Source organism: Sminthopsis crassicaudata, chromosome 4 (assembly GCF_048593235.1).
Source record: "Sminthopsis crassicaudata isolate SCR6 chromosome 4, ASM4859323v1, whole genome shotgun sequence".
In the NCBI taxonomy this organism is placed as follows: Eukaryota; Metazoa; Chordata; class Mammalia; order Dasyuromorphia; family Dasyuridae; genus Sminthopsis; species Sminthopsis crassicaudata.
This window is the reverse complement of record NC_133620.1, coordinates 78,307,868-78,379,956: the sequence shown is the minus strand read 5'-3', so window position 1 is coordinate 78,379,956 and position 72,089 is coordinate 78,307,868. Positions and strand designations below refer to the sequence as shown.

At 32.7% G+C, this 72,089-nt stretch overlaps 1 long non-coding RNA gene across 1 annotated transcript; it reads right to left on the bottom strand.

Annotated features, from left to right (window-relative positions):
• Nucleotides 1-17,278: 17,278 nt before the first annotated feature.
• On the bottom strand, nt 17,279-48,431 carry LOC141540554 (uncharacterized). Its single transcript, XR_012481584.1, has 4 exons — nt 48,309-48,431; nt 32,899-33,092; nt 19,406-19,525; nt 17,279-17,332 (listed from the first exon to the last, which is right to left on the bottom strand). It is a non-coding gene; the product is annotated as an uncharacterized LOC141540554 (long non-coding RNA).
• Nucleotides 48,432-72,089: the final 23,658 nt, after the last annotated feature.

The following is a 72,089-nucleotide window of genomic DNA, read 5'->3' as shown; positions in this document are numbered from 1 at the left end:
CCTAGATTAACAGAGGAGGAGATAAATTGCTTAAATAGTCCCATTTCAGAAAAAGAAATAGAACAAGCTATTAATCAACTCCCCAGGAAAAAATCCCCAGGGCCAGATGGATTCACATGTGAATTCTACCAAACATTTAAAGAACAATTAGCCCCAATGTTATATAAATTATTTGAAAAAATAGGGGATGAAGGAGTCCTACCAAACTCCTTTTATGACACAGACATGGTACTGATACCTAAACCTGGTAGATCAAAAACTAAGAAAGAAAATTATAGACCAATCTCCTTAATGAATATTGATGCTAAAATCTTAAATAAGATATTAGCAAAAAGACTTCAGAAAATCATCTCCAAGATAATACACTATGATCAAGTAGGATTTATTCCAGGAATGCAGGGCTGGTTTAATATTAGGAAAACTATTAATATAATTGACCATATTAATAATCAAATTAATAAGAACCATATGATCATCTCAATAGATGCAGAAAAAGCATTTGACAAAATCCAACATCCATTCCTACTAAAAACTCTTGAGAGTATAGGAATAAATGGATTATTCCTTAGAATAATCAGGAGTATATATTTAAGACCCTCAGTAAGCATAATATGCAATAGAAATAAACTGCAACCTTTCCCAGTAAGATCAGGAGTGAAACAAGGTTGCCCACTATCACCATTACTATTCAATATAGTACTAGAAACGCTAGCCTCGGCAATAAGAGCCGAGAAAGAGATTCAAGGAATTAGAGTAGGAAATGAGGAAATCAAACTATCACTTTTTGCAGATGACATGATGGTATACTTAGAGAACCCCAAAGACTCTGCTAAAAAGCTACTAGAAATAATTCAAAATTTCAGCAAAGTGGCAGGATACAAAATAAATCCACATAAATCCTCGGCATTTTTATATATCACTAACAAAATGCAACAGCAAGAGATACAAAGAGAAATTCCATTCCAAACAAATGTTGAGAGTATAAAATATTTGGGAATCCATCTACCAAAGAAAAGTCAGGAATTATATGAGAAAAATTACAAAACACTTGCCACAAAAATAAAATCAGATTTAAATAATTGGAAAGACATTCAGTGCTCTTGGATAGGCCGAGCGAATATAATAAAGATGACAATACTCCCCAAACTAATCTATTTATTTAGTGCTATACCAATCAGACTCCCAAGAAACTATTTTAATGACCTAGAAAAAATAACAACAAAATTCATATGGAAGAATAAAAGGTCAAGAATTGCAAGGGAACTAATGAAAAAAAACTCAGAGGAAGGTGGTCTAAGTGTACCTGATCTAAAGCTATATTATATAGCAGCAGTCACCAAAACCATTTGGTATTGGCTACGAAATAGACCGGTAGATCAGTGGAACAGATTAGATACAAAGGACAAAAAAGGGTACATCTATAGCAATCTAATCTTTGACAAACCCAAAGATTCCAACATTAGGGATAAAAATTCATTATTCGGAAAAAACTGTTGGGAAAACTGGAAATTAGTATGGCAGAAATTAGATATGGATCCACACTTAACACCATATACCAAGATAAGATCAAAATGGGTCCATGATTTAGGCATAAAGAGGGAGATAATAAATAGATTAGAGGAACAGAGGATAATCTACCTCTCAGACTTGTGGAGGAGGAAGGAATTTATGACCAGAGGAGAACTAGAGATCATTATTGATCACAAAATAGAAGATTTTGATTACATCAAACTAAAAAGTTTCTGTACAAATAATACTAATGCAAACAAGATTAGAAGGGAAGTAACAAATTGGGAAAATATTTTTAAAAACAAAGGTTCTGACAAAGGTCTCATTTCCAAAATATATAGAGAACTGACCCTAATTTATAAGAAACCGAACCATTCTCCAATTGATAAATGGTCAAAGGATATGAACAGACAATTCTCAGAGGAAGAAATTGAAACTATATCCACTCACATGAAAGAGTGTTCCAAATCACTACTGATCAGAGAAATGCAAATTAAGACCACTCTGAGATACCACTACACACCTGTCAGATTGGCTAAGATGACAGGAACAAATAATGACAAATGTTGGAGGGGATGTGGGGAAACTGGGACACTAATACATTGCTGGTGGAGTTGTGAAAGAATCCAGCCATTCTGGAGAGCAATCTGGAATTATGCCCAAAAAGTTATCAAACTGTGCATACCCTTTGACCCAGCAGCGCTACTACTGGGATTATATCCCAAAGAAATACTAAAGAGCAGAAAGAGACATATATGTGCCAAAATGTTTGTGGCAGCTCTTTTTGTTGTAGCTAGAAACTGGAGGATGAATGGATGTCCATCAGTTGGAGAATGGTTGGGTAAATTGTGGTATATGAAGGTTATGGAATATTATTGCTCGGTAAGAAATGACCAGCAGGAGGAATACAGAGAGGCCTGGAGAGACTTAAATCAACTGATGCTGAGTGAAATGAGCAGAACCAGAAGATCACTGTACACTTCAACAACAATACTGTATGAGGATGTATTCTGATGGAAGTGGAAATCTTCAACATAAAGAAGATCCAACTCACTTCCAGTTGATCAATGATGGACAGAGGTAGCTGCACCCAGAGAAGAAACACTGGGAGGGGAATGAAAATTGTTAGCACTAATATCTGACTGCCCAGGTTGCATGTACCTTCGGATTCTAATGTTTATTGTGCAACAAGAAAATGATATTCGCACACATGTATTGTACCTAGACTATATTGTAACACATGTAAAATGTATGGTATTGCCTGTCGTCGGGGGGAGGGAATAGAGGGAGGGGGGGTAAATTGGAAAAATGAATACAAGGGATAATATTATAAAATATATATATATATATATATAATAAAAAAAAAATAAAATTAAAAAAAAAAAAAAAAAAAAAAAAAGGAATATATGGTTCAGGATGTTCCCATCAATAGTTTGTGATTGTGCAGGATGTCAACCTAATAAACCTGGTAAAAGAAAGTATTTTGTATGAAATAAAAGATGATGGGGAAATCACAAGAAGAATAGATTGATAATGTCAGAAATAAGGTTTTTGCATTATTTGGAGCTGAAATTCTGGATCAGTTTCCTGGATAAATTTCCACAAAAGTTGATCCAATGCAATTTTGACAAGAAAGAAATGGTTAATCATAAGGCACCTAAGTATTCTGCACTTTTTGGCTTCTTTTTACTTCATCCTAACTCATTTTTAGCATTACCTTTCTCAATAATCTCACCTATTTCTATCTTTGTCCTAAGGTTACTAGATATAAAAGTCACTGTGTATTCATATAGGTTTATGGGAGGAATTTGTGAAGGAGGTTCTCTTTGGAATGGAAAATGAAGCAGTTTAATTGTGCATTCAAAAGCAACAAGCAACATAATTTCAAGGAATAGTTCGTCATCTCATACTTCATGAATATAAAGAAAATTATTACCATGAATATAATTGCAACATATATATCACCAACATCTGTTGCAAGTTTAAAGTAGATAACAATTCTATGAAAAAATCAACAACATTCCCAAGAGTAAATAAAAAAAAATCTAGTATAACATTTTGTGAATTCAATAAAAAATAGTCATGTGGAGGACAAGAGAAAAATATTTTTATTAATTTAACTTAAATCCATAGTACAAGAAAACAGAAATACAGAGCTAAGTAAAAAAGAAAATCTTAAGAAATCATATCAGAGAAAAATATTTAAATTTCAGTCATTTCATTAATTCTCAACACTTTTATATTTAAGGGCATAGCAGAAAAAAAAAATAGGTTTCCAGTCAGTAGACTAGATTCAGATTCTTTCTCTGCCATTTATTTAATTGTATGATCTCAGGCAAGTAACAATTTCTATGGATTGCAGTTTCCTCAACTCCCAAATGAAGGATTTGGACTATATATCTTCTAAAGTTCCTTCCAGGTCTCTAAATCTACATCCTTTTGAATTTCCTTTTTTTTTTTTTTTTTTTTTTTTTTTTTTTTTGTGGGATACCTGCTCAGCTTTCTAATGGCAATGAGTGTATCTGAAATCTCCAAGCTTACCCTAAAACTCAGAGGAGTAGAAGACATTAATTCTCCCTAGTAACTTGAAATAAAGAGCAAATTTATGAAGAACTTGTGTTCTGGTTTCCACTCAGCAATATATTTGCTGCTATTATAGTCCCTACCTATGCTGCCTGCCCCTACCCTCAATCAACCATCCTATGTTATAAGAAACAGGTGTCAATTCTAACCTAGCTCATTCAGAAAATATCTGTCTAGGGTCCATGAAGGAAAAGGTACTGGCATCTAACCGTGGTCACTTCTGTCCCCCATCCTTAACTCAAAACTGAAAGAAAATGAGACAATTTTGAGATTTGACAATTGGGGAAAATGCTGTCAGTTTTAAGAGTCAAAAAATTAAATGATAGGTAATAAAAAAGGCAGGTATGGATAAAATTACCAAAAATCTAATAAGAAAGAAATTTCAGTGGAAAATTTTGAGTATAAGAAGATAAACAGAAATGATGTTAATAACTAAAGGAAAGATAACCTATAAAAATTTAAATGAGCCCAAATATTTATAAATAAATAATACATGATAAACAAAATAGAATGAAAATTTTATGAAGCAGAGAACCTTCAAGAAGTTTAAAAGTATAAAACTCTTAAATTTGTTCCTGAATGATTCAAGGTAGAACTAACAATCAATAAAAGCAGAATTTACATCAACATAGAAATAGTTAGCAGAACAGATGAATTTGGATCCACAGTAATAAGTGTCCCCAAGTAAGTGAGAGTGCACAAATAAACAGAAGTGAAGGATAACACAGAAAAAGAGAAGCAAAAATGAGCATGTTAAAAATGACTTTTATAAAAAAAAAAAAACAAAAAAACCTTAAAACATTAAAAAAATAGCCTAGTTTGATTAAAAAACATGACTTTTATACAAACAAAACTAGTATGTAGAGGCAGGATAAGAATTTTGAGTCTCTCAGAAGAACATGATAAGTCAAAAAACCTGAGCACCATAATTCAAAAGGGAAATAACCAAATGAAAAACTGTACAGTATTAATAACCATATAAAAGTGCTTAAAATGACCAATATTAAGAGAATAATAAACCAATTTTGAAAATTAAAGTCACACTGATCAAATTAGTTAATTTAAGTTAAATTAGATCAAATTGTTAAAATTATAAAAGATTCCCATAACAATGCTGGAGGTGTGATGGAAATTTAGAGACATTAAAATACAGTTAATGATATATTAGTTGGTCTAACTATTTTTCAAAATTAATTTTATAATTATAACTTTTTTTTGACAGTACATATGCATAGGTCATTTTTTTTTTTTGCAACATTGTCCCTTGTACTCCCTTCTGTTCTGAATTTTTCTTCTCCTTCCCTTCACTCCCTCCCCTAGATGGCAGGCACTCCCATACATATTAAATATCTTATAGTATATCCTAGGTACAATATATATGTGCAGAACCGAATTTTGTTGTTGTTGTTGTTGCAAAGGAGGAATTGTATTCGCAAGGTAAAAATAATCTGAGAAGAAAAACAAAACAAAACAAAACAAAACAAAAACAATGCTCACAGTTTACACTCATTTCCCAGTGTTCTTTTTCTGGGTGTAGCTGATTCTGTCCATCATTGATCAATTGGAATTGGATTAGCTCTTCTCTATGTTGAAGATATCCACTTCCATCAGAATACATCCTTATACAGTATCATTGTTGAAGTGTATAATGATCTCCTAGTTCTGCTCCTTTCACTCAGCATCAGTTCATGTAAGTCTCTCCAAGCCTCTCTGTATTCCTCCTCTTGGTCATTTCTTACAGAACAATAATATTCCATAGCATTCATATACCATAGTTTACCCAACCATTCTCCAATTGATGGACATCCATTCATTTTCCAGTTTCTAGCCACTATGAAAAGGGCTGCCACAAACATTTTGGCACATACAGGTCCCTTTTCCTTCTTTAGTATTTCCTTGGGATATAAGCCCAGTAGTTACACTGCTGGATTAAAGGGTATGCAAAGTTTGATAACTTTTTGACATAATTCCAGATTGCTCTCCAGAATGGTTGGATTCTTTTACAACTCCACCAACAATGCATCAGTGTCCCAATTTTTCCACATCCCTTCCAACATTCATCATTATTTGTTCCTGTCATCTTAGCCAATCTGACAGGTGTGTAGTGATATCTCAGAGTTGTCTTAATTTGCATTTCTCTGATCAATAGTGATTTGGAACACTCTTTCATATGAGTGAAAATAATTTTAATTTCATCATCTGAAAATTGTCTGTTCATATCCTTTGACCATTTATCAATTGGAGAATGGCTTGATTTCTTATAAATTAAAGTCAATTCTCTGTATATTTTGGAGATGAGGCCTTTATCAGAACTGTTCACAGTAAAAATGTTTTCCCAATTTGTTACTTCCCTTCTAATCTTGTTTGCATTAGTTTTGTTTGTAAAAAAAGCTTTTTAATTTGATGTAATCAAAATTTTCTATTTTATGATCAATAATGATCTCTAGTTTTCCTTATTACTCAAATTCCTTCCTCCTCCACAAGTCTGAGAGGTAAGCTATCCTATTTAGGTTCCTCTAATTTATTTATGATTTCGTTCTTTATGCCTAAATCTTGGACCCATTTTGATCTTATCTTAGTATGTGGTGTTAAATGTGGGTCCATGCGTAGTTTCTGCAATACTAATTTCCAGTTTTCCCAGCGGTTTTTGTCAAATAATGAATTTTTATCCCAAAAGTTGGGATCTTTGGGTTTGTCAAACACTAGATTGCTATTTTTATTCACGATCTTGCCCTGTGAACCTAACCTATTCCACTGATAAACTAGTCTATTTCTTAGCCAATACCAAATGGTTTTGGTGACTTTTGTTTTATAATATAGTTATAGATCAGGTACAGCTAGACCACCTTCATTTGATTTTTTTTTTCATTACTTCCCTTGAAATTCTCAACCTTTTGTTCTTCCATATGAATTTTTTTTTAGGTCATTAAAATAGTTTCTTAGGAGTCGGTCTAACTATTCTTAAAACAATTTGATCATGCTCTTAACACTCAGAAATTCCACTCATAGGCATATACCAAGAAAGTACAGAGTAAAGAATCTCAGTCAACAGACATTTATTAATCATTTACTATATGTCAGACATTAGAAAAATATTTGAGTTTTCTTACAAAAAGACAAAAGAAGTAATTCTCACACACATATATGTATATATATACATTTTATTTCTATTTTTTATCTTATTCAAAAATTTTGTTTTTCCTTTACATAGAAAAACAGTTAACAGGGTTTTTTTTTTCAAATTTTAAGCTCCAAATTTTTCTCCTTCCCTCCATCCCCCACTACACAATCCATCCATTGAGAAGGCAAGCAACCTTATACAGGCTACTTATGTACAATTCTGAAAAACAGAAAAAAAAAGAAAGTAAAGAAAAAATTGTCTTTTCGGCATTAAGGCTCTATCAGGTCTTTCTTTGGAGGATAGAATCTTTCTTTGTTAAATCTTAAAGAATAGTCTTGGATTATTGCATTGCTGAGAATAACCAAGTAATTTACAGGAGATCATCATACATTATGAATCTTGTTATGTATACTGCACACCTGTCTCTCATTTGCATTGGTTCATGCAAGTCTTTCCATGTTTCCTCCCCCCCCCCAGGATATCCTTTTCTTTTTCTATTTTTAAATAATTCATTTCTTTTAAAGCTTCAGGATATAAAATAAATCCACATAGATCACTGGCATTTTGATATGTCACAACAAAGTCCAACAGCAATAAATAGGAAGAAAACTTCCATTAAAAATAACTATACAACATAAAATATTTGGGATTCTACCTGCCAAGGCAAAGCCAGGAACAATATGAACACAATTCCAAAACACTTTCCATAAAAATAAAGTTAGATCTAAACAATTAGGAGAATATCAAGTGCTCATAGTTAGGCCAAACACATAAAATAAAAATGACAATTCTATCTAAGTTGATATTCTTATTCAATGCCATAGTAATCAAGTTGCCAAGAAATTACTTCACAGAGCTAGAAAAAATAATAAAAAAAATTATGTGGAAGAAGGGTCAAAAATTCCAATGGAATTAATGAAAATAAATTGCAAATGAAGGTAGCTTAGCTGTACTAGATCTAAAACTATATTACAAAGAAGCAGTCATCAAAACCATTTGGTACTGACTAAGAAACAGAGATGTTTAACAGTGGAACAGATTAGATTTACAGGACAAAAAGTCAATGACTATAGTAATCTAGGGTTTGATAAACTCAAAGACTTGTGCCTCTGCTTTAATAATATGCTATTTGAAAATATTGCTGGGGAAATTGGAAAATAGTATGGAGAATGTAGGCATTGGCCAACATTTAACACCCTATAACAAGATAAAGTTCAAATGGATTCATGATTTAGACATAAAGGATGATACTATAAGCAAATTAGGAGAACATAGGATAATTTACCTCTCAAATCTGTGAAGGAAGGAATTTATAGCCAAAGAAAAATTAAAGAACATTATTCAATGCAAAATGGATAATTTTGATTATATTAAATTAAAAATCTTTTGTACAAATAAAAAAACAATATAACCAAGATTAGAAGGGAAAAAAAAAACTAAAGAATAAATTTTATATCCAAGGACTCTTATAAAAGCTTCATTTCTTTTGACATTTTGAAAAACTTTATTTTTTTTCCTTTCATCCCTACACCTATCCCCAAGAAGGCTATAGTTAAGAAAGTTCATTTTTATGTAAACAGATGTAGATATACACAATCATACACATACACACACACACACATATACACTCACACACACATGCTACATACACACACAGGCACACACATCTTACCTATCCCTGCTGACTCTTTAATTAATTTCTTCTCCACAAGTTGCCCTGCTATTAATTAACCTTCCCTTTCTCAAGGATCCCTCCCTTGTCTTTTTCCCTCACCCTTTTCTTTCCCATCTGCCCATCCCTTTGCCTTATTTCTTTATAAATTTTGGAGGATGTTATACCCTTTTTGGTATTATATGCAGTGTTGTCTATTGAACCCATTACCAATGTGAGTAGGTGTCCACAATTATGACCTTGCCCTCCCCCTGTAATACTTCTGTCTATTCTTTCTCTGTGCCTCATTTGTATAACATGATTACTGTGCATTAACTCTGCCCCAATTTTTCTTTTGAGCCACCCTATTGTTAATGTAAATCTTGAATGTGTTTATGATGCACGTTTCCCATGTTAAAAAAAAAAAAAAAAAAAAAAAAAAAAAAAAAACATAAACAATTTGTGCATGTTGAGTTCCTTGAAACTGATCTTTGATATTGGCTCTCAAATGTTAAATTTATTAAGTCTGGATTTGGTCGATAAAAAGTCCTAAATCTACAATTTACAGAATGTTCATGTTTTTTCTCATATAATATAATAGATAATTTTGCTGGATATGATATTTTATGGCTATAGACCTAGTTGGTTGATATAATTCCAAGACCTGTGTTCTTTTATTGTGGCTGCTGCTAAATCCTTTGCAATTCCAATTGTAGCTTTAGCTTATTTGAATTGTGTTTGTTCTGTTTCTTGCAAAATTTTATCTTTGACCAGGGGGTCAATTTGGCAATAATATTGTGTTTTCCACAAACAATCTTGTTGAGGTGGTGATTGGTGAATTTTTTTCTATTCCTACTATTTCCTCATGTTTTGTCACTGGGGGAAATTTTTCTTGGATTAGTTCTTGTATTATTGTCTCAACTTTTTTATGTTGTTGTTCACAACTTTCAAGCAGTTCAATTATTCTTATATTTTCACTTCTTAATCTGTTCTTTAGATCTGCTCTTTTTCTTAGGTTTTATATTCTCTTCTATTTTTTTCTTTATTCTTAAGAACTGTTTTTGTTCACTGACTTCCCTTGCCCAATTCTAATATAAAGCAGATGGATAAAAGCACAGTCCTTGACTATGTAGCTTTTAAGTCCTAAGAAGGAGATAAACCAACACATATAGTTGTAATAAGTAATTTTAGTTGATATGTACAAAAGACATGTACCATGCTATCAGATATCAACTTGTAAAAGCTATTGCTAATGTAGGTGGTAAGGATGATGAAGCATTAAAGAAAGCTCCTTGGACATGAGAGACAACAAGAAAATATGGGGAAAGACAATACTCCTATGATCTGGAACAGTTTCAAGCTTTCTTTGAAGAAATATTAGGGAATACATTTGGAACTATTGTGTGGAACCTCAACTCCATTATTTGAAAAATGAAGGAGTAAGATTAGATGACTTTTTAGATAGCTTCTGAGTCTGGATATATGATCTTTGTAATTTCAGAAGTAACTTGAATGCCAGATATTCAGTCCTCAGGAGATTCTTATTATGTCGGTATATTCCTGTAGGGTAGAGAGCTCTTTCTGCTTAATCTTGTCTGGTAGTAGCAAGACTGAGCCATATTAATGGTCACTTCATGCTGTATTTTGTCCAAGGTCATGTGACTAAGAATTATCAATTGGAAATTTTCCTTTTCAATAAAAACAATGGGAACAGTAAGGAATGGAGACAATTTGTCATATCCATAGAATTATATAATTGCTCCTACAACTTTCTTTGAAACTAAAAGAGGCATAATATAATGTTTACATTTGGTTCACTGATTGAATATTTTGAAATATAAATAGCTTAGTGGGATAACCAATTTAATATACACAAAAAGAAGACAGAATTTTCTGGAAACTATAAATGTAAATATAGATTTTCCTCCCTATGGAATATTGTTCAGTACATTGCTTTCACCACATGTCATTCTTAAGAGTCACACAGAGCAGCACTTATTCCCTAAGAGCAATGATAAAGGAGAATTATAATAGTTATTTAAACTGAATGAAACTGTGCTTTATAAAGAAAAATAAAAAATAAGAACATAGTCCTGCCTTAAAAATTCTAAGATGTTTAAATTTAATCAGGTTAAATTTTCTCTAAAATGATCTCTCTAATACAAAATGTAAATCATAAATATATTTTTATTCATTTACTCAGTATGCATTCATTTAGTGCCTCTTAGGTCTCAGGCAAATGTGTTAAGTGCTGAGGATGCCAAGAAAGGCAAAAGGTAGTCTTTGTTTTCAAGGAGGTAACATGTAATGAGAGAGATAACATATAAAAAATTATGTGCAAACAAGCTAGAGACAGAATAAACTGAAGATAATAAACAGAAAGAAGCCACAAACATTAAGAAGAACAGAAAAGGTGTTTTGTAAAAGGTGAGATTGAATCTTGGATTTGAAGTGTGCCAGAGAAGCTAGGAAGTAGTGATGAGGACAGAGAGAATTATAGATATTGGGGACAGCCAGTGACTATAGCCTGATACCTATCCACTGAAGAGTTGATGAATTAGTTTGTTTAATGGATGATCTTGCCACAGTAAGGGCAGATAACCTAAGTTATATAATATATATATATATATATATATATATATATATATATATATATATATATATTTGTGGTAGATCGAGTCAGTTTGGTTTCATAATTTTCTACAGCTTCTTCCAGCAGCACATGAACAGTAGTGACAGCAGTAGATTGTGGAAGAGATCTAAGACTGACATTTGGCTAGGGAAGAATCCTACAATGGGATAAGGTACAAGGAACCAGAGAGAACATGACATAAAATTAAACTGACTTTTTAAGGAATCAATATGCAGAAGAGATGAGAGTATAGTTCAAAAGGAATTAGCTCTGAACCAATTGAATATAGACATTTTAAGTCATTTTAACAATGAAGAACATGTTTTGGGGTAGCACATAAAGAGTAGAATGGAAAGATAATAAATTGTGATCAGGTAAGAGAATCATGAAAATGGATATGGTGTATTTTTAAATGATGGCAAGATCAAAGATGTAAACATATCTTGTAAATTCAAACTATTTTATGCTACTGACAGTTATTTTGAATAGGATTTCTGTTTGTATCTCTTGCTGTTGGATTTTGTTGGTAATGTATAAAAATCCTGAGGATTTGTGTGGATTTATTTTGTATTCTGCAAATTTGCTAAAGTTGTGAATTATTTCTAATAGCTTTTTAGTAGATTTTGTGGGGTTCTCTAAGTATACCATCATATTATCTGCAAAGAGTGATAATTTTAGAAGGTATTCTTCCATTTCATTCTTCCATTTCATTTAAGTTATATAATTTATTGGCAAAAGTTGGCCAAAGTAACTCCTAATTATTGCTCTAATTTCCTCTTCATTAATGGTGAGTTCTTCCTTTTCATTTTTAAGAATAACAATTTGATTTTCTGCTTTCCTTTTTTAAAATCAGATTTACTAAGGGTTTATCTAGTTTATTGTCTTTTTCATACAACCAACTCGTAGTTTTATTAATTAATTTGTTTTTTTTTGTTTGTTTTTGTTTTTTAGTTTCAATTTTATTATTCTCTCCTATTATTTTTAGAATTTAAAATTTAGGGTTTGACTGGGGGTTTTTAATTTGTTCCTTTTCTAGTATTTTAAGTTGCAGGCTCACTTCATTGACCTTCTCTTTTTCTATTTTATGCAAGTAGGCTTCTAGAGATAGAAAATTTCCCCTTATTACCACTTTGGCTGCATCCCACGCATTTTGGTATGATGCCTCATTATTGCCATTTTCTTGGGTGAAGTTATTAATTATGTCTATGATTTGCTGTTTCATCCAATCATTCTTTAGTATGAGGTCATTTAGTTTCCAATTATTCTTTTGGTCTATTTTCCCCTGGGTTTTTATGGAATGTAATTTTCATTGCATCATGATTTGAAAAGGATATATTTACTATTTCTGTCTTTCTGCATTTGAATTTGAGGTTTTTATGTCCTAATATATGGTCAATTTTTGTATAGGCCCCATGAATTGCTGAAAAGAAAGTCTTCATTTAGTTTTCTCCAAAGATCTATCATACTGAACTTTTCAAGTATTCTATTTACCTCTTTGACTTCTTTCTTATTTATTTTGTTGTTCAATTATCTAATTCTGAGAGTGCAAGGTTGAAATCTCCCACTATTACAGTTTTGCTGTCTATTTCTTCTTACAGCTCTCTTAATTTCACTTTTAAGAATTTAGATGATACACTTGATGCATATATGTTTAATATTTATATTGCTTCATTATCTATGTTATCTGTTAGCAAGATATAGTGCTCTTCCTATCTCTTTTAATTAGATCAATTTTTGCTTTTGCTTGGCCTGAGATCAGGATGGCTATCCCTACTTTATTTTTTTTTAATTCACCTGAATCATAATAGATTCTGCTCCAGCCTTTTACCTTTACTCTGTATGCATTTCCCTGCTTCAAGTGTGTTTCCTGTAAACAACATATTGTAAGATTATGGCTTTTAATCCATTCCACTAACCACTTTCTGTTAGGTTCTTACTAGGTGCTAATGAGATAATGAGATATTAGGTTCTTACTAAGTGCTAAGTCGGTACTTAACAATTCTCTAGTTCCAGCCTTTAAAGGGAGTTTTACCCCTTTGAACTTCTGGGGAGGAGCTTAATGTTTAAGAGGAGCAAGTTCATTGGTTGATGTATTTTTTCCCAGAAGCCCCTGAGTTATTCCACACCCATTCTCTGGGAGGATAAAAGAGGGCAGCAATCTGGAGGAAGAGAACTCTCTGCTCTAGGTCAGAGTTGTTGGCCAAGAGATTGAGTTGAAACAACAGATCTCCTCCCAGAGAGCGATCAGCAGTCTCTGGAGACAATAGGACTTTACAACTTTCTCTTTATGAAGGAATTTACCCCATTCACATTTATGGTTAAAATTACTAATTCTGCATTACTTGCCATCTTGTTAATCCCTGCTTATGTTTTTCTTCTTTCCTTGCCCATTACCCTAACCCTTCCCAGTATTAAACTTGTGAGCACCATTTGCTTCTAACAGCCCTCCCTTTTCAGGATTCCTCCTCCCACCTTAGAGTTCCTCCCCCTTTCTTACCCCTTTTCCTCACAATTTCTGTATTTCCTTCTGCTTAGCTTACTCCTTCTCTTTTCAATTTTCCCCTCCCACTTTTCAATGAGGTGGGAGAAGTTTCACCATTAATCTAATATGTCTAATATTTTTCTCTTTAAGCCAATTCTGATGAGAGAAAGATACACACTATGTTCATCCCCCTCTCTTCTTTCTTTCAGATATAATAGGTTTCCTTTGCATCTGAGATGTAGTACCTCCACTTTACCCTTTTCCTGGTCCAATTTCCTTTCCACCTCTAGTTTCTAGAACAAATTATACATGTGTTCTTTATGTATCTTTATAACAGAAATATAGTTCCCAAGATTTCTTTTTTATCTTTTTAGGTTTCTCTTGAGTCCTATATTTGGAGATCAAACTTTTTGTTTAGTTCCAGTTTTTTCATCAGAAATAGATGAAATTCACCTATTTCATTGAATGTCCATCTTCTTCCCTGGGGGAAAAAATAAAGTTGCTCATTCTGGCTGTATAAGTTATTCTTGGCTGCATAACAAATGCTTTAGCCTTTTGGAATATCATATTCTAGGCCCTTCAATTTTTTTTTAATATGGACACTGGTAGATCCTGAGTAATACTTATTGTGGCTCCTCTATATTTGAATTTTTTTTTCCTAGCAGTTTGTAGTATTTCCTAGGTCTGATAGTTCTGGAATTTAGCTACAATATTTCTTGGAGTTTTGATTTTAGGGTCCCTTCCAGTATATGATCAGTGAACTCTTTCAATGTCTATTTTACCCTTTGTTTCTATAACATCTGGGCAGTTCTCTTTGATAATTTCCTGGAAAATAGTGTCCAGGCTCTTTTTTCATCGTATTTTTCAGAAAGTCCAATCAGATTGTCTCTCCTGGATTTATTTTGCAGGTCTGTTGTTTTCCTAAGAAGGTATTTGACATTTTTTTTACATTGTTTCATTTTTTTGGTTTTGCTTGATTGATTCTTGGTGTCTTCTTGAGTCCTTCAATTCCATTTGTTCAATTCTGAGTTTTAATGAATTTTTTTCACTCACTTTTTAATTTCTTTTTCTAGTTGTCAATTGAATTTTTAAGTGAGTTGGTTTGTTCTATGGACTTTTTTTTATTTTTTTATTTTGTCAATTTTGTTTTTAGAGAGCTATTTTCTTTTTCAAATTCACTAATTTTGTTTTCCTTGGAGTTGTTTACCTTTTCTAATTCACTAATTCTGTTTTTCAAGGATTTGATTCTTTATCCACTCTATCTTTAAATGAGTGGAACAACTTATCCAAACTCTCTTGCCAAGCTTCCCCTTCCTTTTACCATTTTTCTTCTAGCTCTCTTGTGAGAGACTTTTTAATTTCCTCTATGAGAGTCTTGTGTGTTGAAGATCAGATCATATCCCCTTTGGGGATTTATCTGGAGATAGTCTGTTTTTAGTCTCCTATCCATATAGAAGCTCTCAATTGTTAGAGCGTGCTTTAATTTTTTGCTCATTTTGTCAAAGAAGAATCAAAGAAACCAAACTGACAAAAAAAGCAAATGCTGTCTGCTGATTTTTTGGGTGGCTGTATGGTAGTACCAAGCTTTCTCTATAAACTGCAGAGGACAGCAGCAAGATACTAGCAGGACAGCAATGTCTGTGCTGTATCTGTGCCCTGAGACTCTGAGAGAGTGCTGAGACACTCCATGTGGGTGTGACCAGGTTCTGAGAGACTCAAGAGTTTTGGGGTTATAGTCTTTACCCCTGTGTTTATAGCTTTTCTGATGATATAATGGCTTGCTGCCAGAGCATAGTAGCCACACTGTGGTAAAGTTCTCCCTGCAGAAATGGCTAAGATCACACCCCACACCCCATTTGTCTGCTCAGTGTAAGCTGCCAGCCATGTTCTCACTGCCTGACTTCAGTCTGCGCCCAATCTAATCTTCCCCACTTGTGAGCAAAAACAGATCTTTTCTGGGGAATTTCGAGGATATCTTCTGCTGGTAATGTATATGTGTTTTTTGTTTTGTTTTGTTTTGTTTTGTTTTCAGTCAATCCCTAATTCCAACGCCTTGTCATGAAAAAAAAAAAAAAAGTATTCTGAGAGCAAGAAGGAGCTTAGATAGGTGTGTGTGTCCTCTCCACCATCTTGGCCAGGATTCCTATAATCATATCTTGTAATGTCCAGGCTAGCTCTCTGGAGGACCTCAGGATCAGTCAGAATCCTTGGTCTTGAGGAGCGGCATCACATCATCTAAGTATATGTTTATAGAGCCATTATATCACATTGAGTAGGTATTTAGCCTTAAATACTCTGCTGTCTTAGATTCAAGTACACTTTTTCAGTGTTCCAGCCCTCTACAATATCTGTATGCAGCTAAAGGTGGGGGGAAAGAATAAATTATGGAAAATAAGTAAATTGAGAAACTATGGAATTATATTATGTTAGGGAATGTCAACATATATGCTGTTAGGTAGGAGTTGGAGAGAGAATTCCAGTTTTCAGTACCAGAAGATAAGAGAAGTATAGAAGGGAATCATTTAATACAAACACAAGATTACCAATGGTTCAAGTTTTTCAGAGGACCTCTGCTCAATTATTTTTTATTCAACAGCAAACATCTGTCTGTGCTATCTGCCTTTCTTGATATGAACAATTTTCTGATGATAAAATTGTGACCCTTAATAAGTTATATGAAAAAAAATTACATCATTTTTGATTACAAAAATGCACATAAAACAACTCTGAACTACCTTCTCACTTCTCTCAAATTGGCTAAAATGATAAGAAAACATAATGATAAATATTGTAGAAGATGTGTGAAAACTGGGACACTAATACATTTATGGTTGTGCTGTGAAATGATCCATCCAGTCTGGAGAGCAATCTGGAATCATGCCCAAAGGGCTTTCAAACTATGCATTTCCTTTAACCCAGCAGTGCCATTACTGGGTCTGTATCCCAAGGAAATCATAAAAAAGGGGAAATGGACCCACATTTGCAAAAATGTTTACAGCAGCTCTTTTTGTGATAACAAAGAATTGGAAAAAGAGTAGATGCTCACCAATTGGGGAATGACTTAATAAGTTGTAGTACATGAAGATAATAGAATATTGCACTGTACACAATAACAGCAAGAATGTGTGATAATCAGCTATGAAAGACTTGGTTCATCTCAGTGATTCAGTGATCCAAAGCAATTCCAATAGACTTTGGAAAGAAAATCCTAGCTGAATCAAAAAAAAAGGACTAAGGAAACTGAATGTAAATCAACACATACTCTGTTCATTTCTTCTTCTTCTTCTTTTTTTTTTTTTTGTTGTCTTTTTTATTTCTCCCATGGTTTTTCATTTTTGCTCTGATTTTTCTCTCCTATCGTAAATAATAAAAGAATGTGCATTAAAAATAAAATAAATGTTCTAATCATAAAAAGAAGATTCATAACTATCTGCCTTTCTCATAGATAATACAGGAAAATTGTAAGGGGAGCTGGAACAATAAAATTTATATTTTCCTTCAACTCTGTTACTAGAGAATAAATATCTTTTACCCCCTGGGGATTTAATACATTTTGGAGTTAACTACATGACACAGTATGGGCAACTTTCAGGCTTTTTATTCCTTCCCCAAAATAATTTCTATGGATCTTGCCAAAAGACTTCCCAAGAGCTCATGATATGCACCATTTGCATGGTCTGCTCTCTGTTAGCTTTCCTGAATTATCCATATAAGATAAAGACTTTAGAATTGGGCTTTTATGCTGTCATAAAAAGCCTGAAACCATTCCTATCAATTTTTTTTTTTTTTTATGGCAAGTGAGTTAATATTTATATCTATATCTATATATCTACATCTATAGATATAGATATAAATATGTATATCTATATATGTATATATTTACATTATTAAACAAAAAATAAAATAAAATGTAGAATACAGAAAAGCACTAGTATGAGTAACTCCTCAGTAACCTAAATAAAAGGGGGAACAGGGGATAAGGTGGTAAGAGAAAAGGGTGATCCTGATTGGATGCTTTAACTGATTTAACTGCCTCTATAAAAGTAAATGCTCAGAGTTCCCAAGGCTACAGAATTCTGCTCAGGAGAGTGTTTCAGCATTGCTTCTCTTAGACAATGCCCTTAGGAACTATTGCTCTAGTAACTCATCAGATTGCTATTTGAACTTCTCTAGCAACCTCCTCAATACTTAGTAGTCAAAGTCATCTATTCACTTCCTTGTTCCCTTAGTGGAGGAAAATACCCTCCCTGCTCTGGAAAAGCAAATAACATAAGCCTTTTTTTTTTTTTTTTTTTTTAACCACCATTGCAAATTCTTTCCTCTCTCTTCCTCATGTCTGCTTTCATTTTCTTTTCCTATTGCTCTGGAGTTTGTGTTTCCATGATAGGGCTTATCAGAACCCATCTCTATCTGGAGAGTTTCATTCATTTCAGCTGTCATCAATTCCATGAATTACAAATTTAGCTGAGCTTTGTCCCTAATGACTTAATGTGTCAGCCTTGTTTACTTGTGGTACCTTATACTAGTAGTCCAGTTTCTACAGTGTGGTCAAAAACAACCAGGAAATGAATTTTTGAAAAAAAAATTGCTAGCTTCATCTAGTAAGCACAGATGATAATTCCTCTTAGTGATCAAGTGATTCATGTTCTGTTATTTTGAGAGAATTCCTCATAGCCTTCTAGAAGGGCCTTTGACATAGGGTATCAGCTATTTCTGGCCATCCAGTGACTTTGTCCTCCTTATCTGCAGCCATTTCATCAATTCCACCCCAATGTGAGTCATGAAATCATTGTGTTCCAAATATCTATACTGGCAAATATTAGCTACATGTCTAACTCTGATGAGCACCCTATTAGTTCAGGTTCAACATTGGAACAAAATAAGAAGTGCATAGGTAAATAAATAATTAGTAAAAAGAGGTTTATTTAATCCTAACATAAAGGATAGAATAGCCTTTATTTTGGATGTCTACATAATTTCATTCTATTTTTATTTTCTTAACACTTTATTTTCAAAACACATGGACAAATAATTTTCAAAATTCACCTTTGCAAAACCTTGTATTCCAAATTTGCCCCCCCTATCTCTCACCCCCCTCCCCTATAAGGCAAGTAATCCAATTTATTTTAAATATGTACAGATCTTCTAGATATAGTTCCACAATTATCATGCTACACAAGAAAAATCAGATCAAAAATAGGGAAAAAATGAGAAAGGAAACAAAAAGCAAGCAAATAACAACAACAAAAAAGATGAAAATACTATGTTGTGATCCACATTCATTACTAATATCTCTTTTTCCTGGATGTATTTGTCTCTCTTCATGACAAGACCATTGGAACTGGCCTGAATCCCCTTACTGTACAACTTTATTATTCATATGGAAAGTTTTAAATACAGTCCAGGGGACTGGATATGATTACTTGCCTGGTCTTCTGTCATCCTTCAAGTCTTGCCAGGCTTGATCCAATGTGGGTAGACCTTTTTATTTTCTAGATGACCAGAAAACTACATAAATATGGTCAGAAGCTACCATAGATGCTGAGCCTAAGATTAAAAAAAGAAAAAAAAAGATAACAGAAAAAAAAATTAAACTAAAAAAAATGCAACTACCACTCTTTCCAATATTGAAATTTTATTTTAAGACACTAAGAATGTCCTCAAACATTTCTAATTGTTGAAACCTTTCTCTTCCTTCAGATGAAGCTCAGAAGTTATATCCTCCATGAAAATCTTCCAAGTATTCAAGTTCCCAGGCTTGTTTGGCTCTTTCATCAACATTTGTTTTGCTACCATGCTCTGATTTCGTATTAATATTTGTTAATTTCTTTAATCTCTCTAATTTGGTTATAAATACTTTTAAAATATATATTTTATTTCATTTATTAAATATTTCCCAATTAAATGTAAAAATTAACCATCATTTTTCATAATTTTTAATTTAAAATTCTCTCTCTTGACCCTCTTCTTTAAGAAGACAAAGAATTTATATTAATTATACATGTGAAATCATACAAAACATTTCCATATCATCTCTGTTGCAACAGAAAACACAGTCAAAAAATAAAACCACAATAAACACATAATACATATAATAAACCACAATAAACAGAAGAACAAGAACAACTTTGCACCTTGGAAAGGAAAGACCAGTGCATTGATGACAATACTGGGTTGCTGTTTTTTGTTTGTTTGTTTGTTTGTTTGTTTTTTTGTTTGTTTTTTTTTTTTGTTTTTGTTTTTGTTTTTTGAGAAAGGCTGAGGTGGACTAGATGAGGTTAAATTTTTGTTCATCCAAGGCATTTTAGTAAAAAAGTAATTTGGCACTAAAGTAATATATTAGGCAAATTTTTTTAGGGCTACCTCATTGTAGTATATCTTTCACTTCACCAATGCTTTGATGATGTGTTCTGAAAAGAACTAATTTTTTTTTTTTTTTTTTTTTTAGTATTTCTTTCTTTCTTTTTTTTTTTTTAATTTATTTATTTATTTATTCATTCATTCATTCATTCATTTATTTATTTATTTATTTTTAAAATTTTTTTTATTTTATATATATATATATATATATATATATATATATATATATATATATATTATAATATTATCCCTTGTATTCATTTTTCCAAATTACCCCCCCTCCCTCTATTCCCTCCCCCCGACGACAGGCAATACCATACATTTTACATGTGTTACAATATAGTCTAGGTACAATACATGTGTGCGAATATCATTTTCTTGTTGCACAATAAACATTAGAATCCGAAGGTACATGAACCTGGGCAGACAGATATTAGTGCTAACAATATTTATTCCCCTCCCAGTGTTTCTTCTCTGGGTGTAGCTACCTCTGTCCATCATTGATCAACTGGAAGTGAGTTGGATCTTCTTTATGTTGAAGATTTCCACTTCCATCAGAAAGAACTAATTTTTAAAATATGATATTATTATGTAGTTCAAAATATTAATAAATGACCTACCACAGATGCAAAAATTCTTTATAAGCATCAGAACTACAATTAAAAAAATTGTTTCTTCAATCAAATGAATACGCAAGACATATCCAGTATCCATAATCCTCCACATGATTGAAACAGTGTAGCCACTTTTGTTCAATTTGCATTTAATCTATGGAGAGTTTATGTCATGGAGAGTATTGTTAAATGTTTTAGAGGTGTGTTTGTGTGTGTGTGTGTGTGTGTGTGTGTGTGTGTGTGTGTGTGTGTGTGTGTATCTGGATTCAAGTCCTTTTTCTGAGGGATTGTATTCTTTCTAAATTTAAGCAACTCATTTGGACTTCCAGTTTCCCAAGCAAGTTTCTTCTTTTCTTCATCCAAAGCTTTGGATAGGTAGACAGATGGATAAAGAGATATTACATATATGCTACATATGAATACATTATCTTTGTCTAGGTACTTACATTGAAACTGTACCTTTGATTTTATTAGTATCCCTCTACTGAAGAAGTTCAGTACCCTATGTGCAACTTAAAGGTATGGGAGAATACCCAGACTATGGAAAGGTTTAGTGATTTTTTTTTCCCCCCTAGGCCCCGTACTCAGTATATCAGAGTGAAGTTTCGATTACAAGCCTCAGTAAATTTTGAGATCAGCTATTTTTTCACTATACTGTGCTGCTTGTATGTGTTCATATAATGTGTATATATACATATCTATATCTATCACAACATACAAATATACATACACAGGTATCATTCCAATTAAAAACTGTAATATTCCTTAGAAGGGATATTATCAAATTAAGGATAAATAATCTCTTAACAGCAATAATGAAGGTCAAAAAAATGATGTGTAGTAAGTGGGTAGCCTTAGCAGAATAGAGTATATATTGAAAATACTACTTCTTTTTCTAATGTATCTCCTCATAATGTCCTTGTTGAATATTTAAAAAAAATAATAATTTAACATAACATTAGGTTTTATAGGATTATAAAATTATATGAGATCACTTGTTCCAGTTTTATAAAAATGAGCCCACATTGTGCATTTTCTGCAAGGGACATTGATTATGCACACCTTAGATTTGAGAAAAGGAAATGTGGGTCCTTTGTAGTCTACCTGCTGCTTTCAGCATTTGTACCTGGCTGGGTTTCTAATTAGAAAAATAAATAAAACATGAAGCATAAATAATGAGGTCTAATGAAAGCTACATCCTGAGAATAATCTAAAAGGATAGTGGAATAAGTGGAATCACTCTTCTGCAAAAGGGATGGCATACTTTGTGATTAGGCAAATAATTCCTTTCTTAAATTAAATTTTAAAACACTGTTTGTTTTAAAACTCATGTAATCATTTCTCAGCAACAAACAGGAGATAAATTGGATAAGGTGTGCTTGCCTTGAAATATAATTAAAAATGAAAATTGTATGATAGAAAATGGATCTCAAAGCAAAATTTTAAAAAGTACCTCTAGAGAACCAGGAGATTCTCTAAGATCTAGAATGAGATGAACAAGAAAGGCAATGCTGAAGAAATATAGGTATTCTGATTAAATTTGCAATAAACAGAGAAGATAAACTATAGATTTGAAGGCAATAAACACAGAGTATCAAGAAAGACTTTGATCCTTGGAAATAAAAGCTCAGTCTATTGATGACAAAACTGTTTTGTTTTTTGTTTTGTTTTGTTTTGAGGAGGTCTGGGATGGACTGAATTAAGTCAAATCCTTGTACACTCAAAGACTTCTGGTTAAAAAAAATAAAAATGGCAATAAAATAATATATTAGATGATTTTTAGAGCTGCTTTATTGTAATATATCTTCCATTTCACTTCTTGATGTGTTCTGAACAGAATTAGTTCACAGAATTAATAAATGACATACCACAGATGCAAAAATTTCACATCAATATCAAAAGTTCATCTATCAAATTATTTTACCCAAAGGAATACATAAAACAAATCCGGTGTCTATTACTTCCTCCATATGTTCACATACAATAAAAATAAATACACCTAACAAAATTGCCATTATATTCTAAAAAATTTAATTGTCACAAGAAGACAAATTCTGCTGAATTCTTGTATACATTAATGCTTTGGAATAAAAAAGAAAAACAAAACAAGCTTTATATAAATTTCGATTATAGATGGTGCTAATAATCTGTGTAGCTAATTTTTAACAAAAATTAAGATACATTACTTAAGTTCACTGGAAATTATTTGTCATTTAAGAAATATCATACAAAATAGTCAGCTATTCATTATCTACATATTATACTTTGTCTTTAGCAAATGCATTTAAATATATATGTGTATATAAAACACACATATGAGTACACACACCCAAAACCACACACACACACACACACACACACACACACATATATAATCTGCATGAGTTCAGATGCAGACTCAGATACTTAGTATCTGTGTGAGCCTGGGTTAGTCATTTAACCCAAATATCTGGCTCAATTCTTCATTTTTAAAATGATCTGGAAAAAAAAAAAAAAAAAAAAAAAAAAAAAAAAGCTATTCACTCCTTGTGTCTTTAACAAGAAAAGCTCAAAATGGAGTCATGAAGAGTCAAACAATTAAAAACAACTCAACAACAGTATTATCTATTTGTATTAACAGATAAGAATTAGATAACCAAATTATGATTGTCTTTCAAGTCTGCACTAAGAGCAAGTCTTACACTCACATTTAGTACTTTGAGTAGACTGTTATGTAATTAGAAACTTACATTACTGTCTACCATCAGTAACTTTTTCTTTGGACTAAAAAAACAAAACAAACAAAAAACAAAAAACAAGTTCCTCACTGCATAATTCTCTTTTAAAATGACATATTACAAAGCCTGGCATATAGTAAGCCTGACACTACATAAATGTTAGTTTTTTTTTGTTGTTAATGTGTCTGCAGTAATACTGTGAAGTCCAGGTTAGCTCCCTTCCTTGGTCTAGATTAGCTCCCTGGAAGCCTCAAAATCACCTGGAGTTAGGATAAGCAAAAGTCTTTGGTCTTTAGGGGGAGAAGTGAAGGGGATGTACAAAACTGCCACAAACTCTCTACCAACCTCCTTTCTCATGCTCCTCCTCCAAAGTGACTCTGCCTAGTCTTACTCCAACCCAATCCCTCCTAAAATTATCTGTATATACCAAAAGATCAAGCCAGCACAGAATAGTGGGAAGGGCCATTTTCCAAGCATATGTTAATAGAATATTGTCCAATTGGTAATTAGCCTTAAGTGTTAGGTTTCTGATTCCATTGCATCTATTCAGAGTTTCAGCCCTTTACATAATACAAAGAATATTAATTTAAAGAATAATAGCTAATTATGTAGCATTATCATTCCATATTGCTTAAAAGGACTAACTCTCTATTTTGTGGTGAATTGTGAGATCTTTATGTGTCAAGATTTACAGTAATAATGAGAAGAAAAAAAAAGGCATAAGGAAGTATGAAGAATTATAATTTTATTTTTGTTTCTCCATTTTGCTCTCTTCACAGCTTCTTTAGATGAAAATAGTTTATCAACAGGTAAATTAATAGTAGATTTCAGTCTTCTAATTGAAAGAATCTACTTCCATCACATATAGTTTCATGTACTGATATGCTTGCTAAAACTTATGTTTGAATCATTTCATAAACATTAACATGACCATATTGCAGGACATTAACTTTCTGAGCTTGCTAAACATGCAGTAATCTAATGAATTAAGTGTTGTTTAAGATCTCTAATTTATAATAGCCTTTGGGGAAGAAGTCTTTTTTTCCTGGTATAATTTGTGCTTCATTTGTAGTACTCTGTTCTAGAATACTTTTAATACTTGACTCATTACTACACAGTTAACCCATGATAATTGTTGTTTTTATAAACCGTACCCATCCCAGGATATATCTTTAATGATAATTCATTTTTCTATTAATATTGTTTTCTTTCCATCAAATACTGATTTCTAGATCTGAATATCTCATAAGAAATATATCATTTTGATAGTAAAGCATAAAGAAAAATAAGACTGAAAGCAGTTATCCTCTATATACATAATAGTGTGATTATCACCTAAGAAGCTATTTACTTAGAACTAAAACGAATTAAAAACAGTATTGTTCAAAGTACTTGTTTACTTTAATTGCTTGAAGTAACATATATTAGTCCACTTTATTCCTTGCCATCTTGTATAATTCTCTATAGGCAACTAAGTGGCACAATAGATAGAGCTTCAGGTCTGGAATCAAGAGGACTCATTATCCTGACTTCAAATGTGGCCCCAGGCATTTATTAGCTGTATAACCCTGAGCAAGCTATATAATCCTGTTTTATCTTAATTTTTTCATCTATAAAATGAGCTGGAGAAGAACATGATAAACCACTTCAATCTCTTTATCAAGAAAAATAATAGAGATCACTGAGATTCAGACACTATTAGAATGACTATTAACAACACAATTCTCTATCAAATGAATAACTTATATTATAATCTTTTCCACAAGTGCTATGGTAAAAAAAAGCTTCAGACTGCCAAAATTTTGGATATTATATTTACTAAACATTTATAGGGCAAATATTTATCAAAAAAGAGTGTATTTTATAGATGAAATGACAAATTGACAAATTCATCTAAAAAGCATGAAATGCCAGGCATAGTGGTACACACATATAGTATCTGCCTCTGCCTCTGATCAGGATATAGTGGTATATTGGACTAAATCAAATACATAAACACACTAATTCTGGAATTAATAAGGTGGTCCTTCAGGATGCCAACAGATTGCCTAAGTTAAATAGAAGCAAACTATTGCATTGAGGAAATAGATCAGGTGAAAAGTACTAAACCTAAAAGTAATAGGTCTGAACATGTGATTCAGCTAGAATAAGATGAGTAACTCAAATCAAAAATAACAGAATAAATAACTGAAGAAATGAATAAGCAATTAATTAAATAAATAAGTAGAAAGGAACATGTGCATTTGTAGATGAAGTAGAGCAGGGCCTGAGATTCATTTCCAGGGCCATAAAAATGAAAGCCCTTAGCTGCAGGAAAGTAGTGATCTGCTCCCCTGATCACAGTTCTCGGGTAGAAAAGAATATTTGTGATTGCTCAGACTAGGAATCACCATTTTTAGATCATACCACTTTGGAATAATTGAAAATTTATAGACCCCAAAAGTGAGCTCTGAAAACTGTTGACAAAAAGACTTGAAGCTTGGGACAATGTGCAATCAACACACCAGAAGAGTCCAATTTTAGCATCAATTTACAAGTCAAAAAACAGACTAGAAAAATGAAGAAACAATAACAACAAAAATGAACCTGATGAGAAAAAGTCAATATGAATATAGGGACACATATTCAGAAAACAATAAAGTAAAAACAGTTATATGAAAATGCCAAAAAACAAAAAGGATATTGGTCACAATCCAAAATGAATTCCTAGAAGAAGCCAAAAAGAATTTTAAATAAAATAAGAAAGGTAGAGGAAAAAATTGGGAAAAGAAATAAAAGAAATAATAGTAATACAATAATATCATAAAAAAAAGTCAACAGCAGTGTAAGAAAGGCACAAAAATTGAAGAAAAATAACACCTTAAACAGAGTTGGATAAATAGTAAAAGAGATACAAAAATATGGAGAATACAAAGTCCTTAAAAAGAAGAATGGGGGGGGGGCGGAGACAAGATGACAGAGAAGCTAGATGGAACTTTCTAAGCACTCTAATTCCCTTTCTACCAAGTATCTAATTCAGCCTCAAAAACAAAGCTTGACTTGTAAAAGCCACAAAGATTGGAAATACAAGTGTAAGAGAATCTGGAATATCACCAGAAAAGGTTTGACCTGAGGTGGTAGGAGCAGACCAGAGCAGAGCAGGGAGAGAAACTGGAGCAGGGCGGCATCTGCAGTTGGAAGGTTTATACAGAACTCTCTGCTGTAGCCTAACTGCTTTGCTTTGGTGGCTGAGTAGGGGACCAGCAGAGAAGTTGGAGCCTGGGGTAGTGGGTACACTGAGGGATGCCAAAGCCTGAGAGGGTCTGGCTGCACCCACCCAGGACCAGAAATGACATAGTGAAGACCATAACAAAACACTTCTCAGCATTCAGCAGCAAAGGGCTCATGGGGGGCAGTCACACACAGCAGGGGGATGACCCAGGGCAGCCTCTCATCTGTATAGTGAGTGGCTCAGCTGGGGGTAGTGGAATTTCCCCAGCCTGACTGCTGTCCCCCAGGCAGGGACACTTCCGATATGGTGAGGAACAGGAGGATTGCAAAACTCAAAGTGAGCATTTGTGGGGGGGCAGTTATACCTCTGCTCCTTGACCATTAGCCTCAAGGTGGTCACTAATCCTCACAGCAGGGCTCCTAGCAGGGCACTTACACAGCCCGGCCCCAAGATACCCAGGCACAATCACTTCCCCATGGAACTCTCAAAGCTTAGCAGTTCCTTTCAGCCCTTTGAGAGGGCAAATACTGCCCATGAACCCATCCTCACTGTGAAGAGGAAGCTGGTAATCTCCTTGCCTGAGGGCAGACCTTGAAGGGTTTAAAAAAAAATGAGCAAAAAAATGAAGAAAACTATTGAAAGCTTCTATGCAGAAAAAAAGCTGGTTTCCAAACCTGAGGAGGCTAATAGCAGTCAGCCTCCAGACAATTCCCAAAATAATGCTCTCCTAGAAGAAACTATTAAAAATATGAAGAAAGAATTAGAAGAAAAATTGGGAAAGGAAAGAGAAGCTATGCTAGAGAATGCCCATGTTCTGAAATGTGAACTAGAAAAGGTAAACAACTTCCTGAATTGTGAATTGGAAAAGGTAAAGAATTCACAGGAAGTACAGGAAAACAGAATTAAGGAGTTGGAAAAGATAAAGAAATCACAGGAAAGTAGTATCTGTGAATTAGAAAAGATAATAAAGTATTCCCAATAAAGTAGGATTTGTAAATTGGAAAAAGAAAATAACTCATTAAAAAACAAATTTAGTGACAATTGGACACATAGAAAAAGAAGTTTAAAAAGCTAATGAAGAAAATAATTCATTAAAAATCAGAACTGAACGAATAGAAATGAATGATTCATTGAGACACCAAGAATCAGTCAAGCAAAGCCAAAAAAATGAAAATATGCAGAAAAATATCAGCTATCTACTTGGCAAAATGACACACCTGAAAAATAGATCTAGGAGAGAGGATTATTGGACATCCTAAAAATTATGATGAAAAAAAGAGCCTAGATATTATTTTACAGGAAATCATTAAAAAGAACTGCCAAGAAATAATAGAATGAAAAGGTAAAATAGACATTGAAAGAATTCATCAAACACCTTCTGAAAAAGACCCTAAAAAACAAAAACAAAAAAAACAAAAACAAACAAACAAAAAAAAACTCCACAAAACATTGTGGCCAAATTTCAGAACTATCAGACTAAGGAAAAAATGTTACAAGCAGCCAGGAAAAAACAATTCAAATACCAAGGTGCCACAATAAGGGTCACTCAAGATCTGGCTGCCTCTACATTAAAGGATTGAAGGGCCTGGAATCTGATATTCTGAAAGGCAAAAGAACTTGGAATGCAGCCAAGAATAAACTACCCAGCTAAGCTGAGCATTTCCTTCAATGGAAGAAGATGTACATTTAATGAGACAGATGAATTCCATATGTTTCTAAGTAAAAAACAAGATCTAAAGAAAAAAAAAGTGATCTCCAATTGTAGGACTCAAAAGAAGCAGAAAAAGGTAAAAGGGACTCCTGAGAACTGTATTTCTGTTGTGGATATGCATTAAAACTACATGAATAATTTTATTTTAAGGATATAACAAAACAAAAGGGAAGTAGAAATGGAAAGGGGATAGTGTAACAAAAAGGGGAAAGGGGAGATAAAAAGAAGGAAACCACATCCCACAAAGAGGCAAAGAAAACCTATCATATCTGAGGGAAGTTAGAGAGGGGAGAAACCTTGTGTGATCCTTACTCCCATCAGAATTGGCTCAAAGAGAAAATAATTAACATATTAGTTTTACAGAAAATTCTTTCTCACCTCATTAAAAAGAGGCAAAGGAAAAGGGAAAACAAAAAGAGCAATAAGGAAAGGGAATAAGAAAGAGAAAGGGATTTAAGGGAAGAGGGAGAGATACTAAAAAGGGGAGGGCTGTGTAATGCAAGTAGACCTCATAAGTTTAATACTGGGGAAGTGGTTCGGTGGGGTTAAGGGAAAAAAAGTATAATCAGGGAATATTATGATGGCAGAAAATACAGAATTAGTAATTTTAACTGTAAATGTGAATGACATGAACTCTCCCATTAAGCAGAGGTGGCTAGCAGACTGGATCAAAAATCAGAACCCTACAATATGTTGTTTACAGGAAACACATTTAAAGCAGGGAGATACATACAGAGTAAAGGTAAAAGGCTAGAGCAGAATCTATTATGCTTCAAGTGAAGTGAAAAAAGCAGGGGTAGCTATCCTTATCTCAGATCAAGCAAAAGCAAAAACTGATCTAATCAAAAGAGATAAGGAAGGAAACTATATCTTGCTAAAGGGTAGCATAGATAATGGAGCCATGTCAATACTAAACATATATAACCAAGTGGTATAGCATCTAACTTCCTAAATGAGAAGTTAAGAGAGTTGCAAGAAGAAATAGATAGCAAAACTGTAATAGTGGGAGATCTCAACCTTGTACTCTCAGAATTAGAGAAATCAAAACACAAAACAAATAAGAAAGAAATTAAAGAGGTAAATCAAATTTTAGGAAAATTAGGTATGATAGATCTTTGGAGAAAATTTAATGGTTACAGAAAGGAGTATACTTTCTTCTCAGCAGTTTATGGAATGTATACAAACATTGACCATATATTAGGACATAAAGATCTCAAATTTAAATGCAGAAAGGCAGAAATAATAAAGTCTTTCTTTTCAGATGACGATGAAATAAAAACTACATTCACCAAAAAGTTAGGGGTAAAAAGATCATAAAGTAATTGGAAACTAAATAATCTCATCTTAAAGAATGATTGGGTGAAACAGCAAACTAAAGAAAGAATTAATAATTTCACTCACGATAATGACAAAGATGAGACATCATACCAAAATTTGTGGGAATCAGCTAAAGTGGTAATAAGGGGAAATTTTATATCTTTGGAGGCTTACTTGAAGAAAATAGAGAAAGAGAAGATCAATGAATTGGGCTTGCAACTTAAAAAGCTAGAAAAAGACCAAATTAAAAACTCCCAATCAAATATTAAACTTGAAATTCTAAAATTAAAAGGATGAATTAATAATATTGAAAGTAAAAATACTATTAAACTAATAAATAAAACTAAGAGTTGGTTTTATGAAAAAGAAAACCAATAAAATAGATAAACCTTTGGTAAATCTGATTAGAAAAAGGAGAGAGGAAAATCAAATTGTTAGTCTTAAAAATGAAAAGTGGTCACTGTCCACCAATGAGGAGGAAATTAGAGAAATAATAAGGAGTTACTTTGCCCAACTTTATGCCAATACATTTGATAACCTAAGTGAAATAGAGGACTACTTCCAAAAGTATAGGCTTTCCAGATTAACAGAGGAGGAAGTCAATTGCTTAAATAGTCCCATTTCAGAAAAAGAAATAGAGCAAGCTATTAATCAACTCCCTAAGAAAAAATCTCCTGGACCAGATGGATTCACAGGCGAATTCTACCAAACAGTTTAAGAACAATTAGCTCCAATGCTATATAAACTATTTGAAAAAATAGGGAATGAAGTAGTCCTACCGAATTCCTTTTATGATACAGACATGGTACTGATACCCAAACCAGGTAGGTTGAAAACAGAGAAAGAGAACTATAGACCAATCTCCCTAATGAATATTGATGCTAAAATCTTAAATAAGATATTAGCAAAAAGACTTCAGAAAATCATCCCCAGGATAATACATCATGATTAAGTAGGATTTATACCAGGAATGAAGGCTGGTTCAATATTAGGAAACTATCAGTATAATTGGCATTATTAATAATCAAATTAACAAAAATCTTATGATCATCTTAATAGATGCAGAAAAAGCATTTGATAAAATCCAACATCCATTCCTATTAAAAACACTTGAAAGCATAAGAATAAATGGACTTTTCCTTATGATAATCAGTAGCATATATTTAAAACCATCAATAAGCATCATATGTAATGGAGAAAGATTACAACCATTCCCATTAAGATCAGGGGTGAAACAAGGTTGTCCACTATCACCATTACTATTCAATATTGTATTCGAAATGCTAGCTTTGGCAATAAGAGTGGAGTAAGAGATTAAAGGAATTAGAATAGGTAACCAAATTGTCACTTTTCGCGGATGATATGATGGTATACATAGAGAACCACAAAGTTTCAATTAACAAGCTATTAGAAATAATCCACACCTTTAGCAAAGTTGCAGGATGCAAAATAAATCCACATAAGTCATCAGCATTCTTATATGTCATTAACAAAGTCCAACAGTTAGAGTTACAGAGAGAAATTCCATTTAAAGTAACTACTGATAGTATAAAATATTTAGGAATCTATCTGCCAAGGGAAAATCATAAAATATATGAGCAAAACTACACAACACTTTCCACACAAATTAAGTCCGATCTTAAATGCTCTTGGCTAGGGCAAGCAAACATAATAAAGATAATAAAATACTACCTAAACTAATCTATTTTTTTAGCACTATACTAGACTCCCAAAAAACTATGTTAATGACCTAGAAAAAATAACAACAAAGTTCATATGTAAAAACAAAAGGTCAAGAATTTCAAGGGAATTAATGAAAAAAAAAATCAAATGAAGATTGCCTAGCTGTACCAAATCTAAAATTATATTATAAAGCAGCGGTTATTAAACCATTTGATATTGGCTAAGAAATAGACTAGTTGATCAGTGGAATAGGTTAAGTCCAAAGGACAAAATAATTAATAACTCTAACAACCTAGTTTTTGACAAACTCAAGGACCCCAGCCTTTGGGATAAGAACTCAATGTTTGACAAAAATTGCTGGGAAAATTGGAAATTCATATGGCAGAAACTAGGCATTGATCCACACTTAACACCATACACTAAAGTCAGGTCAAAATGGGTTCATGATCTAGGAATAAAGAATTAGATTATAAATAAATTAAGGGAACATAGGATAGTTTATTTCTCAGACCTGTGCAAGAGGAATGAATTCATGACCAAAGAAGAACTAGAGATCATTGTTGATCACAAAATAGAAAGCTTTGATCATATCAAATTGAAAAGTTTTTGTACAAACAAAATCAATGCAGATTAGATTAGAAGGGAAACAATAAACTGGGAAAACATTTTTACAGTCAAAGGTTCAGAGAAAGGCCTCATTTCCAAAATATATATATAGAGAGAATTAACTCTAATATTAATAAATCAAGCCAATCTCCAATTGATAAATGGTCAAAGGATATGAACAGACAATTCTCAGATAAATAAATTGAAACTATTTCTAGTCATATGAAAAGATGCTCCAAATCATTAATAATCAGAGAACTGCAAATTAAGAGAACTTTGAGATACCACTACACACCTGTCAGATTGGCTAGAATGACAGGGAAAGATAATGCACAATGTTGGAGGGGATACGGGCAAACAGGGACAGTGATACATTGTTGGTAGAACTGCAAATACATCCATCCATTCTGGAGAGCAATTTGGAACTATACTCAAAAAGTTATCAAACTTTGCATACCCTTTGATCCAGCAGCGTTGCTACTGGTTTTGTATCCCAAAGGATATTAAAGAAGGGAAAGTGTCCTGTATGTGCAAGAATGTTTTTGGCAGCCCTCTTTGTAGTGCCAGAAACTGGAAAGTACGTGGATGCCCATCAATTGGAGATTGGCTGAATAAATTGTAGTATATGAATATTATGGAATATTATTGTTCTTTAAGAAATGACCAACAGGATGATTTCAGAAAGGCCTGGAGAGACTTACATGGATTGATGCTGAGTGAAATGAACAGGACCAGGAGATCATTATATACTTCAACAACAATACTATATGATGATCAATTCTGATGGATGAGGCCCTCTCCAACAATGAGATGAACCAAATCAGTTCCAATAGAGCAGTAATAAACGGAACCAGCTACACTCAGTGAATGAACTCTGGGAGATGACTATGAACCACTACAAAGAAATAAAAGGGAAGAAAGGGGATTTAGTAGTATTTGATCTCAACCACTGAAGAATACAAAGCCTTTAAAAAGAAGAATTGGTCAAATTGAGAAAAAAAAAGGCATGAAATTCCACCGAAGACAGAATACCTTGAATAATTTGGATTAAAATGAAATGAAAAATAAGAGATACAAAAGGTCACTAATGAAAATAATTGTGTGGTAATACAAAGTGGTAATAATCAAAATATTTGGTAACATTAAGAAACAGAATAAAATAGTTAGGATAAACAACATGCAGATATATTCAATCCAGTATCAGAGCGTTCAATAAAACTAGAATCAAGCTACTTAAAAATGGACTATTTGACAGAAACCATTGGAAAAACTGAAACAGCATTTGATAAAAAAACTAAATGTAGACAAATACATCACACAATATTTCAATATAAGTTTCTTATTAGAACATGACAGTATAATTGTTAAAATATTATGAAATTGGGTGGGGGGAGAAGTTACTTTTGAGATCTATAGATAGAAGTCATATAAAATGTTCTAAAATGACTAAAATTAGTGAAATGAAAGTTAAAGTTACTTTGAGATTCAACTTCATATCCAACTTTTAAAGATTGCAATTCAGTTAAATGACAAATGTTAGAGAGACTATGGAAAAATATACATACTGATACACAATTGGTAGAACTGTGAATCACTGCAGTGTTGCAGAAAGCATTTCACAATAATGACCAGTGACATCATGACAAGGTCTATAAATGTATTATGTCATTTATATTCCCAAAGATATAATGCCTATTTTTCCTTCTGGTTATTAATCAAATATTTTAATCCTAGTGCCATCCTTCTGATAATGATCACTAATTTATCTTGAATATAGCTTATTAGTGGATACTTTATTTTTTCTTTACTTTCAAACTCTGAATTCCTTGAGTTGGGACTGCCTTTTGCCTTTCTTTGTATCTCCAGTGTTTGAGTCCCTGCCACATGTCACATAACAGATACTTAACAAATGTTATTGACTAATCAACTATTTGAATGTTTCAATATTTTTGAGTTACCACAAGATAATACTGAATTAATACTTAATTAATTAAATACCACCAGAAATTCTTAATGGCTAATTTCACCATTTCTAAATTATTTATACAAATAGAACTCTTATTTAGAAAATTAGGAAAGTGTATCTCATATAACCAGTTCTTAATATGTACCAGGCTTCAAAATATCCCTTTTCCCAAAATAAATCAAAAGAAATATATTCAAAAATAATTTATCTTTTAAAAATTATTTCCAAATATCTTCATTGATGTAAGGGGGATTATTTTTTTCTGTTTCCCATTTAATCTCAGAAAATTTTGTAGTCGTCTTACAAAATGAATTTTTTTTCCACAGAAAAAAGAAAACTTTCATTGTTGTCCTAGTTGTTATTTCTTTTCTTTTTGGAAACTCTTCTGGGAACATGTGACAGTCAGTTATTATATTAATTGCTAAAATTTGTTGGCAATTTTTCTTTGGTCTGTCAGAGAATGTCATGAGACAGAATTAATGAAAACTCCTAGAAGTGTTGGAAGATGAGCTTTTCTTGTAATTAGTCTTCTAAAAGGTTTATATTCTGAATGAATTTTATTTTTATCTGTTAGTGTAAATCAGATATTTTTCAAAATATCAGTATGTTTCTTACTGTCTTAATCATCTTGTCATTTATCAAAAAAGAATTCAAATAATACATAGCACATATTTTTCCTCATTTTCACTGTAGTGGTAATTTTACAAAATCTGTTGTCAAGACTTTATTTTTTTAATCATCTGAGAAAACTTAAGAGAAATTTGAAGTGTAATTTAAAATGAAAATATTGATGCCATATAAAACATGAGTTTCAAGAAAAATTCATTCCTTAAAAAGTAAACTTTCAAAGAATCTATAAAAATTACTAAGCTTTTCTCAGAAAGCCTTTGTATTTGAAAAAGTGGCATTATGCCTATGAAATAGCTACCTACACTATAATATTGCTTAGCAAAATGAATGTATTTCTAAAATTTTTATCCCTTGCTTCCTTCTTTTATAACATACTTTATCCCTCTATTTTCTCCCTCTTTCTCTTTTTAATTCTTTCTTTTTGTTCCTTCCTTTTTTTTCTTTCTTCCTTCTTGTTTCTCTTTCCTTCCCTCTCATAAAGGGCAAAAACTGTATTTTTTAAACTTTTTTTTTCTTTTCCTTTTTTTCTTTCTTCTTTCCTCATTCCCTCCCTTTCTCCCTTTTTTCTCCTTCTCTTCTTTCTTTTTTTCTTTGTTTTTCCCTCATTTTATGTTTCCTTTCTTTTTTTCCTTTCTTCTTCCTTACATCAAAACTTTATAGTTTGTATTAAATATAGCTCCTGATTTTGAGAAAGTATTCATATTATAACAATCTATTAATTTCCATGGCTTGTTTTTATAATCATTTTTATTTCCCTTTGAGAATATAAGCATACAAGAACATTTAAGTTGGACTTGGAATTGAACTGGATGAGAGAGCAAGCTGAATTGCCTTGAGGAAATTGCAAAATATCTTTAGTGATCCCTAGCTTCCCATGAAAACTAAAGCCCATCTTTTTAATACCGACATTTTATTGGTATTTTTGTATAGTAGTAAGACACAGAATACAACAGTTTCTGAATAATCGGAATGAAATATCTCAGAGGTCAACCAAAAGACAAAGGAAGTGGCAGAGCAAGGAGGCTGTAATATATAACCAGTGAAAAGCTTCAAAGGACAAATGAAGTAAATGTTATAATTTGAAAAATAAATGATATGAAGATAAATTGGGCTAATCATATGACCACTACAAAGCTTGAAAATTGGACAGTCACAATTCCACACTGGCATTCTCAATATTAAAATAAAAAGAGAAATATGTCTAGCATCTTGGGTGGACCTCCCTGTGGTGGACAAGATAATAGGCATCAATCACACAGAATGGGCAGAATTGTTGATCTGAAGCAATTCAGAGAATATTGAAGGTTGATATGAATAACTGAGTGCTACTTCTTATTTGTCATAAAATGTGTACATACAGGATGAAATACATGTCTTTTTTTGCTGAGTATCATGCAGTTCATTTTTTTTTAAATCACTGAATTATTTTACACAAAATTGTAAAGTCCTGTTATATGAATTGTGTATGTGTATTAGATTTAATATAACTAACACAATTGCCTTGTGTATTATTCTTTATGAATTTATTTCTGCTATTTTTGGGGTATATTTAATAATTTAATGATACTATTCTTCCTTATTTTTTCTCTCTGATTAACTATCCTTGTCTTTATAACACTTATTTCACTAAATAAAAATTGTCACTTACATTAGTGATATAATCAAATAAATATATATTAGTGTGTCTGTATATTGTCTATTTTCAAAATTAATAAATAATAAAAATGCATAGAAACAGGAAGTTTTTAAGGAAGAAATCTTAGCTGCTAACAACTGTAACTCTAAATAGTTAGTACTTTAAATGCATATTAAAATATCTCAGGTTTCAGCTCACACTTATGGCAAAGTTGACAAAAGAGAAAATGATAAACAGTAGAATGTTTATATGAAAATATTTTTATTGTTAATTTACTCTTAGGAGAACTGAATTTGTATGCCTAAAAAGTTAATACATAAGGATACGTATTGATTCACAGAGAGAGTTTTATTAGACTTTTATTTCAAAGACATTAAAACGAGAGAAAGTTCCCATGTATACAAAATATTCAAGGAAAAATTTTGTGGTATCAAAGAGTTAGAAGATAAAGGGCAAGTTGTGGGGAGAAAATACAAATCAGTCTGGAAATGGTTGATCAAATTATAATACATGAACACAGGAAAATGTGTGTAAAGGGCTGTGTAATGAAAGGGGCAAAACCAGGACAATCTCCAATATAATATTGTAAATAAAAGCAACTTTAAGACACTTAAGAACCCTTAACTCTTAGGATAATTACAATCAATGAGAACCGATAATACTTTTCTTTTTGTTTCTTCTCCCATTTGTTTCTAATGCATTTTTTTAGTTATTTATGGAAAATCTGATTTTTTATTCTTATTATTTCTATTTTTTATTTATTAATTTTTGTAAGTTAGCTCAAGAGTTCTCTAAGTAAACACATTATTTTTAAAATGGTAACTTTTATTTTTACCCCATTTTCTATTTTTCTTTATCTGATCTCATTGTAATAATATTTCTAGATCTCAATGAAATAACTGCCTTCTTCCCATAATTTTCATATTGCTATTACAATGGACTTTGGTTTTTGATAGGTATTGCATATTTTGTAAGAGAAAGGTCCATTTTTTATATCCTTTAAATATTTTTAACAAAAACAAATGCAGTATTTTTAAAGATATTTTATTAATTGTATTATTCTTGTTATTAATTTTGTTTATTAAATTATTATTTTCTAATATTGAATAAACTACATTTAAAAATAAACTTCAGATGGCAATATAGTATTTTATATTCTTTCTGTACTCTTTAATTTTTCATTCAATAACTATAACTATTCATCAGAAATATTGTTCTTTATTTTTTTCTCTGATTTTTCTGATATAGCTATAAGGGTGATAATTTTCTTATAGAAGAAATTTGATAGGACTTCTTTAGTCCACAAATAATATTTATTTATTTTACATAATGTGGCTGTAAATTATTATTTGAATATTTGGTATAATTTAGTTCTAAATTAAACCAGACCTGGTTTTCTCTCTGTGAGTTCATTTATGCCTTAAGAAAAAAAGGGATAAAAATAAAATATGATAAAAAATTCAATACTTTAAAAGAAAATATGAAAATTTACTGGAAATATTCTGCTGCATTTATGCAAATAAAGCCAATAGTTTTGAAATTGATGAACATTTGAAAAATATTAAATAGTTTAATTGAACTAATATTCATACATGTGCATAATATATATCATATGTGTCATCTATCTCTAGAAAAAGTCAAAATAGAAAATTAGCAAGAAAGAGAGGCATACAAAAAGAGAAAGACAGACAGAGCACATGGAAGGTACAAAGTGTGGGGTGGTTTACATCTACTTGATAATCTCTTGGGCCTTGCCATTAAAGGTGAATACAGTACCTTTTAGGAATTCTGTTTTTGTTTTTTGTTTTGTTTTGTTTTGTTTTGTTTCTTTCATACTGAACTGGATTGTTCTTTATTACATTGTTTTCCTCAATTAGTGTATAAGTTAAAGTCTCTGAAATCAGAGACTTTATTTTTTTTTCAAATTTTAATCTCTACTTTGGTACAAAACTTACTTAATACTTGCTTTTAATTTTTGTGTATTTATTTTAAATCATTATTTTGTCAGGTAGTTTTATGAAAGCTTGTTAAGTTTTTAAGAAAGTTTTGTTAGGATATCTGTTATAGGATCTGGGGTTAGGTTGGACCTTCCTACTTTAACAACTCTCAATACTATAGAAATTTTACCACCTTTTATAATTTTACTTCTCCAAATTACAAAATATTTTGGGAATGGTCAGGAAGTACAAAGGAACTTAGAAATCAAGCAGTTTAATTCTATTATCTCTATGACTAAGACATTGCTTAAATAGTGCTTAAAGTTGAATTTTAATATTAACTCATATTGTTTTTTTTAATAAATGATATTTATAGTATATCATCCAATATCATCTTATTTTAGTCTTATAATCAGTATATGATTTAAGTGTCACAACAATTATGAACTTTATGGAAGATGAAGAAACAAATGTTCAGTACACTTAAATGGTATGCTTACATCTTCATCAAACACTAGATATGGCATGTGAACCCACTTTTTTATTTATGTATTGCATAAATTTTGTTTTAAAAATTGAAAAAAAACTTTTTGAAAAAAAGTTTTGAAAACATTTTCATATCTCATTTGTTCTTACTAATAATAACAAGAAGAAAACATAAAGATTGAATTCATGCCCACTTACAGATTAAAAAAACAAACAAAAAACTCATCCTTTTTCCAAGGTTATGGATAGCAGTCCCAGAACTCAAAATCTGATTATAAAGAATAAGAAATTATGTTACTAATACATTTTACTAGAATGTTCCATTACTTTTCCTGACTGAAACCTGACAGTAATACAAGGGCTTTTTTTAAAAAGTTAGTACAAACATAACATTTTTCAGATATTTCTTTGGAATCTCTGATATACCTGTTGTTAAATAGCTTATTGTCTTTTTTCTTTAAAAGTTATGAATAAATTGTAAGATTCTACAAAATAGTAGTAGTGCTTTCTCTGCACACATTAAACTGTTATGCTGGTGTCTGAGTTGTGTTCATTTCTTCCTAAGAGAAATGACTGGGTATTTCTAAATTAAACCTATAGCACTTCAGGTTAAGTGTCTCCTGACTTGTTAAAAAAATAATAGGATGCCAATTTCTAGCAGGAGGGCAAAGGCTGAGTGATGTAAAAATACTATAAAGGACATTAACGGTTGTGAAAATGAACTTAGAAATACAGCATTTTAATATTAAGACATGATCTTTGAGAATTATTTTAGTTGAATTATTGTTAAATCAAATGTTAAAAATAGACATTAGCCAATTAATTAGTTAACTACATAACTCTTAATCTACTTATCTAACAAACACAATTTATTTGACATTTTACATATTGAATAATAAAATTTCTGATTGTAAAGAGATCTTTGAGGATTTGTCTAGCACTTCTGTTTCTTAGATGAGCAAGATGAGGTAGTTTTTAATAGCTAAGGTAACTTATAATTAGTGACAGAGAGAGCACTAGCTGATCTTGCCCTCTGGAAGAAAACTGAAGTATTTTCAACTACAAAAATAAGGGATTGAACTAAGTTATCTTCAGTTTTTTTCCAATTGTAAATTCTGTACATTTTTATCTAGGACACAAATATCTTAAATTATCATAAATCATATTTATTCAGAATCTGGTAAGTTCATGGTTCTGAATTAGATGACATTAAAAGTTATTATTTACTCCTTACCTACTAACTTAGCTGTAGCACAAGAAAGAAAAAAAATAATAAAAAGACTTTTCATATATGCAACAACTCAAACCAACATGGAATTGGAAGAGTGACTAAAAAATAAAATCAGTTGCTATTATCTTGAGGAATGCTTCCCACATATAAAATAGGAATATTGCTGTTTTCAGAATCAGTTCAGGGAAGTTTTTGATCTGGGTTTTTATTTAATGTGAATATACATTTCTTGGGTAATTCTTTGGAATCTCTGATATGCCTGTTGTTAGTTTATTGTGTTTTTCTTAAAATATCATGGATAACATTGCAGATTCTATAAGAGTAGTGATATTTCCTCTGAATATATTATAATGTTAGGCTGGTATCTGAGCTGGGTTCATTGATTTTCTAAGAGAAGTGACTTTGAGTAGTTCAAAATTAAACCTATAACACCTTAGGTAAGTACCTCCTAATGTCTTAAAAAAATAATAGGATGCTAATTTCTAGCAGGAGGCCAAAGGCTCCTCTCATATGGTCTGGGGAGAGATAAGGGCATAGTTCTATTGGTCTTCACTTTGGTAACTATTACCAAGGAAGGGCCTGATCCTTTGGGATTGATACTGATTTTCAGATGCCCTCCTTCCTTGAAAAGGGAATTGATACTGTCCTGAAGGGGTTCCATTCTCCTTTCCCAGAAAGTATTCTCTTCCAAGCTTGGACTGTGTTACAGACATCATTCCAGGCAATGGAGCTGACATTCAAGTCCTGTTCCTGCACCCAGAGCCAGCTTAGTTTTATAATCACCTTTTTCTGACAAGCTGCCACATCTCTCTGTCATCTCTTGCTTCAGATACCCTGAAGCTGCCATTGCTCCCATCCCCACCACAATAGCTATCACTGATGCTTTATCCTCGTGGCTTCTGGGAAAGGCCCTTTCCCTATGTTACAGAAATTTATTGTCTGGAACTGGAAGAGTATCTCACTAATCTTTCATTTCTGCCAGTCTAGAATTTAATTTGAGGCATTATTTTAAAGTTGACTCCTTTTCTGATGACTTTTTCCCCTAAATAGTAAAGGTAAATTTACCTTTTTTATGTGATTTCAACCAAATCAACCAAAACCTTCTGGTTTTGACTTCTAGATTCAGACAGAACAATTCTAAGGATTCTTCCAGGTAATAATCTTTCAAAAACTTTTAGGCAGCTATCATCCCCCACATTCTGCATTTTCTCTTATAAACTCAGTTATATTTGCCCACTTCCTTTACCAGATTCTTATATAATGCAAGGTCAAAGCCCTCCTCTTTGTATTTTCAGTTAGTTACTAAGTATTTATTAAGCATTCACTAAAGCCCAGGAGCAGTATGTCCTTAAGCCATGGCACTAAACCTGAACACAAGTGCTCCACATGTAATCTAACAAGGCAAGATTTCCTATTCTTGAAAGTCTTAACTGAAGAGTTCGTTTTTTTAGGGTACCACATCACATTGATGACTCTTAGTGAGTTTTTAATCCACTAAAAGTTCCAGATCTTTTAAAAAAATACTTTCTATTTATTAATTTCATTTCTGACTTTCATTTTTCAAGTTGATTTTTTTTTTTTTTTTTTTTGCTGAGGTAATTGGGGTTAAGTGACTTGCCTAGGATTACATAGCTAGGAACTGTTAAGTGTCTGAAGCTAGATTTGAACTAAAGTCCTCTTCATTTCAGGGCCGGTGCTCTATCCACTGTGCCACCTGGATGCCCCTGTCAAATTGATTTTTTTTAATTCAATGAAAGCCTATGGAATTTCATCTTATTAGATTCAACTCAATTTTGTAGGCTTTCAGGATATTTTATTATATCACTGTTATCCTCCATCTTATCTATTTCTCCTAATTTAATGCTATTGAAAAGTAGATAAATGTTACCTATGCCTTTATCTAAGTCATTGATTAAAATGCTAACCTTCAAGTGCTAACCATAGACTGCAGGATACTCCACTAGAGACTTCTGCTATAGTGACGATGAATAATTAATAATTTTTTCTTTCAATAATCCAACCAACTCAGAGAGCCTATTTTATTATATTCTAATTCATATCTTTCCATCTCCCCAAAGGATAAATGTGAGATGTTTTTTTCAAAATACAATACAAAATTTTAGGGAAACTGAATAATATAATAAGTTTATAGATGCATTCCTCCACCACTGGCTTTTGTTACGCAATATTAATAAACTTAAAATTTATCCACATTATGACTATCTAAACTTCCTAACATATTTGCTAATTTTATACAGCAATAAACTCATATTCCTTACTTACCCTGTGTAGATTTTATTCTTTTGGTTAGTGAACCATGCTCTTTGACTCAATTACTCCATCACTAATGTGATAGCTGCTAAAACAGGCTATTTGTGGGGATTTTTTCCTGAAAACCTTATGCAAGTCAAATCTCCAAGTAGCTTTGCCTATTCAACTGAATCTCATATCCCAGTGCTTTTCTAGACCATCTCTCAAATTATTGACCTTTAAAATTATGAAAAGAAGTCAATTCAAGGAAAAAAAAATACTACAAGTGCCCAAAATTAAACAATTCAAATATTGGGGAGACATAATTAGGATTACTCAGGACTTGGCAGCAGCAATATAAAAAGACTGGAGGATATGAACCATGATAATCTTTTTTTTTTTAGCTTTTTATTTATAAGACATATGCATGGGTAATTTTTCAGCATTGACCCTTTCAAAACCTTCTGTTCTAACTTTTTCCCTCCTTCCCCTCCACCCATCCCCTAGATGGTCAATACATGTTAAATATGTTAAAGTATATATTAAATACTATATATATATGTACATATACATATATATATATATATATACATATATATATATATATATATATTCATATTTATACAGTTATCTTGCTGCACAAGAAAAATAAGATAAGGTAAAAATAAATTGAGAAGGAAAACAAAAATGTAAGCAGACAATAACAAAAGGAGTGGAAATGCTATGTTGTGGTCCACACTAATTTCCTATAGTTCTTTCCCTGGGTGTTCCTGGTTCTCTTCATTCTCAACAATTTGAACTGATTTGGTTCATCTCATTGTTGAAGAGAGCCACATCCATCAGAATTGATCATCATATAGTATTGTTGTTGAAGTGTATAATGATCTCCTGATTCTGCTCATTTCTCTCAGCATCATCAGTTCATGTAAGTCTCTCCAAGCCTCTCTGTATTCGTCCTGCTGGTCATTTCTTACAAAACAATGATATTCCATAACATGCATTACCACAAGATGGGCATCCATTCAATTTCCATTTTCTGACAACTACAAAAAGGGCTACCACAAACATTTTTGCACATATGGGTCCCTTTCTCTTCTTTAAGATTGCTTTGGGATATAAGCCCAGTAGTAACACTGCTGCATCAAAGAGTATGCACTGGACCATGATATTCTGAAAGGCAAAGGAACTAGTACTACAACAAATAACCACCAATTTGGTGAAATTAAGCATAATACTTCAAGGGAAAAATGGTCACTCAATAAATTAGAATAATTTCAAGCTTTCATAAACAGATCAGAATTGAAAAAAAATATCTCCCATATCTAGACGCAAAAGAAGCCTAAAAAAGAGAAAAAGGAAAAGAAAATCTAAGCAATGTAATGGAGATGAAGTGTTTATATACATACATGGGAGGATGCTCTATTATTGAATATGTTTAAACTATATTGTACTACTTGCTATCTAGGGGAAGGAATGCATCAGGAGGGAAAAATGTGTTGCTGAATGTTGAAAATTATCTTTGTATGCATTTGGAAAATAAAAAGCTATTATTATTTTTAAAATTGTTCTGTTAAGTAGTAACATTACATAAATTAATGCTGAATGAAACAAGTAGAATCAGGAAAATATTTTACATATCAGCTCCCTTGTGTGATGATAAACTGTCACTGACTCAGTTCTTCTCAGCAACAGTGATCCAAGACAAGTATGAAGGATTCACAAAGGAAAATGTTATCCATAACCAAATAAAGAATGGAAGGACTCTGAATATGGATTGAAGCATTCTTTTGTACTTTATTTTTCAAGTATTTTTTTCTTTTGATCTGCTTTTTCTTTCACAACTCTAAATAACATGGAAATACATTTTACATGATAGTATATGTCTAACCTATCTCAATATGTAGATAATTTTAAGAAGAGGGAAGAGAGGGAGAAAAATTAGGAATTCAAAATCTTAATGAATACTATTATTTGTCTTTACACATAATTTTAGAAAAATTAAAATACTATTGAAAAGAATAAATTTGTTGCCTCTTCTAAGAAATGAAAAGTAAAAGATGTTAATAGGTAAATAAATAGATCTAAATTTCTGAACATTTATGCAAATTGCCATATATTGAAAAGATATCATTTAAAAGTTAACAGATGGCAATGAATCTCTAATCTGTAAGAAGAGGAGAAAATCATTTAATATATATGATTGAAGTAACTTCAAAAATTTCATTGTAAAGACTTCAAATGTTTACATAAAGTATTTTAGCTCTCTGCTGACTTCATTTTTATCTATAGTTATAGCAGAATGCTGTTTAAAAATTCACTTCTCTATATAATGACCAATAAAATTATAAACACATATGGCATTATTTTAAAACAGCATAATTTAAATATACATATACATATACATATACATATACATACATACATATATATATATATATATATATATATATATATATATATATATATATATATATATATATATATATATATATATATATATATATATATATATATATATATATATATATATATATATATATGTATAGTTATAGCCTTAACTGTTTTAAATAGTTATCAACATTCTAATAGCATTATAATGAGAATAGAATAAAAAACAAATACTACTAGTGTGTGTAATTAGTTAATTTGATATATCCTTTTCACCCATGGTCATATAAAAGAGAACATGGACTATTATCCAGAGTATACAGTTTTGATGTAATACATTATCCTCTTTTTTGTTGTATGCAAAAAAAAAAAAAAAAAGTTTATTTTTGTCTTAGCTTCCTAAGTAATAGGACTCTTTCATTGGAATTCTTCTCAGCAAAAGATGGGATATTTGTAGAGGAATCTTGTTAAGATAAAGGCTGAATTAAGTGACTTCGAAATCTGATTCAGTCCTAAAAATAAATAAATTAGAATTGTGCTTCATATATGAAGACAACATGTTCAAACGGATAGAATGTCAACATTAGCAGACTTTTAAATCCTGTCTCTGAGACCTAGAAACTGTCTAATTCAAGAAAACTTCTTTAATGGCTAGGTGTCTTAAGGATTAAATACAATCATGCACATGAATGAATGCACACACACATATATACAGAAAAGACTAACAAGGAAAAATAGAGAAATGCATTTTGTAAATATGTAGAAATGAACAGATGGAATCTGGAACAGAAGAGAGACATAGTGAGGAACCAGCTACAATGAAAAATTAGAAAATGGAGTGGAGGGCTTTGGAGGAGAATAGAAAGAGAGAAGTTGGAAAGCAATTGTCAAAATTAAGTAGAGGTTGTCAAAATTTTATGTGGATAAGCACATACTACAAATAATTTTACAGTTTTCCCTAAGACAAACCTATCTTGTTGAAAAGCTAAAATTATTTATATATCAATTATATATATATATATATATATATATATATATATATATATATATATACACAACACAATCGTATTAAAAATTCCTAAATTCAAAAGCATATCAATAATTTTATCCATGTTCTTATTTCTAATTTAATGACATAAGAATATTTCTGTATGTAAAGCTTTAATTATTTTTTTCAGGTATTTAAAGATTATATAATTAAAAAAAACAAAAATAGTTAAACTATTTACACTGATATATTCTATGTTCACTTAAAGGTAAATGTTATCTTCCTGTAAAATTTAAGTTCTTTGAGGATATATCTTGTCTAACTTCTGTAAGTGTTACTCAGCTCAGTGTTTGGATTATAGAATATACTTAATAAATGCATGTTGGTTAATTGGTTGATAGAAAGTACTTTAATACATTAGAGATTTAGTATTTGTTTTTCTGAAGCCTATTTTCTTTAAAATTGCAAATAATAATACTCTTATTGTACAGGTGAGAAAACAAGTTCCCCAAAGTGAAGAGACATACTCAAGTCTCACAATAACAACCAAGAAACAGGATATGAATGTAACTCATTTGACTCCTTTCCTTGCTCTTTTCATGGTTTCTCATTAATATATGTGGTCAGTTACTACCTACAACTTCATGTTAATAATTGTGCAGAAGCTTCAAATAACATTGCCATTAATAAAGAAAGGATCTAGAATAGAAATCTCTTAAATTAAAGACCTGAGCAGGTTCCAGAATATGATAAAAAATCAAAAGGCCAGAGGAACATTATACTTAGATGACTTAAATTGGTACCTGAAAAATTTTTTCTCAGGTAAAGAGAGAGATATATTAGATATAAGATTTTTCCAAGTGGATGTAAATTTCTCCTTCACCCAAATGCCAAGTAACTCTTAAGCTATCAAAGCAAAAAAAAAAAAAAAAAAAAAAAAAAAAGAAAAGAAAAGAAAAGATGAAGAACAATATATAACTCTGCTAAAATATTGCCATATTGCCATCAATTGACAACTATCGTATATAGTTTGTTAGATTTTCATTTCTGTATTTATATTATAAAGATAGAAAGCATTTTGGTGTAGTAGAAACCTCTTTTTTTAGTGAATCTTTTTTTTATGTCAGATAAAATCTGGGTTCAAATCTCATATTTAATATTTAGGCAGTGTTAATGTCCCTTGTCACATTTTTCCTATCTAGAAATATTAATACTTATAATAAATGCGATAGTCATTTGATAACAAGTCTCTTTACAGGGATCAAGTGAGATGTCTACAAAGGTTTATATTATGTAAACATCAACTTATTATTCTTTCGCTCTGTGATGGATTTATGGACTATGATTTGACTGAAATATCCTAAATTTTACACAACCTGACATAAGTGCTTTATTACGATCTAAAGCATTTTTTTTAATTAGAAGCATATTTTTCCCCCTTCAGTGAAGCCATTATGTCCTGGAAAATCCTTAGTGTTTATGTGTTTGTGAGTGTGTATTTGAAGAGAGAGAATAAAGAAAGAAGTAATGATTTTAACATTACAACTGGGACTGTAAGAGGATAAAGAGTATCTCTTTTAACATGATTAAAAAAGTCCCTCAAGAGAATCTTCTAACTAGAACTTAGGTGAATTAAAAGTCAACTTCCTAAAGTGAACTTGAGATCTCTGTGAGACCTGACTCATCAGCTTTGAAATAGAGGAATCTTTTTTTTTTTTTTTTTCCCTAGCATCTTCTCAATTATGTAAACATTGGGAAATGAGTCCTAACAAAAGGCATCCTTCCTAAGGGATTCTAAATGTATGTGCTTGAGATGCTTTTGGCCTGTAGCCTTTAGATGAAGAGAGAATTTGTGTAATTTCACTAAGACAATCATTGCCAGAGGAGGCTCTACTGTTCTCTACCCCAATTGTTTCTGTGTCATGTGCACATATATAATGCTGGTCATTGTAAGCTATTTCCTTCTAATTTTTAAACTCAGAGTTGAGATTCTTGTAATAAAGAAGTCTTGAAAAATTTTAACCTTACCAATGAATTCATTTTCATGTCTCTCCAACTATACACTTCCTAAGGGATCCAGGGAGAAATCTGATACTAAAACTTCCATTGAAAGGCAGTGGTATATTGGAGCCAGCTCACACTAGCATAAAAGACCTGTTTGAATTTGCACTGTGAGCATTTATACTTTAGAAGTTAAAATAAAAGAAGGGCTTTATTTTGGGGTTTTTTATTTAACTTAAGAAAATGCTAGTAATGCATATTAAGCTTAAAAGGACAATGTGCATATTTTTGGAAAGCCAGTTGTTAAACACATATCAACATATTTCTATTAAGAGGCAAACACGTGTTGTGGAAATAATCTTGACTGGCATCAGAGGACCTGGTTTTGGCATTAAAGTTGTGCTCAAAGACGAATTAATGCACATGTGATAGAATAAGCACTTAAGAAATAATAAATTCATCCACAGATCTACCTATTCAAGACCAGAAGATATTCCTCAGTCTTGTCAGGGACACTATCATTAGCAATATTCACCCTATTTTGACAGAATAAATGACCCTTCCCAAAAGAAGATAAAAAAGCCCAGACAAAACTTACCATCCAGGAAGCTCAAGTTGATCTTGTTAGTACCCTTTCCAACTCCCTACTCTTACTTACTAGTTTGCCTTTGATTCCAATCTCCAGTGTTATTCAGAAACTTTATCTTTTTGCTTAGACCAAATAAATGTCCCTGTATTTCTGATCCATTGGACATTTTAATTAATCCATGATCACTGAACTCTGGGCAAGATTCTGAATTTTTATTACTCATCAGGTCATTAGCCCAAATCACTGTGATATGAGAAAGAACAGGCTGTTCTGCTCCAGAATGGGCCTGTGCCAACATCCAAGCCTATATTTTGCCACTATGACTCAAAGGAGAGACTGTCTTTTTCTAGAAGACATATCTCAATAACATGGAACTTGGAATGGGTCAGGTAACACTGTAATTAGTATGCAATTAAGTAATATCATTATTTTTAATCATAATTTAATTAGTTGGATTGTGGTGAATTTTAAAAATATTAGTTTTTCAAATGTTTCAGATGTTGAATTTTCAATACATCAGAATAACTTGATACCTATTCATTTGAACTGAACTAAAACTACTGATTAAATATGTTCCCTATTGACCACATTGAAACCATTAAATGCTGCTTTTGCCATTACAAACCTGGATTATAAGTATGAAATCTTTCTGACTATAGTATTGGAGTACTGAAAGCAATTTACCTGAAACTATTGCAATAGATCTAATTTATTAACTGAACCTTGAAGTACAATATGCTAAATAATATAGACTTTTAAAATTCTTGCTTCTAAATGTCTTTCTTTGAAACAGGAACATAATTGCCAGCATATGGAAAAGTCATTATTCTAATTAGAAAAACACTAATGGCTGGGAGTTCATCTTCTAACAAATCAATATTTAATTAGTAATATTCAAAATTCAGATATCTGTTACTGTTTTATATGATACTAAGAAGAGATACTTATTTCTCAATGATGTTACTTTTAATACTAAGTCAAAGACACCTAAATGAAATGGAATTAAGGGCCCCCATGACTGGCACCTTGTCAATACACATTTCACATATGATTAAAAAAAAGATGTCATTCTTCAACGCAAAGATTTGAACATTTTATAGTTAGTATTCACATAGTTATAAATATTTTATAGGAATAACATCTTTGGAAAGATCTTTCTAAAATTAAACAAATAAAAATAGTTATTGCTGTAGGTATTCATAGCAGATGATATTAAATATAAAATAAGCATGGCCCTTCTCAATTGTTAACTCTTGGTAGATGTCAAAAGTGCAAGCTATTTCCATTTTTCTGGATATAAATGACACAAAGCCACGACATTTTCCCAGTGAAAAGCAACTGAGTGGTCACATCTTTTAAAGGACCTTTAAATCTATCTTAAACATCATGTTAGGATGGCTGATTTCATGAAATGTCATAACAATGATACTGGGCTCATGGGATAGCAGAATGGTCTTGTGGAAAGAGCACTGGAATTAGGAATCAGGACATCTGACTTCTAGTCCTGACTCATTAATAGCTATGGGACTTTAGGGAAGTCCCTTTACTTCTCAGTCTAAGAGATTCTTCATCTGTAAAATTAAGAGCTTGTAGACATGAGAATATATTATACTGTCTTCTTCCCTAGACATCACAGGAGACACAAAATAACCTTAGAATTTCACTTGCAGACAATTAAATTAATTAAATTAAATTTAATTAAATTCAACAAATATTTATTAAGCACCCAGTACTTGCAAAGAATAGTGCTAAATATTAAAGATCAAGATGCAAAAATCAAAAATACTTGAACCCTAAAGAACTTTTCTACTGAGATTTGATACACACACACACACACACACACACACACACACACACACACACACACATATATATATATATATATATATATATATATATATATATACAAATAGATAAATACAAATTAATATATTTTAATTTGAAGCAACAAAGAATGACATTGACTTAATATCAAGAAAGGAATTACTTAGGAGGTAAAAGCTGATGTGTGCTGTGAAGGAAGCTGGAGATTCTGTTAGACTGAGATGAGAAAAGGGTAAATTCTAGACATGTAGAACTGCGTATTCAAAACCATGAGGACAAGAAATAAATACTGAATATGGAGAACAGACAGGAAGGGATTTGAATTAAAACAAACAAGCAAAAATATCTATGAAGGGATGAATATGAGTTTTGCCAAGAAAAATAAATTAACTTAGTCCAGAACCTATACTCATCAGCATCTTGTTTTTTTTTTTTAATTTAATTTTTAAAAGCATGTTTCCAAGATTCTCAGAATTTCTTAGAGAATAGCAAATTCTCTTTATAGAATCTGGGTTTCCTAATGTATATGATCTTTGTATCTAAATTTAATACCACTTTCTTAACTTTATTGATTTCACATGTCCATATTTCTATGTAACTTATTTATCTGTCTGGATGCACAATGTACATGTATACAATCATGCATAAAAATACATTTATGTGCATAGACAAATACATGTATAACAATTCTACATTTATCCTATTTATTTAATAAATATTTAAATGCATTTATATTTATACACATTTATTCCTTTATTTAAATATACTTAAATTTTAATTGTCTCAGTTTCTTCAACTAAAAAATGAGCATAACAGCACCTGTTTCACAGGTTTGTTTGAAGGATCAAATGCAATATCATTTGTAATGCACTTAGCACAAAGTCTAGTTTATAATAGCCACTATATAAATGATAATTCCTTTTTCTCTTGTATTTAATAAGTGTGATCTATGTATATGTATTTACATATTCATTTATTTATGTGTACCCATATTCTATATAGAGATATAAAGCTTTGGGGCAGTTAGATGGCTTAGTGGATAGAGTACCAGCCCTGAAGTCAGGAGGACCTGAGTTCAAATATGGCCTCAGACACTTAACACTTCTGAGCTGTGTGACCCTGAGCAAGTCACTTAATCCCAATTGTTTAAGCAAAAACAAAAACAAAAACAAACAAAAAAAAAGAAAAAAAATGTATAGATAGCTTTCCTATCAATATAGCTAACCCTATCATATCAACATAAGAGGCTCTGACTGAATTCCCTCTCTGTTTATGTGTCTGTCTATGTCTGTCTGTCCTGTCTCTCTGTCTCTCTATATCTCTCTCTTTCTTTGTCTCTGTGTCTCTTTCTCTGTCTCTCAACTTTGAATAAAGAGAACTGAAGATTGAATTCTGCCTCATTCATTCACTAGCTATATGATTCTGGGCAATAAATAAACCTCCTTGTGTCTCAGCTCCCTCATTTATAAGAAGGATTAATATACCATCTCACAAAGTTATTGAAACCAACTATTTTTCTTCTGGTGTCTTAACTAGATGAGAATCCTATTTTTTTTTCAGAAAATTAAATCAAACATAATTACATCTGAACAGAGTCTTTATAGGTTCTTAGATCAATTTAAGTCATCTTGTGACAATCTGAGTCTTAACCTAAACAATGTTATTTTTTTTTTTTAATTTTTTTTATTATATATATATATATATATATTTTATAATATTATCCCTTGTATTCATTTTTCCAAATTACCCCCCCTCCCTTATTCCCTCCCCCCGACGACAGGCAATACCATACATTTTACATGTGTTACAATATAGTCTAAGTACAATACATGTGTGTGAATATCATTTTCTTGTTGCACAATAAACATTAGAATCCGAAGGTACATGCAACCTGGGCAGACAGATATTAGTGCTAACAATTTACATTCCCCTCCCAGTGTTTCTTCTCTGGGTGTATCTACCTCTGTCCATCATTGATCAACTGGAAGTGAGTTGGATCTTCTTTATGTTGAAGATTTCCACTTCCATCAGAATACATCCTCATACAGTATCGTTGTTGAAGTATACAGTGATCTTCTGGTTCTGCTCATTTCACTCAGCATCAGTTGATTTAAGTCTCTCCAACCCTCTCTGTATTCCTCCTGCTGGTCATTTCTTACCGAGCAATAATATTCCATAACTTTCATATACCACAATTTACCCAACCATTCTCCAACTGATGGACATCCATTCATCTTCCAGTTTCTAGCTACAACAAAAAGAGCTGCCACAAACATTTTGGCACATATATGTCTCTTTCTGCTCTTTAGTATTTCTTTGGGATATAATCCCAGTAGTAGCGCTGCTGGGTCAAAGGGTATGCACAGTTTGATAACTTTTTGGGCATAATTCCAGATTGCTCTCCAGAATGGCTGGATTCTTTCACAACTCCACCAGCAATGTATTAGTGTCCCAATTTCCCCACATCCCCTCCAACATTTGTCATTATTTGTTCCTGTCATCTTAGCCAATCTGACAGGTGTGTAGTGGTATCTCAGAGTGGTCTTAATTTGCATTTCTCTGATCAGTAGTGATTTGGAACACTCTTTCATGTGAGTGGATATAATTTCAATTTCTTCCTCTGAGAATTGTCTGTTCATATCCTTTGACCATTTATCAATTGGAGAATGGTTTGGTTTCTTATAAATTATGGTCAGTTCTCTATATATTTTGGAAATGAGACCTTTGTCAGAACCTTTGTTTTTAAAAATATTTTCCCAATTTGTTACTTCCCTTCTAATCTTGTTTGCATTAGTATTATTTGTACAGAAACTTTTTAGTTTGATGTAATCAAAATCTTCTATTTTGTGATCAATAATGATCTCTAGTTCTCCTCTGGTCATAAATTCCTTCCTCCTCCACAAGTCTGAGAGGTAGATTATCCTCTGTTCCTCTAATCTATTTATTATCTCCCTCTTTATGCCTAAATCATGGACCCATTTTGATCTTATCTTGGTATATGGTGTTAAGTGTGGATCCATATCTAATTTCTGCCATACTAATTTCCAGTTTTCCCAACAGTTTTTTCCGAATAATGAATTTTTATCCCTAATGTTGGAATCTTTGGGTTTGTCAAAGATTAGATTGCTATAGATGTACCCTTTTTTGTCCTTTGTATCTAATCTGTTCCACTGATCTACCGGTCTATTTCTTAGCCAATACCAAATGGTTTTGGTGACTGCTGCTATATAATATAGCTTTAGATCAGGTACACTTAGACCACCTTCCTCTGAGTTTTTTTTCATTAGTTCCCTTGCAATTCTTGACCTTTTATTCTTCCATATGAATTTTGTTGTTATTTTTTCTAGGTCATTAAAATAGTTTCTTGGGAGTCTGATTGGTATAGCACTAAATAAATAGATTAGTTTGGGGAGTATTGTCATCTTTATTATATTCGCTCGGCCTATCCAAGAGCACTGAATGTCTTTCCAATTATTTAAATCTGATTTTATTTTTGTGGCAAGTGTTTTGTAATTTTTCTCATATAATTCCTGACTTTTCTTTGGTAGATGGATTCCCAAATATTTTATACTATCAACATTTGTTTGGAATGGAATTTCTCTTTGTATCTCTTGCTGTTGCATTTTGTTAGTGATATATAAAAATGCCGAGGATTTATGTGGATTTATTTTGTATCCTGCCACTTTGCTGAAATTTTGAATTATTTCTAGTAGCTTTTTAGCAGAGTCTTTGGGGTTCTCTAAGTATACCATCATGTCATCTGCAAAAAGTGATAGTTTAATTTCCTCATTTCCTACTCTAATTCCTTGAATCTCTTTCTCGGCTCTTATTGCCGAGGCTAGCGTTTCTAGTACTATATTGAATAGTAATGGTGATAGTGGACAACCTTGTTTCACTCCTGATCTTACTGGGAAAGGTTGCAGTTTATTTCTATTGCATATTATGCTTACTGACGGTCTTAAATATATACTCCTGATTATTCTAAGGAATAATCCATTTATTCCTATACTCTCAAGAGTTTTTAGTAGGAATGGATGTTGGATTTTGTCAAATGCTTTTTCTGCATCTATTGAGATGATCATATGGTTCTTATTAATTTGATTATTAATATGGTCAATTATATTAATAGTTTTCCTAATATTAAACCAGCCCTGCATTCCTGGAATAAATCCTACTTGATCATAGTGTATTATCTTGGAGATGATTTTCTGAAGTCTTTTTGCTAATATCTTATTTAAGATTTTAGCATCAATATTCATTAAGGAGATTGGTCTATAATTTTCTTTCTCAGTTTTCGATCTACCAGGTTTAGGTATCAGTACCATGTCTGTGTCATAAAAGGAATTTGGTAGGACTCCTTCATCCCCTATTTTTTCAAATAATTTATATAACATTGGGGCTAATTGTTCTTTAAATGTTTGGTAGAATTCACATGTGAATCCATCTGGCCCTGGGGATTTTTTCCTGGGGAGTTGATTAATAGTTTGTTCTATTTCTTTTTCTGAAATGGGACTATTTAAGCAACTTATCTCCTCCTCTGTTAATCTAGGGAGTCTATATTTTTGGAGGAAGTCATCCATTTCACTTAAGTTATCAAATTTATTGGCATAAAGTTGGGCAAAGTAACTCCTTATTATTTCTCTAATTTCCTCTTCATTGGTGGAAAGATCCCCCTTTTCATTTGTAAGACTATCAATTTGATTTTCCTCTTTCTTTTTTTTGATCAAATTTACCAAAGGTTTATCTATTTTATTGGCTTTTTCATAAAACCAACTCTTGGTTTTATTTATTAATTCAATAGTTTTTTTACTTTCAATTTTATTGATTTCTCCTTTTAATTTTTGTATTTCGAGTTTAATTTTTGGTTGGGGGTTTATAATTTGGTCTTTTTCTAGCCTTTTAAGTTGTAAGCCCAATTCGTTAATCTTCTCTTTCTCAATTTTCTTCAAATAAGCCTCTAAAGATATAAAATTTCCCCTTATTACCGCTTTAGCTGCATCCCAAAGATTTTGATAGGATGTCTCATCATTATCATTATCTTGGGTGAAATTGTTAATTGTTTCTATAATTTGCTCTTTCACCCAGTCATTCTTTAAGATGAGATTATTCAGTTTCCAATTACTTTTTGGTCTATTTACCCCTAACTTTTTACTGAATGTAGCTTTTATTGCATTGTGATCTGAGAAGAAGGCATTTATTATTTCTGCCTTCCTACATTTAATTTTGAGATCTTTATGTCCTAGTATATGGTCAATTTTTGTATAGGATCCATGAACTGCTGAGAAGAAAGTATATTCCTTCCTATTGCCATTCAGTTTTCTCCAAAGGTCTATCATACCTAGTTTTTCTAATGTTCTGTTTACTTTTTTAATTTCTTTCTTGTTTGTTTTGTGGTTTGATTTGTCTAAATCTGAGAGTGCAAGGTTGAGATCTCCCACTATTATAGTTTTACTGTCTATTTCTTCTTGCAGTTCTCTTAACTTTTCCTTTAGAAAGTTAGATGCTATACCACTTGGTGCATATATGTTTAGTATTGATATGGCTTCATTATTTATGCTACCTTTCAGCAGGATATAGTTTCCTTCCTTATCTTTTTTAACGAGATCTACTTCTGCTTTTGCTTGATCTGAGATAAGGATAGCTACCCCTGCTTTTTTGGCTTTACCTGAAGCATAATAGGCTCTGTTCCAACCTTTTACCTTTACTCTGTATGTATCTCCCTGCTTTAAGTGTGTTTCCTGTAGGCAACATATTGTAGGGTTCTGCTTTTTGATCCAATCTACTATCCGTCTCCGTTTGATGGGATCGTTCATCCCATTTACATTTACAGTTAAAATTACTAATTCTGTATTTCCTGCCATCGTATTATCCCCAGATTATGCTTTTTTCCCTTGACCCCCCTGATCCCCCTCCCCGATATTTAATTTACAGACCCCCCTTGTGACGCGCAACCCTCCCTCTTTTTTTTTTTTTTTTAGGATCCCTCCCCCCTCCCTCCAAGTCCCTTCACTTATTCCCCTTTTCCTTTTCCCTTTTCCTCTCCCCCCTTTTAATGAGGTGAGAGAAAATTCTCTGAAAAACAAATATGTTAATTATTTACTCTTTGAGCCTCTTCTGATGAGAGTAAGATTCACACAATGATTCTCCCCCTCACTAAGTTCCCTCAGATATGGTGGATTTTCTATGTCTCTTCCTGGGATGTAGTTTCCCTCTTTTTATCACTCCTTCCCCTTTTTCTGAACCGACCTCCTTCCCTTTACTACACCCCCCTTTTTTTCTTTTATATCAGTAAAATCAAGTTATCCTTGAGTATTTTTTATATACCCACAACAGAGTTACAGTTCTCAAGGGTTCTGTGTACCTTTTTCTGTTTCTCTTCAGTCTTGTGGATGTAGATCAAATTTTTTGTTTAAGTCTGGTTTTTTTCTTAGAAACATATAGAATTCCTCTGTTTCATTGAATGACCATCTTCTTCCGTGGAAAAAGATGCTAAACTTAGCTGGGTAGTTCATTCTTGGTTGCAGTCCTTGATCTTTTGCCTTACGGAATATCAGGTTCCAGGCCCTTCTATCTTTTAATGTGGAGGCAGCCAGATCTTGGGTGACCCTTATTGTGGCACCTTGGTATTTAAATTGTTTTTTTCTAGCTGCTTGCAGGATTTTCTCCTTTGTGTGGTAATTCTGCAGCTTAGCCACAATATTCCGTGGTGTTCTTTTTTTAGGGTCTATTTCAGAAGGAGTTCGATGAATTCTTTCCACATCTACTTTCCCTTCTGTTTCTATTATCTCTGGACAGTTCTCTTTGATAATTTCCTGTAAAATAGAATCTAGGCTCTTTTTTTGGTCATAGTTTTCTGGAAGACCAATAATCCGCAGATTATCTCTCCTAGATCTATTTTCCAGGTCTATAGATTTTCCCAGTAAGTATTTGACGTTGTTCTCCAGCTTCTCATTTTTTTTGTTTTGTTTGACTGATTCTTGGGTTCTCTGTGAATCATTCATTTCTATTTGTTCCATCCTGACTTTTAAGGAGTTATTTTCTTCTTTCACAGTTTTTAGTTCTTTTTGTAAATGCCCAATTTCGTTTTTAAATGAATTATTTTGCTCTATTGAATTTTTTTCCATTTCCCTAATTTTTTTTTTTTGAGAATTATTTTCTTTTTCCAATTCAGAAATTCTATTTTCTTGAGACTTTTTTATCTTTTCCAATTCAGAAATCCTACTTTCCTGTGTTTTTTTAACCTTTTCTAATTCACTAATTTTGTTTCCCTGCATCTCCTGTGAATTCTTTATTTTTTCCAACTCCAATTTCAGGACATTGTTGTTCTCTATCATAACTTCCCTTTCCTTGCCCCATTTTTCTTCGATCTCCCTCAATTTCTTAAGAGCTTCTTCTAGGAGAGAGTTATGTGATGGGGGGCAGGAATCGTTCCCCTTTAGGTTGTTATCTTCTGAATCTTTGCTGTTAACTTCCTCGGGGTTGGGTACCCGCTCTTTCTCTGTATAGAAGGAATCTATAGTTTTTCTAGCTTTTTTGCTCATACTTAAAAAATGTTTTGGGGTCTGTCCCTGGGGTAGGAAATTATTTACTTCTTTACCAGCTTCCTCCCAGACCGGATGGATGCAGCGGCCCCTGCGCCGGAGCTAAGAGAGAGCTCTGGGAGAGAGTTCCCCACCCCCTCCCTGGAAGTGCCTCAGAGGTGATTAGCACTGCTGTGCTTTGAGGGCGTAGAATAGTGAAGACAGCAAGAAGCTCAGCCTATGTGTCCGGGTGGGGAGTGGATGTCTGCAGCAGGTGACGTGAGAAGCCCCTGCGCTCAAACTGGAAGTGTCTGCCAGAAACCACGGTCCCTAGTTCAAAGGTTCCGCTTCTCTGGGACTTCCTGGAGCTGAGTTCCACTCCCTCCAGCTAAGCTAGGCCGTGTGTGTTGCTTTGGGCCGTATCCACCCACTTGTCAGTCTCTTAACTATTCTCAGGAGGTAGCTGAGGCCACACCCCCTGGTGCCGAATCTGCCGAGTCACCCCCAGGGTCGGGGGGGGGGGGGGGGGAGGGGGGGGAATCTAATCTGAGTTTTAAAATATTTTGGCTTTCTCTTCTGAACTGCTAAATAATTAGCAGAGAAGAGCTAACAGCCTGTGCCAGATTCCTTTACCTCAGTGGCTTCTCTGATCCCAGAGCCCCTCCCAGCGCAATGGGCGCAGTGTGCCCCTACCCCACCGTCTGTGCTGGTCTTTCTTATTCCTCCCCTGAGAACTGACCTTTCCTGTTGAAACTCCAGATTCTCTTCAGCTGGTAAGTCGTGCTTCCAGTCCTTGTGGTATCTATCAGTCCTGAGCTAATTTTGAGACTTAATTTATCTAATTGGTTGTGAGGGAGTGAGGACGTTCACTGAGTAGTGTGTTTCTTCTCCGCCATCTTGGCTCCGCCCCCTCCTTTTCACAATGTTATTTTTTTAAAAGATGCTATTTCAACAAGGGGATGAGAAATTCTAAGCATCTGGATGTGCGAGTTTGGAACAAGTATTAAATGTCAAATGTAATTTCTAGCATATTACTGAGGAGCAAAAGGAAGAATTAACCTGTAGCAGATAAGGGACTTATTGAGAAGTTATTGTCTCAACCATCATTTCATGTTGAGGAAAGTCTGAAAATTGGCATTTTTCCAAATTGTTTCTCTTAATGCCTGTTTATCCATAGACACCCTAATATACCTAATATATTCTGTTATTTTGCTCCCCAAATGCTTCTTGTAAATTGAATTTTGCCTCAGTCACAAAGAGGTCAAAAGTTAACTAAAGATGTATATATATATATATATATATATGTGTGTGTGTGTGTGTGTGTGTGTCTGTGTGTCTGTGTGTCTGTGTGTCTGTGTGTCTGTGTGTATAAATAAATAATACAAATAAAGATAGATATAAATATTATGCAGAGTCTCCAACCTTTTCCTTGATGTTAGGAAAAATTAATCCAGAGTTTTGAGGTGATTGTGACTGAACTCATAATTCTTCTAAAATGAACTCCTTAATGCTAAAGAGAAAAAAAAAATTAATTAGAATTTATATTCCATTGTGTTGCCCTCTAAGCTTAAAGTGATATATTTATTGTAATGGTATCCTTTCGCGTCTCCAGTCACCATGATCTATATCTGGCCACTAGATATAGTTGGCAGTTGGATATAGTTTATACATGTGCTGTCATGTAAAACGTAATTCAGTATTAGTCACAGATGTGAAAGAAGAAAAATTTAAAGAATTTTAAAAATGACAAAGAATAAAATGAAAACATTATGCTTTGTTTTGTATCCTGAGTTTTTCAGTTTTTTTTTTTAATCTGGTTATACATTGCATTTGCCTTCATGAGTCCTTTGTACTTATTTTGGATTACTGTGCTACTGAGAAGAACTGAGACAGTGACCGTTGATCATCACACAATGTGACTGATATCATGTACAATGTTTTCCTGACTTGGCTCATTTCACTTTGCATCAGTTTATACAAGTGTTTGCAAGTTTTTTTTGTTTTTTTTTTTTTCTGAAACCTATTTGCTCATCATTTCTTATTGCATAATACTGTATCATTTTATTCATATACCACAGCTTGTTCAGCTATTCACTAATGGTAGGGCATCTCTTCCGTTTCTATTTTGCTACCATGAAAAGGGCTTCTATGATCTCTTTTTTATGATCGCTTTGGGATACAAAGTTAGTAGTGGTATTGTTGAGATAAAGGGTATGTATGTACAGTTCCTATCCCTTTAGGCACAGTGCCAAATTGTTCTCCAGGATGATTGGGTCAATTTAAAATTGCACACCAACAGTGCATTAGTGTCAATTTTCCCATATCTTTTTCAATATTTATCACTCTCCTTTTTTGTCATATTTTCATTCTGATAGGTGTGAGATGGCATCTCAGAGGTGTTGCATTCTCTAATCAAAAGTAGTTTAGAACACTTCTTCAAATGCTTATAAAGATAGCTTTGATTTCATCTGAAATTTTCAAATGATTAATAGAATCTAATAGGAGGCAGGGAGAGACAGCATAGAGGAGAGATGGAGAGAGAGAGAGAGAGAGAGAGAGAGAGAGAGAGAGAGAGAGAGAGAGAGAGAGAGAGAGAGAGAGAGAGAGAGAGAGAGAGAGAGAGAGGAGAAAAAAGTAGTAGAAGAAGGAGGAGGGGAATGAGAAGGTAGAGGAGGAGGAGGAGGGGGGGGAGAATAAGGAGGGAGGGAAGAAAAGAAAGAAAATGCTTCCTGCATTTGTCAATGGCATGAAAAACATTGATGTTTAAACTACCTTTACCAATATAAATTGACAATCATCTAATCTCTGCACTAATCCATGTAACCATACTAGTCCTAGTGTTCTTATTATTCATAGAATAAGAAGTAACATTAGTAATAATACTAGTATAATTTTCACTATTATTACTATAGAGACAACTACTACTGCTGCTATTATTAATTATTATTGCTACTGCTGTTATTTCTATTATCACTACTACTATTCAAAAATATTTAAAATGTTTAAAAATTAGGAATATGGCTACAGCCCCAGGATTATATCAAAAGGGAAATCTTCCTCCACACTTTCAATGATAGCAATAAAAGTACATAACATTAAATGGAAATTTAATTTGAAGACTGATTATTCCCCTGATTATTCTGGAATACTTGATTTTAAGACAATCCAATATATCTATATATCTATAGAATAAGAACTAAAGATGCAGATGAATTATACTGACTCTTTAACATAAAAATTCTTTGCTTTATGTTTTATTTATTTAGTATTTTCCCTAGTAACAGGTAAAAATAATTTAATGTTACATTTTATTGGGATTTTTTTCTTATGTTCAAACTGTCTTCCTCTCTTTTCTACCCTTCAATGAGAAGGCAAGCAATTTGATAGTTATACATATGCAATGATGCAAAGTATATTTCCATATTATTCATGTTGTGAGGAAAAAAAGGTTTTTATTTGAAGCATGTTTTAATCTGCATTCAAACTCCTTCAGTTCTTTCTCTGGTGGGGGAAAGTATAAGTCCTTCAGATTTCCCTTGGATCACTGTATTTCTGAGAAGAGCTATTATTCACAGTGGATTATAATACAATATTGCTATTACTGTGCATGATGTTCTCCTGGTTCTGCATATTTCACTTTAGTAATATTAGTTCATGTCTTTACAGGTTTTCCTGAGAGTATGTTGCATGTCATTTCTTATAACACAATAGTATTCCATCACAATCACATACACAGTTTGTTTAATCATTTTCCCATATGCACATCCCCTCAGTGTCCAATTCTTTGCCATCAGAAAAGACCTGTTATGAACATAGATAGAGATAGACACAGAGAGAGAGAGACAGAGACAGAGAGACAGAGACAGACAGAGAGTGACAGAGAGAGATGGCGAAGGAGAAAAGGAGAGAAGGAGAGAGAGAGGGAGGGAGGGAGGGAGAGATGGAGGAAGAGTCAGAGATAGACACAGAGACACACAGACATGCTCACACATATTGCTTGGTCAAAGGATATCCATGGTTTTATAGCTCTTTGGGCATAGTTCCAAAATGTCCTTCAGAATGGTTTAATCAGTTCACAATTTCACCAACAATGCATTTGTATCTAGATTTTCCCACATCCCACATTCCTGCCAAGGTTTCCTTTTTTTGTCAGATTAGCCAATCTGATGGGTATGAGATATTACCTCAGAATTTTTTTTAATTTGTTTTTTTCAGAGTGATTAGTATTTTTATGTTGGTATAGTTAGTTTTCAATACTTCATCTGAAAACAAACTATTCATATCCTTTGAACATTTATCAGTTGGAAAGTAGGTATTAGTTTTTTAAAATTTGACTCAATTCTCTACATATTTGAGAAATGAGGTATTTAACAGATACTTGTATTTTTTTTTGCAAAAATAATTACTATCTTAACCCCTCCATCCTATTTTCCTATTTATTTTACTCTCTCATTTCATTCTGTTCATTCTCAAGAGTTATTTGGCTTCAGACGACTACTTCCCTCAATCTATCCTCCCTTCTATCAGCTTTCTCTTCTTTTATCCCCTTATCTTCCCATAATCCTGCAGTATAAAATAAGTTCTTCACTTCTTGAAGTATCCTCTATAAAGTAAGAAACATGATGGTCATCTTTACCACCTTTTCCTCTCATGTGTATGACTTACACTTCCCATTTAAAAATGTGAGCATAATTCAGTGTTTGATGCTATTTCCTTTACTGAGGATCCATCATTATGTTCAAAATGTTCAAATCACTTTGTAATCATTATTATTCTCTTTATTTTCCTTCAAAAATAATTATTCACAGAAGGGATAAAAGTAACTACATAGAAAGAAAAAAATACAGAAGTATCAGCTATCACAACTGAATACCATCAAGATCAGAATGGAAAACCTGGGATTCAGAACCTGAAAGTCAGAATCAGATATCAATGAGGGAATGAATAGGCCAACATAATTTGATTAATACAGCTAGATTAGGAACCACTAATTAAGGTATCAAGAAAAATACCAGAATCTAAGAAACTGCCTTTGAACCACCAATTAGTTATTTTAAAATGTAACAGGCTCCTATGGGAAGTAGTGAGGTCTTCTTTGCTCATAATCTTCAAGTCTTCAAAAGAAATCTTCTAAGGTATGTTGAGTAGACCCATTTCATTATAAGTTCTTTAAGATCCTCTCACTTGGGTAAAGATAAAACAAAAATGATAAAATGAAGCATAAATAAGAAATTTTACCTTATTTAAAGTGTAGAATGCAACAATTTTTAAAAATGCATTTGCAATATTTTAAAGTGATTTAATATAAGTAGTTTAGGATAAAGCTTTATTAAAATGTGATAATACTAGAAATTTTTGGGAAATCCAAAGCACAGAAATATATTGGATTTCAATTTTCAATGAATTATATTAGCATAATAGACACTCTGCAAAAAATCAATATTTTTTTCAATTTTTTGCATTGTTCAAGGTTGTAGAGTTTAGTAGTCACTATTCCATACTTTCTTTTCTTATGTAAGTTGAATGTGATTGCTTGACCTGAATTTATTTTTCTTAATTGTCTCTAGAAGTTAATTGTAAATTCCTCTTAGAATTTTCATAAAATTATTCTTAGAAATATTTTTGTCCTATCACAGAGGAACCATTTTAATGATATTAATTTTCAGTGACTTTATGCAGATTAGCCATCATAATGAGACAATTCTTTCAACTTCCAATGAGGTCAACACAAAAGCCCTCTTTACAGCTCTTGAGTGGAGAAACATCCTGCCTTGAATTGGAAGCTAATCATTTTATTGCACTGAAAGTATTCTGTAGTTTCCAAATGGGAAATTATTTTTATACTTTCAAAGATTATTAATGCCTTTAATCAACATTCCTGGAACTCATGTAATTTTTTTTTTATTATTGCCAAGACAAAACTAAGCAATTCTTTTTCACTACTTCATAAAGGCCTATATTCAACGAGATACTGAGGATATTATTATGTTGTGTCAGGTTTTACTTGAAGCTTTGTAGGGGTTTGGAAAACAAAGCATAAAATTATGACTATTTTAAGCCTGTATTATTTTGTTCTTTAATGTTAATCCAAATAATTGAGAATATAATCTTTAAAGTAATTTTCATTTTACTAAGTTCATGGGAAGTTCTGCTTAATTGTGACTTTTATTGAACTCTTTATTATAGTGGCTGTCCAGGTGTTGTTGAGATATGCTGCTAGCTGGCTAATTTTGTGGTCTCATGCAAAATTAATGTTCATATTAAGATCATATGTTTGTATGTTTATAGGTCTAATATTGTCTTACAGAGTATTTTAGAGATATAGTTCATATACCAATCTTGTTTTCCATTACAATATGCAGTTTTCATTCTATTAATACTGGAAATGAGAGTATTATAGAACAATGCATAGAGCACTGGACCTATAGTCAGAAATATCTTTATTCAAATCTGCTCTTATACACTTAATAGCTGTGTGACTCTGGACATGTAATTTAAATTTTGTTTGCCTCAGGTTCTTCATTTATAAAATGAGGATAATAAAGGCACCTACTTTCCAAGATTGATGGGAAGATCAAATTAGATAATTGCAAATTAGATAATTGTAGATTACTTAGCATAATGCCTCAAACATAATAAGCACTATATAAGTATTAGTATTATTGTTGTTTTTATTAGTTGTAATAGAGGATTATGTTTCCCAAGTTAATTTTTTATTTTATTTTTCTTCTTATGTAGATGTTATATCTACAGAGAATACATTAAATATATAGCAAAATTTTATAATGGGGTATTATCATTATGTCTATAAATTTCCAGTAGACACTTAATAATGCTTATTGAATTATACTAAAGCCTAGTTATTAGATTCCAGTTTAGACTCTTCAGCCATCATCAAAGGGATTGTAGACCAGGAGAATGCCATACCTACCAACATAAGTACTAATTACCAACAATCAGTAAGTAAATTGTCAAAGCTCAAAACTGTAGTGTCCCCCTTCTTGCTAGACCATGGGTTCTATTTCCAGCTCAGCAAATAATACAGAGGATAGATTCTCATAAAAAGTGGATTACCATCCTCACTATCTCCAATACCAATTGGAACCAACGGGGCAAGAAATCCAGTCAAGCCACATGTAACACCTGGGTCAATCTCACATCAAGTCCAAAGACCCTGAACCCAAAAATCTCAGGAGTAGCACTTTTCTACAAAGACTTTCCCCAAATTACCAGCCATACTTTCAGCTTGACTTATGGGACAATTAAAATTGTCCTACCCAGGCAGAGTTCTGAATCAATGGCATTTTATTGAAGTTTCTTTTAATGAAGTGGACCTCAGAATTTCCTCATGATTCCCTCCAGGACCCTCTTTTTATGGGGATAGAGATATAGTTTTCAAGAATGGCTATATCAAATACAAATAATTTCATTTACTGACATATAACACATAAGCTAGAATAAGCAAAATAATGTCAGCTGGATCATGAGTTGGGTGAAGCAAAGAATATCTCCACATAAAATGGATGAGTTTCTTCTTAGGTTAGAAGGAGGAGTTGGTAAAAGCTATCATAGTCAGTGACTTAAGTGGTCATCACATGGTCATAAGATAGTTATCTTCTCCTATTGGACAAGAGAAAATGATCCAGAAGCACAAAAATAAATTGGAGGATTTACTCAGTAAAAGAATCCCCTCCACACTGGGCTTGGTCACCATGACAAGGAAAAAACAAATTGAAGGTCTCTACTTAGCTTCCAAAGAGTAAAGGGAACTTAAAATTTGCAGCTCACAGCTTTGTGGCTAGATATACAACACTTATAATCAGTAACCCTATGGAATAAAATAATCACATTGATACTGATTAGAACAGAGAAGGAGACAGATAGATTGCAGGGAAACAACTGTTGTGAAAACAGAATCTGGCAACTTCTGCAAGCTCCCCCTTCATCTTTCTAGTCTCCTATCAAACCCTAAAAAAGGATGAGGGGGAATGAATGAAAGGAAAGAGATACTGACAGAAAAAGAAACAGATTGATACAAAGACATAAAGAGAGTCAACATGTAGTAAGGAATTTAGGCAAAGTTCATAAGGAACATGGTACCAAATATGACATTTCTTCACTCTGTATGACACATGAAAAGGAATCTTAGGAATAATATAAAAACAGATTGATATTGGACTAAAAGGGAATAAGCATAATAACAAGATTTGGGATAAGATTAGACTGAATCAAGTTACATAAAAGTAGATAACAAAGGCAAATTACAGAATGATGGGGATTTGAACAAAGCTTCACAATATCACTTTTTTTTTTTTTTTTTGGGGGGACTCATTCAACTGATCCTGAAATCTTATACTCTATTAGTTAAACCAATTAATTAAGAAAAACTAATTTACTTTGAGCAAAATTTTAAGCATTTTAAAAATTCATATATTTAATTCTATCTACTCTGAACCACAAATGAGGGAATAATAACTAATATAATAAATGATAAATAGCTGAATATTTGTGGATATGCACATCTTTTTTTTCAAGAGTATTTGATAAAATATCCCTTATTATGTTCTAATGACACTTAATTTGCAAATTCAAATTTAGAAAACCACCTGGTATGCTAAGAGTTGAAGGAAGCAGTGCAATTTAATACTCTCGCTTCCACAGCTATTCCAAAGAAGGCCTTAGAAAACACTTTTAGATCAACAAAACTCCAGGCTTACCAATGGTCTGAACTTCATGTTCTAAATATTCTATAGTAGAATTTCTGCTGAGAATAGCCTGGATATAAGATCTTGCTGTACTCTCAGTAAGAGTCATTAAGAAATATAAGGGAAAAAAATGTCAGTTTGATTTTCTCAGTATAGATGAGCATAGGTACACACAGCAGAGGTCTTTGGATAGGAGGTGTCATTAGAGTGCTGTGTGGAGTCTTTCAGCTCAGAGAACAAACATATGCTGGGAGTCATGTGTTAAAGGAACAGCATGCATTTGATCTAGTTTGACGTGTTCTGTTGCTATCCAAAGAACAAGAATAGGGGCCAATTGGCAGCTCTGTCACTGCCACTACAGACAATGTCACTGCCACTAGAGTTCTAATTAAAACTGAAGACTTAACTTGAAACTAGGGTGGGTAATCCATGGCAAATAATGGTTAAGTGCCTTTAGTTTTCTCTTTTTCTAAATACAAAGCAAGGAGAAATAATAGAATAAAGTTGAAACTTATATGACTCTTACTGAGAGTACAGCAAGATCTTATATCCAGGCTATTCTCAGCAGAAATTCTACTATAGAATATTTAGAACATGAAGTTCAGACCATTGGTAAGCCTGGAGTTTTGTTGATCTGGACATGGTGCATTTTCTAACCTTTCAGTAACTTAATAATGGTTGTATTGGCAGCATTCTACTTGTGTTTCAAAGTAAACCTATAGTTGTGTTGGCCAGACACCAAAAGAAATTGGGAAATTGTAGAACTCAGATTAGGAAGGCATTCTGAATTAGATCATTTGAACACTGAAAGATTGTAGCTGTACAGTTTGAGCAGCCCTTCAATCCTAAAAGAACACAAGTATGGCCCTGGGAAAGACCAAGAAGAAAACAAAATAGAACCAATCAAAGCCCAAATGCTGCTTCAAGAAATGAACTTAGCTTGGCCTTATTTTAAAAAGAAAACAAATATAAACCAAAGACAAAGCTAGAAAGACAGCCAAATTAAAAAAAATTCCACTACAAAATGCTATTTTGTTCAACAAAATTGTCAGCACAACTCAGAAGAAAAACTGGCACCAAAATATCGACCAGCAAAATTTTTGGGGAAATAAAACCATAACAAAACAAAATATTTTTGTACACATTCAATTAGAATTCCTAGGAAAAAATACTTTTTAAAACAACATGGTTTTATGTAAATAAAATAATAGCACTGAAGGAAATAATTAGAAGAGAAATGAGAACTATTAAGGAACAATATGAAAAGAGAATTAATAGCTAGTTGTAATGTTCTTGTTTGATTTTCTGGAAGTCTCTGGGGCAGCTTTCTTTTCAATTGAGTAAATACCACAGATTAGCTAGGTGTTAAAGTCCAAATTCTTTATTATCTCCTTGCTTGGAGCTGAGCAGCTTTCTGGAGAGCCTTTCAGACTTCCTTGGATCTCAGTCGGGGGAGCAGGAGGACAAACCAGTCACCAAGAGGCTGAGGCTGATCAAGATAGAAGTGAATCTCTCTGAATCCTAGGGCTTGTGTTTCAGCCTCCAATCACCACAAAGGTGGAGGATGGAATGATTCTGTCTCTGTATCCCACTCTGGCTGAATTTGTCCCCGCTTATATGCTCTATTACTGTTAAATCCATTCATCATACTGAGTATAAACCAATCATTATTTTGATTTTTTTTACTCATATTTTAAAACCCGTAGTGTCTGCTTTCAGGGACAGGAGTTTACCAGCTTCCTCTGCAGAACAAGGATAGATGTATGGATGGCCTGCCAACTAGCTACAAAGAATGGCCAGGTACATGAGTGCTCTGGGAAATAGCTCCCCAAAATAAGTGACTCAGGCCTGTAAGGTTGAGCTGTGGAAGTGCCCTGGGAAGAACCCCTCTGTTCCGATTAACGACTGCCCTGAAGCAAAAGGCTGAGCAGTGAAAGTGTCACTATCCCAATCCAAAGCACACTCTGGGGCTGTGGGTATTAGCAGTTGCCTAGGGAATAGTCATGCAAGGCACTGGAAGTGTCTCTGTCCAAGGAAGCACAGTCCCACTGGGGAAGTTCTATTGCCCTAGGCTGAGCCCCCCACTGTGCAGATTAGAGGCTGCAGTGGGCTGCCTCATCTCCCCCTGCCACATAGATTTGCAACTGCCCTGACCAAGCTGCAGAATGCAGCTGGACAGTTGTGGTGGTCTATGCTGAGTCACTTCAGGTGTGGGGTGGGTACAGCCAGATCCTGTTAGGTTCTGGTGTTTTTAGAGTACTCTGTACCTCTTGCTCTAATCTCTCTGCTTTTCCACTGCTTTACAATCAAGGCAAAGTAATCAGTCTGTGGCAGAGTCATTTCCACTACTCTTCTAGCCACAGAGGACAACTCTGTCCCTGGTCTGCTCTGGACACCAGTCTTTCCCATCTCCCTGCCTGTGCTGGCCTGTTCCTGTCCCTCAGGACAAACATGCTCTGGTGGTCTTCCAGATTATCTTTGGCTGATAAGTTCTTGTACCTTTAATTTTCGTTAATTTCACCAGTCAAGCACTATTTTTGAGGCTGAATTCAAAAATTGATCATGAAGGCATGGGAGGAGCTTAGAAAGTCTCTTGTATCTTCACCATCTTTACTGTACTCCCTGCACAAAGAATTCTTTTTTGTTGTTTGTTTTGTATTATTTTATTAATTTTATAATTATAAAATTTTTGACAGTATATATGCATGAGTAATTTCTTTTATAACATTATCCCTTGTATTCATTTTTCCAAATTTTCCCCTCTCTCCCTCTACTCCCTTCCCTAGATGACAGGCAATCCCATATATTTCACATGTGTTACAGTATAACCTAGATACAATATATGTGTGTAAATCCAATTTTCTTGTTGCAAGTTAAGTATTGGATTCAGAAGGTATAAGTAACCTGGGTAGAAAGAGAGTAGTGCTAAGAGTTTACATTCAATTCCCCATGTTCCTTCTCTGGGTGTAGTTGTTTCTGTCCATCATTGATCAGCTGGAAGTGAGTTGGATCTTCTTTATGTTGAAGATATCCACTTCCATCAGAATACATCTTCATACACTATTGTTGTTGAAGTGTATAGTGATCTTCTGGTTCTGCTCATTTCACTCAGCATCAGTTCATGCAAGTCTCTCCAAGCCTTTCTGAATTCATCCTGCTGGTCATTTCTTACAGAGCAATAATATTCCATAACCTTCATATACCATAATTTACCCAACCATTCTCCAATTGCTGGACATCCATTCATCTTCCAGTTTCTAGCCACTGCGAAAAGAGCTGCTACAAACATTTTGGCACACACAGGTCCCTTTCCCCTCTTTAGTATTTCTTTGGGATATAAGCCCAGTAGTAACACTGCTGGATCAAAGGGTATGCACACTTTGATAACTTTTTGGGCATATGAACAAAGAATTCTTAAAAGAATTAAAAAGTATTTATACCCATGTTAAATGATTTTCCAAATTATTAACAGTAAGATAAATGAAAATAAAAATTACAATTTAAGTTGTCATAGTTCAAATGAATCAAAACATGTTTACATTGTTTCTTATACACTATACTCATTTAAAATCAGAATGCAAATGCAAATATTTCCCTTTTAAAAATAACAAATGACTTCTTGTATGAAAGGAAGATTTCTACTTACATATCAAAGGTAGGTAGAGAGGTATACATACATACATACATATATATTTATATATAAACATACATATCTATATCTATCTATCTATATATGTATGAGTATATCTATCTATCTATATATGTATGAGTATATTTATATATATATGGAGAGAGAGAGAGAGAGAGAGAGAGAGAGAGAGAGAGAGAGAGAGAGAGAGAGAGAGAATTCTTGCTATGGGGTCTCCACTAAGAAGCACTCGTTATTTTTGTGGAGATATGCACTTGTTTGAGGATATGTCTCTTTTATTTGTTGATATTTTAATATGGGATCAATATTAATCTTTCCCCTTAGCATCCTACATTGAAATAAAAAAAGTATCTTTCAGCTGAAGTGATAAAAACTTCTTCCTAAAGCTGAAACAGCATCATTAACATAATATGGGAATTTGGCAGTTAATGGATTTTCTTAGTTGATAATTAGACAGAGGACATAAAAGCCCATATAATGGTGGAGGAGATGTGATTAAAATATAGTCACATAGAGGAGCTCTGTATGCTTTATAGGCAGAACACTGCCTTGCTTTCTGTTTCTCCTCTCATGGAGCAGGTAGACATTAAGTGAATTGAGTGACAGGCTTTTCAATATTTTTGATGTGATAATGGCACCTTACTTTTTACTAAGTGTATCTGGAGCATATCAGGAATATTAAGTTTTGTTTGGGAAACCATATTTTAGGAATGACACTTGTTAGGAAATCGTAACAATAGGATAACCAGGATAGTAAAAGTTCTGAGATTCACATCATATGACTAAAGGATCAAAGAAACTAAAAATATTTATATTAAAAAAATAGATGGCTCATGAAACACAGAAAAGACTAGTCCAAGTATATGAGTTACTTTCACATGTTTTAGGTATTAGACTTCTCTTTACCTTTCTCCTTCTGTCTCCCCATTCTCATTTCCCTTCCCATTTTCCTTTTCTTTTCCCCTCCTCCTCCTCCTCCTCCTCCTCCTCCTCCTCCTCCTCCTCCTCCTCCTCCTCCTCCTCCTCCTCCTCCTCCTCCTCCTCCTCTCTTCTTCTTCTTCTTCTTCTTCTTCTTCTTCTTCTTCTTCTTCTTCTTCTTCTTCTTCTTCTTCTTCTTCTTCTTCTTCTTCTTCTTCTTCTTCTTCTTCTTCTTCCTTTTTCTATTTCTTCTCCTCCTCCTTTTCCTTCTGCTTTTCCTTCTCCTTCTCTTTGTCCCTCTCTTTCTCCTTCTTCTACAATGAATCAAATCAGCATTCATGGTTAGAAGTTGCAAATTAAGAAATTTAGACTTATCATAAAGAAAAGCTTTATAAGCACTAGAAACATCCCACAGTGCTATATTGCTATATTGTGAGTTCCTTTATACTGAAAGCATTAAAACCAACATTATATGATCACCTGCCAGTTTTATTATAATCAAACTTCTTTTTGAATTATATGTTGGTCTAAATGGACACTGAAAAGTCTTGCAACTCTGAAAGTCTATGATTCAGTGATATAGTCCAACCTTTATTTAAAACATACATTCCCACTTTTAAGAATCCTCATTAAATGTTTCTCCAAACTTTGCTTTGTTATAAATCTTTGATATGCTACTTAATTTGTGTGACTATTAATTAATTTACCTCCATGGTTTCTTCTTCATCTAAATCTATAATCCTATTATCTTCAGAACAGAATGCCTAGTTGACAAAAACATGAACTTTGGAAGTACATAAAAAGAAATGAGAAAAACACTATCCATATCCATTTTAAGAATGCATTTAATATTTGATATTTTTTCAATTGATAAGATAAAGATTCATATAATTATATATTATCACATATGCACTGTGATGACCGTTCTAGCTCCCTGGATACCTTGGAATCTGCCAGAGTCAGGATAAGCAAAAGTCCTTCATCTTTATTCTTAGTCTTTAGGGGTAGAAGTGAATTGGATGGACACAGGATCTCCACAACCTCTCCTCTTTGTTTACCACCCAAAAGTGACCCTGGCTAGTCTTACCATCCCCTAGTCCCTCCTACAATTCTCACCAATTATTGAGCCAGAATAGAATGGTGGGAAGGGCCATTTTCCAATCATATGCCAATA